Source organism: Nansenia antarctica (genome assembly GCF_963989245.1).
Source record: "Nansenia antarctica genome assembly, chromosome: 6".
Lineage (NCBI taxonomy): Eukaryota > Metazoa > Chordata > Actinopteri > Argentiniformes > Microstomatidae > Nansenia > Nansenia antarctica.
The window spans coordinates 33,872,975-33,931,746 of NC_137676.1; the positions used below are offsets into that span (position 1 = coordinate 33,872,975).

Sequence of the window (58,772 nt, forward strand, 5' to 3'; positions counted from 1 at the left end):
TTCTGTTGTTAAGTCTGACGTCAAACGTGACGTTTAGCAATTTCCGGGTCCAAACCAGAAATTCCCTCCACCAGAGTACCAGTGTACTACAGCGGTAGAATGACAGTTCAATCGTTTTTTAGACTCGGATCTATTCATACAACAAGGGACACAGTACTTTCCAGTTTTTTCCCATATTTGTCAGCGTCTTTGAGCCTCGGAAAATCGCTATACAAATATAATGAATTATTATTATTACTGAGGCATTTCGAAGACAGCGCTTCAGCCAACTTTGGACCCGGAAACACGTCACGACTTAACAACCGAATAGAGCTTGCGCCTCTGACGTAAGCAGCAAGCACAATGCAATGCATTGTGGGGAAATTAGGCAGGAAGCGATTGTTTTGAAATAGATAGAATGACTATTAGGTGGTCGGCCGAACGCGTTTTTTGTGAAGTTTATCGATTTCCATCTATAGAGTACACAATGTTTAACATGATATTAAGTAATTCTACTAAGTCTAATAACATTTGTTGTCATCTCTATGTAGCGGGTACAAATATATGCTGCGCCTTTAAGACGAGCTCACATGAACGCGCAGGTGTGCTTGCGCAGGTGTGCTTGAGAGAGAAACAGTGAGTTGGAACAAGCAGCGTGGACGGAGCGGTAACAGTGTGGGCTCTTTACAAGTATAACAGTTTTGATGAGAAGATATTACCGAGTGGTCATACAAAGTGACACGCTTTGAATCAGTAACGCGGTTTACTTTTGTGTTTTTCGTTTCCTTTGATAGTGCGAGTGCCGAAGTCGGGCTTCATTGAACTGGAATTGGCGTTTGCTATTAGCTGGAGCTACATGGCGATGCACAGATAGGCTACATGGATGAGGATGGCTGGAAAAGCATTCAGGTGTGGGTCTAGTGCTGTTATCTAGATCGTCTAGGTCGCTAAGAGGGATACGTTAATTTGCGAGGGTTTATTTAGGAAGAGCAAGCCTGAACGTCGTCAGTATCGAGAGGAGAAGCGTGCGCCAGCTCACCCCTCCCCCACCCCGTATGTGAACTGCGAGAGAGAGGAGCTAATCGTTGTTGGAGTTCGTTGCCCTGTACAGAGGAGAAGCGTGCGCCAGTGAGGCGTGGGTTCAGCGAGGTTTCTCGAAGTTTGCCCTGCCAGCCATCAGACATCCTTGACGTGCGATCTCTGCTGTATGGGTAATCTCTGCACCACACCTTGCCATTAACACTGGCCAGCCGCGCATACCGTACGCGGACGAACAGAACTGTGAACTGAACGGACTAACGCTCGAACGCGCACACACCCACACTGGAAGAAAAGGACTGCTCATTCAAACTGAGATGTTGTTAAATGTACTCTCTGTGTGACTGCTAGACTCTCTGTGTGACTGCTAGACTCTCTGTGAGACTGCTAGACTCTCTGTGAGACTGCTAGACTCTCTGTGTGACTGCTAGACTCTCTGTGAGACTGCTAGACTCTCTGTGTGACTGCTAATACATTACCATATTGAATTTCTTGACCCAAATGTTAACCGTTTTGTGTTTGGATAATTTTTCATAAGCTCTGTGTTTATTCTTGAGTAAACATTTGAATGGAATAACAGCTGTAATTTCCCATTTCATTTACTTACCTGGGGGTAGGGGCGCCTCACCTGTTTAGCTAGACCTAGGTAAAGTAGGGGGTGGTGTCAGGTCAGTTCGGCACTTACCTCGCACACACTGCACACACTTTTCACGGCCACCCACGAAAGCCCACTTTACCCCGTCTAAGAGGTTGACGTTAACCCAAGCTACTAAACAGGAAACAACTTGCTCACTCACCTGAACATTGAGGCCATAGGTATTGGGTGTGGGGGACCTAGATCCTGTCCCACTCAGTCCTCCCCAGACTAAGTACTTTGTAACCCCTACAAGGCGGCGGTAATAATCCCGACCGTCACAATTGGCGTCACGAACAGGATAGAATAAGCAACCATTTTTAAGTGAAAGCCATGGCAGAATTAGAGGAACTTAAGAAGCAATTTGAGGGGATGATGGAGAGGTTCAATGACCAAGCCGAGGCCCTGATACAAGCTAGAAGCGAGCATAGAGAAGCTCTGGCATTAGCTAAAGCAGTCATAGATCAGCAGAAAGAAAAGCCCCCTGCATCTATTGTGTATATCCCCAGAGACCGCAAGATTTCAGATTTCAGTGGTAAACAAGGTGATGTAGATATTGAAGAATGGATCACATCAATTAAATCTGCCCTTCAAATCATGAAGGTCCCTATAGAGGACCAAGCCGAGTTCATCAAGCAGCATCTTCAAAACGAAGCCAAACTCACAGTCAAGTATATGGCAGACAAAGCTAAGGATGCAGAGACCATATTTGAAGCACTGCGTAAGACTTATGGTGACAAAGTCCCTTTAGACACCCGGCTCAAAGAATTCTATGACCGCAAGCAGTTGGCAGGAGAGACCATACGTTCTTACGCCTATGACATTCAAGAAAAGCTAATGCGAATTCGTCGTAGAGATGCCAAGCGTGTCCCTGATTCAGACGGAATGCTGAAAGAACAGCTTGCTCTTGGGCTTCGAGATGATATCTTAAGAAGAGAGATCAAGAGGAGACTGAAGGAAAATGAGAGTCTTACTTTTGCTGAGCTAATGCAAGACGCCATCTCATGGTCTGAGGAGGAAGAGGTTCAGGGGTCTGATAGTGCGCAAAGCAGTTCCCGTGCCAAAGGTGCCATTAATGCTACCAGGGCTACCGACGAACCTGCTTCGCAGTTGACAATGGAGATGTTGCATGAAGCAATACAAAAGTTAGCAATCCGTCAAGATGAACTGTTCCAGATGATGGGCCACAGTGGCACTGGCATGACACAAGGGAAAGGCGAGAAGGCAAGAAGCCCCCCTTTGAAAAACGAAGATGGGTAGTTCATCTGCTACACGTGCAATGAGCCAGGACATACCAGCAGACACTGTCCTCTGAACAGGGGAGCTATGGGCATAGCACGTCCTCCACTCAGAAGGGATGGGCCATCTGGGCCTGCAGGAAACGACCCCGGAGGGGCGATGCGCCAGAGTCCAGGTACCCCTGCAATTAGAAGTCACCTGGCAAGGCAGCCCTGTAACACTTCTCAAGCCTCAAGTGTAAGTGCCTTTGGAAACTGCTTGGTCGTTGAAGTGAAGATAGCAGGCGTGAAGATTGACTGCCTGTTGGACACAGGCTCAGAGGTGACCACAATCCGGGAATCTTACTTCAGAGAGTACTTTGGGAAGTCGGTGTTGTCCTCAGCCAACTGGGTCCAGCTCGCCGCTGCCAATGGCCTCGAAATTCCCGTCCTTGGATGCCTGGAGGCGGAGGTAGAGTGCATGGGGAAGACCGTTGGCAGGAAGTGTGTCTTTGTCCTTAAAGATGAAAGCCCAGATGTGGAAGAGATGAGAGGCCTCCCAGGTATTCTGGGAATGAATGTTCTAAGTGAACTGAAGGATCTTTTCGTTGCCACGGACGGCATGAAGAAGATGAATAAGTATCGGGAAACCGAGGCTAAGGTCCACAGGGTGCTAGCGAACATCCGAAAAGAGGCAGGGTCCCTCGGACAGAGTGACCGAATAGGATATGTTAAAGTGGCAGGCAGAGAGACAGTCATCATTCCCCCACTCAGCGAGCGCATCCTGGAGGGTTCGCCTCGACTACGGAGAGGGCTCGCCTCGCCTACGGAGAGGGCTCGCCTCGACTACGGAGAGGGCTCGCCTCGCCTACGGAGAGGGCTCGCTTCGCCTACGGAGAGGGTTCGCCTCGCCTACGGAGAGGGCTCGCCTCGCCTACGGAGAGGGTTCGCCTCGCCTACGGAGAGGGCTCGCCTCGCCTACGGAGAGGGCTCGCCTCGCCTACGGAGAGGGTTCGCCTCGACTACGGAGAGGGCTCGCCTCGCCTACGGAGAGGGCTCGCCTCGTCTACGGAGAGGGCTCGCCTCGCCTACGGAGAGGGCTCGCCTCGCCTACGGAGAGGGTTCGCCTCGCCTACGGAGAGGGCTCGCCTCGCCTACGGAGAGGGTTCGCCTCGCCTACGGAGAGGGTTCGCCTCGACTACGGAGAGGGCTCGCCTCGCCTACGGAGAGGGCTCGCCTCGCCTACGGAGAGGGTTCGCCTCGCCTACGGAGAGGGCTCGCCTCGCCTACGGAGAGGGCTCGCCTCGCCTACGGAGAGGGCTCGCCTCGCCTACGGAGAGGGTTCGCCTCGCCTACGGAGAGGCCTCGCCTCGCCTACGGAGAAGGTTCGCCTCGCCTACGGAGAGAGCTCGCCTCGCCTACGGAGAGGGCTCGCCTCGCCTACGGAGAGGGTTCGCCTCGCCTACGGAGAGGGCTCGCCTCGTCTACGGAGAGGGCTCGCCTCGCCTACGGAGAGGGCTCGCCTCGCCTACGGAGAGGCACCCGTCCAGTAAGGACACCGACCCTGACATTGACACAGGCTGCCCTGACTTCATATGCATCCCTGCCACTACACACATGCCCCACACAAACACAGGCCTGGGTATTAGAGAAGTAGTCGAGGAGCATTCAAATGATGAGGGTCAGATTGATGATGGGGCCATAGGTGAAGTTGCTAGGCCCATACATGAGGAGCTGGGAACTATGGGTGGGTCAGATGCAGGGAGTGAAAGTGAGAGTGTGGCTGAACCCAGACGGTCTCAAAGACAGACCAGGGGTAGAATTCCCTGTAGATTCAGGAGTGATTATGTTTTGAAATAATTTGTGCAATTGCAAATGTTTTATACTTACCTTCATGCATGTCCATGTTTTTAGGTATTGAGGAGTGAAAAGTGTTATGATGCCGTGTTTTATTGTTTTCAGCTCTTCTGAGGCATCCTTATGTACTGGTTGAAATGTTTCCTGTGTTGTGAACCTACCTGTGGGTACTGTCGTATGGAGTGACATGTTGTATTTTTATTTCTTCTTTTACAGAGATCGCATCGTCATTTGGATGTTGGATGGCATGGCAGGGTTTCGCAGGGGGGAATGTAGCGGGTACAAATATATGCTGCGCCTTTAAGACGAGCTCACATGAACGCGCAGGTGTGCTTGCGCAGGTGTGCTTGAGAGAGAAACAGTGAGTTGGAACAAGCAGCGTGGACGGAGCGGTAACAGTGTGGGCTCTTTACAAGTATAACAGTTTTGATGAGAAGATATTACCGAGTGGTCATACAAAGTGACACGCTTTGAATCAGTAACGCGGTTACGTTTGTGTTTTTCGTTTCCTTTGATAGTGCGAGTGCCGAAGTCGGGCTTCATTGAACTGGAATTGGCGTTTGCTATTAGCTGGAGCTACATGGCGATGCACAGATAGGCTACATGGATGAGGATGGCTGGAAAAGCATTCAGGTGTGGGTCTAGTGCTGTTATCTAGATCGTCTAGGTCGCTAAGAGGGATACGTTAATTTGCGAGGGTTTATTTAGGAAGAGCAAGCCTGAACGTCGTCAGTATCGAGAGGAGAAGCGTGCGCCAGCTCACCCCTCCCTCACCCCGTATGTGAACTGCGAGAGAGAGGAGCTAATCGTTGTTGGAGTTCGTTGCCCTGTACAGAGGAGAAGCGTGCGCCAGTGAGGCGTGGGTTCAGCGAGGTTTCTCGAAGTTTGCCCTGCCAGCCATCAGACATCCTTGACGTGCGATCTCTGCTGTATGGGTAATCTCTGCACCACACCTTGCCATTAACACTGGCCAGCCGCGCATACCGTACGCGGACGAACAGAACTGTGAACTGAACGGACTAACGCTCGAACGCGCACACACCCACACTGGAAGAAAAGGACTGCTCATTCAAACTGAGATGTTGTTAAATGTACTCTCTGTGTGACTGCTTGACTCTCTGTGTGACTGCTAGACTCTCTGTGAGACTGCTAGACTCTCTGTGAGACTGCTAGACTCTCTGTGTGACTGCTAGACTCTCTGTGAGACTGCTAGACTCTCTGTGTGACTGCTAATACATTACCATATTGAATTTCTTGACCCAAATGTTAACCGTTTTGTGTTTGGATAATTTTCCATAAGCTCTGTGTTTATTCTTGAGTAAACATTTGAATGGAATAACAGCTGTAATTTCCCATTTCATTTACTTACCTGGGGGTAGGGGCGCCTCACCTGTTTAGCTAGACCTAGGTAAAGTAGGGGGTGGTGTCAGGTCAGTTCGGCACTTACCTCGCACACACTGCACACACTTTTCACGGCCACCCACGAAAGCCCACTTTACCCCGTCTAAGAGGTTGACGTTAACCCAAGCTACTAAACAGGAAACAACTTGCTCACTCACCTGAACATTGAGGCCATAGGTATTGGGTATGGGGGACCTAGATCCTGTCCCACTCAGTCCTCCCCAGACTAAGTACTTTGTAACCCCTACAAGGCGGCGGTAATAATCCCGACCGTCACATCTAGTTATGTCGGAGATTTTCACAAACTTATTTTTTAATCATCTGTCTGCTCAGGGACATCGCTGGTCGCTCTAGTTGATAAACCAATCAGAATTCGAGTACGGCTTCATTAGGACCACGAAATGTAAACACTGGCTGTTAACCCTAGCAACTGACTGGATGTTAACCCTAGCAACCGCGGGGAAATAACGAGATGTGATGAATTATGGAGTGTTGTATGCATTTAACAAACCGAACGGACAATATTATAGCATTTTCAGATGCAAGTTGGACCAAATTTGTACATTGTTCTCTACAGTGGGTGAATCTTCACACTGCAGAAAGCCAAATTGCAGAAAGGGCTGTAAAAAATATATAGACAGTTACATTCCAGATGTGGCAGCTAATATGAATGAATGAATGAATGGTCTTTATTGTCATTAATATAGTACAGGTACCATACAACGAAATTTAGGAGGGGGGGCTCCCCTGGTGCTAGGAAAAAAAAAACTAAAAACAAGAAGGGAAAAGAGCTGGTTTACATAAATAAAGGCTATATACACTATCCACTATACTATACTATACAAATAAAACACTGTGCTGTACTCTATGCTATGCTATAAATATCCTAACATTTCCTATCTCTGAACCTTATGTACCCGAGGGTTGTCATATTGCACATAGTATTATTGCACATTCATTTAAAGTGTCGCAGTTTGCAGGTTTGAAATGTTCACAGTTGTGTTTCAGTATTGCACTTGATTACAATCTAGTAGCTGCCATCAAATTGTCTAGATTGTCCAGGGCCTAGAACCTAGGTCTTTGCTGTGTTCAGGGCCTGAATGGCCCTAGGGTAGAAGCTGAGCTTCAGTCTATTTGTCCTTGCGGACATGGTCCTGAACCGCCTGCCCGAGGGCAGCCGAACAAAGTGTTCGTTCCCAGGGTGGGATGGGTCTCTGGAGATCTTGGAGGCCTTCCTGAGGCAGCGTGTGTTGTACAGCTCTTCCAGAGAGGGGAGGGGGGCGCCGATGATCTTCTGGCCCGATCTCACGACTCTCTGTAGCGCTTTCCTCTCTGCGGCTTTGCAGCTGGAGAACCACTATAACCACAATATTGGCTACCATAGACAATGCTATATGCAGTATGCCAACATACGAAACATTGAAAGAGCCCGCAAGAGAAGGGAAAAATCAGTACAGGAGGCTGCAGGTGTGTTTTATAGCAATATAAGTTATTTATAAGAACAATATGATATAAACAAGCTAAGATTAATATGACATGATATGACATGAACATTATTAACAATATGATATAAACAAGCTAAGATATGACATGAACATTATTAACAATATGATATAAACAAGCTAAGATATAATAATAATAATTTATTAAATTTATATAGCGCTTTTCCGAGGCTCAAAGACGCTGACAATATAGGATACACATGGGGAAACACAAAAACAACAAGTAACAACAACAAGTAACATGGAACACAGAGTCAGTGAACGGGGAGGGGGGGGGGGGGTGGTGTAGAGTCCGGTGTTGATGTTGCTGGGAGCCTCAATGGATGTGGCGGCGGCAGCGGAGAATGCCTGCCTTGGTGGCAGCAGCAGCAGTGAGGCGATGGTTGTGGTTCAGTGAGTGTAGGTGAGACGAAAGAAGGGCAGGGGGAGGTGGGGGGCAGGTGAGATGGCCGGGAGTCCAGGGCAAAACGACAGGGAGTGAACCAGAGCGACAGCGCGGTGCCGCCGTTGCCGTTGTCATCAGTATTGCCAGCCTGGGACCGAACCCGCGCGGCCGGCCAGCCATATGACATGAACAAGATATGAACAAGGCATCAATGGGTCAGGGTCAGCCCTGTCAGGTCAGGTCCAGAAGATGTGCAGTGCAGTCCAGGGCTGAGCATCTGGGGTTACCTGGGGAAACAGATTAGGAGAGTTGTAAATAAACTAGGCTATAACTTTGGAAGCATTACTATTACAATGCATAGAGTATCATATGTCTCTCTCTCTCTCCCTTCCCTCCCCCCCCTCCCTTACAATGTAGTAGAAGCAGAAGGTCAAACTGAAAATGATACACCACCAAAGCCTAGACTTCTCCGCTCAAAGACTACCACTACGTTCAGCCTAAATAAAAAACCACATCTTCTTCCCGCCCAGTGCATAATATGCAGACGGGACAAATATTTCAGTTTTAGAGCTTGTATACTGCTCCTGCAAAAAAACAAAATGTGTGAAAGGGAGATGCACATGCAAATCTAACAACCTACCATGTACAGACATGTGTCTGTGTTTGCACTGCGAAAACACACTAGTGTTATAAATGTTCTCTAAACACTTGAATCTTTGTCTAGTCTCGTCAATTATAGGCAAGGCAAGTGAAGATACATTTAGTCTTGGGTTTTGTCTTACCAGCTCACCTCGTAAAAGTGAGACGATTGACAATATCAAAAACATGCTTGCACACACATATACTGTAACGTACTCACACACAAGTTAATGTTACTGGTCCCAATTTGGCACAATTATTACTGAAATGATTGAGAATAGACATAGTTGACATTGGTAACTTAGCTATTGTACCCTTTAAAGTTAGATAACTAGCTTGTTAATTCATTAGCTTCACAATCGCGGGTGACGTTTGGTTGGATTTTTCACTAAAATAGCATATTAGAACATGTTTGTATTGACACAACATGACATGGACTTGTTCATTAATATGTGATATGAATTAGTATGACGTGCAAATCTTACCTGAAACATTACTTGACAGTAAAGTTATCCGAAACAACTCAGTCTTCTCGTCTTTCCAGATAATACGTTGTTTATGTCGTGTTTCGTAAGTAAACGCGTGAGACAACTGTTAACTATATACCACGTACTTTATTAACCATCCAGTTCCACCATTCATTCCACTCTGCCCGCTTTCCCACTGCGCATGCTCTCCCCTGTATCCCCAACTCATTCCCATTGGTCTACAGCATAAGCGTCACACCATTAACATAACACCACAGTTTACTTCCTAGTTCCGTATTTTGAAGGAATATCATTGGCAGACGTCAAGTCAGGTGACGCTTTAACGGGTTTTGATTGGTTAGCGGCATAGTAGCCCCAATCATTCTCCTTATTAACGTATGGATCGTAAGTTTACTTTTCATAAAACGTTGATCGAAAATCGTCTACCAACTGACGGAAACATGTTCCAAAAAAAACTATTTAGCTTATATGAAAAAATCAACTAGTCTGTAGTTGTAGATCGATCATTTCACAAACGAAAGCAGATAGACAGCTTCGGCCCACCGCCTATATCTAATACAACACAGCTACATTTGTGTGAACATCAAATGGAATTAACATAAAGCTACACTGCAAACTAGTTAGGTAAAGTGGCTTTGTAACTTCTCAAGTAATGTATTCAAACATTCAAGTAATGCATTCAAAGACTGAATCCAAGGCACTGGCGTTGACGGGGTCTGGTGAACTTGCGAACAACACGCTCACTCGAAACGTATTGTGTCAACAATATCTATTTTTCATTTTTTTCATAACACCAACTTGAAATGTTAAAGTACCCACTCGATATAATAAACGTTTAATGATCACTAAATACTTATAATTTGTGGATTGGATTGATTCACTAGACTTGACAACATAGTTTCGTTTTAGGTCGTGTTCAAAAGCAAGAACTGTGTGTTTATCTAATTATGTGTTTTTAGCATGTCGATGTTCTCTCTGCATGTTGTTATAAAATACAGTTTAGACGTTAGTGCAATGTGTTTTGTTAGCCGCTAGCTGTTAGCAGCGTTCGTAGCTGTGGCTGCGTTTAAGACGACGATTTGATACTATGGCATCAGTTGATACCACTATGCCATCGTAATGATCTGACCATGTATAGCCTGCTGCTGATTTCACCACAGCAGTGAATATTCATTTATTAAAATATGAACATAAAACAATAAGTAGGGGGCTAGTATGACCTACGAATTTAATCGGTCAGCAATTTCTTGCCAAATAATTTCCCTCTCCTTGTTAATTGCAGCAGTATTGCACTATTTTACATCTTATTTTTCGTCTTCGTAAAGATCAATAAGTAGGACCGCTGCGCTGTCACTTTCCAGTCTAGTATCTTCTTTTCGACAATCGGTTCTTCTGGGCTCCTGCCTGCGAGCACGCGCTCAAATTGAGAATTTCCAATTCGGGTTTGTGTGTGAACATTGATGACACAAGCCTGATTCTCATTCGAGGAATCACTTGAGGCTTGAATCCCAATCAGGAGTTGCCTGAACGAGGCTTTCCTTTTAATCGCGAATATACTAATCCAACGTACGTGGAATACCCCCCCAGGGAAAGAAGTTGAGATCAAGAGAACATGGAAGGAGCAGAATAGAAAAATGGAAGTAAAGGATATGATCAATGAGGTGAGTGGAGAGATTACAGTTTTTCCCAATTGCTAAAACACAAAAGCCAATTCTCTAAACCAAATGACCAGTTCTCTAAACACATTTAATAAAACTAGCTCCCATTTGCCAAAACCATAAACACATTTCACATGAAGACACAATTCACAAAACACAATCCTCCTTTTCTCATAAGTCTAAACACATTTTGTCTTGCTAAAACACAAGTTGCAAAAAACTCAAATTCTCAAATTAAAGCTCATGTGATGCAAAATGCTTGCCACAGTCAGCAAAAATTGAACACAATGAACACACCTAGCTTAATTAAACATAACGACTCAACATTTAAGACAATGGGTGCAAATAATTGTGGTGTGTGTGTGTGTGTGTGTGTGTGTGTGTGTGTGTGTGTGTGTGGTATAGTTCCATAAATAAATTTAAAAAAACATCACACCCTGAACATTGTTTTCAGTGAGTATTGTTGTGTGTAATGGATCCTCTGTAGTGTTTGCATTGAGTTGTGATACAGTACAGTAGTGTACATGTTACGATACATGTGGGAATACATGTACCGTGTATGTGGTATAGTTCCATAAATAAATAAATAAACATCACACCCTGAACATTGTTTTCAGTGATTATTGTTGTGTGTAATGGATCCTCTGTAGTGTTTGCATTGAGTTGTGATACAGTACAGTAGTGTACATGTTACGGTACATGTGGGAATACAGTACATGTGGGAAAACTAGGGTTAGGGTTAGGTGCTAGAGTGCTAGGGTTAAGGTTAGGGTTAGGATTAGGGGTAGGGTTAGGGTTAGGGTTAAGGTTAGGGTTAGACATGCCAGCATGTACCAAGTCACCCTAGCACCTAACCCTAACCCTAGTTTTACCACATGTACCGTATTCCCACATGTACCGTAACATACATACTGTATTATCTGTAGATTTACATATTGTTCATATGAAACACACAAATCTATGAATGCCCAATACTCTACAGTGATATATTCTGAGAACAGATACTGTAAGGTTTCTAAAAATGTGCTTTGGCAGTTGTGAAAAAAAAGAACATTCTCACACACTGAACATTGTGTTTTCAGTTGTTTTGTTGTAGTCTGTAATGATGCATAGTGTTTACATGTTTGCAGGCTTTGAGCAGCTGTTTTGGTGTGAAAGTTTGAGTTTTGAAGAGAGAAGGTGTGGTTTTGCTTATGTAGCTTTAGAAAAGTGTGTTGTGTTTAGATTTTTGGGAAAATGGAGGGAAGTTTTGTGAAATGTGTTTTAGCAATATTGAGAAAAACTGTAATGTGGAACATAAACCACAGTTGTGTATTAATGGACAGAAATATCCAGAAGACAAAAAGAGGTGGATAGATATCTGGTCTGCAGAGGATGGAGAGAAGAGACAGAAAGAGGTGGAAAAATGTAATGAGAGAATAAGACAGAGACGTAGACTGACAGTGAGGGACATCATGCAGATACTGGATGATTCGGGTCACCCTGGAAAACGGCTACTATAGACAACATCTATACTGATATCTTAGGTGTTCGCTACCTAGTAGACTCAGGGGGTGTGGTATCCATGACTCACAATAAGTTAAAACCAAAGGGCTACCTAAACGTGAAATTGGCAGATGGGACGGTAAGGAGAGTACCGTATGGGGTCTAGAAAGGCATCATATGGTTACTATGACCAAATAACTTGATTACAGTTAAAGACTTAACAGTTAAAGACAGAAATACACAGAAGGGGAAAACACTGTACTCCCCTAAGGAAACAGCTGGAGCAGCTACACGCGTGGTTGGTAAGAATGGGGCCTACAAAGCTAGAATGGTATAAACCAGTGGATGTACCGGAGGTCATGAAAGAAAAAAGTGATATCTCAGGGAGAGGTAGCATATCAGAAGATTGATCAGAATAAGCCTGGATTTTCCTTTTAGCAAGGTTGATGGACCCCCCCCCGCCCCTGATCTCTACAAAATAGCAATATACTGTAGCTGCAAAATGACATATAAACACGCGCATGGTTGTAACTTATCCCTGCTCTGGTTTTTAACCTTCACACAAATATATTCCTATTAGCCCTCACATGTTCCTGTAGGTCAACAACAATTAAATGCAGTCATCCAGCCTTCACCCATGCCACATGTCTGCTGTTGCTCCTTCATTGAGGGTAAAAAGACCCTTTCAAAGACCCATGCTGAATTTCTGAACCAAAAAACATCTGGTAGGTGTCATGCGGTCTGGAACGGTTATCATAACTGCTAATGAAAGACTGGAAAATCACTAAATATCATTTAATTTCAAAAATCCCCAAATAAAACGTTGTTGTTAATGGAACAATCTGATACTTGTTCCACTATTCAATGGTCATTTCAAATTGTACATTGACTCTTGAAGAATATGACTTAAAATTGCCTAATGTGCTTAGTATAACTGTTGACCTTGTGATTGTATTTAGAATGGAACGATACACCTACAGTTATGCTGTCCAAATTTTTAATATTTGTATTGCCTATATCGGACAGCGGAATATATAGTATAATTAATACTGTATGTTGTTTTTTTCTTCTCATCCTTACATCTGAAATTTCGAAATACAGTGTCAGTGTCATGGTTAAGAAGTGACTTGTAAACAGTGCCACCCAAGAGTATCACGTACCATTTTCACATATTGGTTGTTTAGAAGGATATGCATATTATTTGCTATTATACAGAATGGAGACACGTTTAGCATTGCTGAGAACAGGGAGAAACCGAAATCATCATGCGTTTATTTTTCACAGCAAAGAAAAATGACTACTTTCTCAGTTGGTATAAACAAGTTACAACAGCAAACACAGGCACAAAGCATGAATAATATGTGCAGACTAAACATTTGAATACAGTTATGTGTATATTCCAAAAGATACATCTGAATCTATCAAACTTTGGATCATGGGATATTGGCACAGATGCCCATAGAAGGCTCCCAGAGGACACTGCCCTATGGCCGTCTCAGTAGTTCCATGGAGAAGCTGGGCACGTACCACACTAAAGAAAGACCTTCTCATCATATATCATGTTTTACTTAGGGTTAGGGTTAGGTGGTATCATACATCTTACCTTACATAAACTACCATTGTTATAAAACAGTGTTCATGTATTTAACTAAATATTTTCAGTACATTATTAATGTATCTGTTCATCAATAGCTAATTTAACTAAAGTGCTACTGTCAAGTCAACTGTGTACAACATAGATTGTATAATCATAAAGCAGACATGTCCCTGTTTTCAATGTTTGTTCATGGTATACATTTGAATGCAATTTTGGAAATGCGCAGTTGTGTTCATTTGGGGTTTGAGCACAATGATATAGACCTTGGGCAAAAAGTATCCACAGAGTAGGCCTAGGACGCTGGACAGTATGGTAAACACATGTAAGGCCTTGGAAAAATCATCCCTGCTGTAAAAATAGATGGTGAAAAAGCTAATCCAGGAGATCCCATAGATCATGATACTCAACGTAACACACTTGGCCTCGCTGTAGTTAGCCGGGAGGTCTTTCCCCATGTAACTGAAAGAGAAGCAGAGTGCAGTAAGCAGAAAGAGATAGGCGAACTCCAACATTGCCCCGACAGACAGAGTATTACTACAATCAATGACAATTCTGTCATGGAAGACGTCCAGTTCCTGGGAGGGTTGGGGAGGGTTTAAGCCCACGCGGAGCACAGAGATGAAGAACACCATTGCCGACACCATGAGGATAGTCAACTCAGGTCCGTGGTTCTTTGCCCATCTGTCATATGCACGGGGCAGCCTGGAGGACAGCTTAAAGATACACACCACCTGGAAGGAACGCATGGTGACACAGGCGAGACACACGGTGAAGCTGAAGACGTAGAGCGGCTGCTTGAGGAGGCAGTCAAGCTTAGAAGGATACCCGAAGTGACAGAGCGCGCTGGTGGCCGCCGCGGTCAGGGCGGACAACATCAGCAGGCAGGTACGCCCGCCGGCTGACTTGGCGACGGGAGTTTCCAGGTGGAGCAGGAAGACGAGCCCAGAGCCCAGGGTCATGAGCAGGGTCAGGGTCAGGAGGAAGAGCAGGGCGACAGATAGAGGGGCGTCCCAGGCCAGTAACACAACGGTGCGGTCGAGGCACGTCTCACTCAGCGGAGGAGCCCACTGCCGTGGCTGACAGGGCTGGCACGAGGTGGAGCCTAATGAGGCAGACCATAGCATTGAAGTTGGGATCAATTTGCTTTTAATGAATGATTGAGATTGAAGACGGTGTTAAAGGTATACTAATGAAGTAAAGCTGCAAATGTTGTGTCTAAAATATGAGTGAAGACTTTGATATCATATCAATAAATGTCTTTCCTCATGAAATCCTTAATTTAGGCAAAATTAGACAAACTTTGGCAAAATAAGCTGTTGCCTTATTTCTTTTCAAATTCAATTGAATTTCATTTCAGACTATTTAGGGGACCTCCCTTTTGTGCTCCACAGCCCCACTAGTGAAACTCTTCCATACTGTAACTAAGTTAAGGCATAAAGTAATAGCACCAAATATGAATTCAAACGCTATGGGAACACATCCCTGTGGTGTTATCTCCTGTATTCAGGGGTATACATCTCACCAGTCTTGTTGAGGAAGGTAGCAGCAGTACAGGCCACGCAATCAAAGCAGCACTTGTGTTGTCCTAACTGCCGCTTCCTGTGACCTGCCGGGCATTCTGGGGAACATACGGATGGAGGCACCTTGATAGAACCCAAATAGAAATCACCGGAGTACAAATGAGGTAAACACTATCATAAACTAATGGTTAAAAGAGCTACCTTTGAATTCAGAAATAAGACAGCAATTATTTCAAACAACAGCAAGTGATCATCTAGCTTCAATCAGTTTATTGTGCCACAGCAATTATGTGTGCAGTCTTGTTGTTGACATTCTTATGTTGCCAAACTCCATAATCGTAATGCTGCATTCGCTCTCATGGAAAATGTTACACGCTACTATATAAAGACAGTCATACTTACGGTTTCTCTTTTGTTTATTTATATGTTACCACTCCCTTGTACTATTCCCTGAAATAATAATAAAAAATTGATCACAAAAAAAGTAATACTTACGGTTCCCATGCTGCCTGTGCTTGCCCACTCAATCTTCTTAGGGTCCACGTTCAGGTCAGTGGGATTTGGAGTGAAAGACCCAACCACCTTGAAAGACCAGTTCGCCCCCTCACTCCACACCCAGGTCACAATGTCATATCCCGTGGGAGGGTCTCCGTACTCATCAAAGTACACAGAGGTGCTCTCAGCAGAGAAGTTCACCTGCTTTAACCATCGCAGGAGCTGAGGGACAGACCATAGAGGAGCTGAGGGACAGACCATAGAGGAGCTGAGGGACAGACCATAGAGGAGCTGAGGGACAGACCATAGAGGAGCTGAGGGACAGACCATAGAGGAGCTGAGGACAGACCATAGAGGAGCTGAGGGACAGACCATAGAGGAGCTGAGGGACAGACCATAGAGGAGCTGAGGGACAGACCATAGAGAGGTGAGGGACAGACCATAGAGGAGCTGAGAGACAGACCACAGAGGAGCTGAGGGACAGACCATAGAGGAGCTGAGGGACAGACCATAGAGGAGCTGAAGGACAGACCATAGAGGAGCTGAGGGACAGACCATAGAGGAGCTGAGGGACAGACCATAGAGGAGCTGAGGGACAGACCATAGAGGAGCTGAGGGACAGAGCATAGAGGAGCTGAGGGACAGACCATAGAGGAGCTGAGGGACAGACCATAGAGGAGCTGAGGACAGACCATAGAGGAGCTGAGGGACAGACCATAGAGGAGCTGAGGGTCAGACCATAGAGGAGCTGAGGGACAGACCATAGAGGGAGAGCATGCATTGAAAAAGTCATGTATACAGTGAATTATATCCTGTGCACGGGCCCACTTGAAAAGAACATTGAAAACAATATATTTATACTGACAAACATGTGCACATCCTTCAAAACAACCAAAACATAGAAATGGTATCCAAAGGCCAATGCACAATTCGCAACTCCATATTTTGAAAGGTGATTTTAGGGACCAAAACTACATGATTACTATACTAATACTAGATTTCTCCCACAAAATTTGATGGATTTAGCATGGTACTTTGACACCTTTAAAGGTACATGTATCATATCATATCATTATAAAAAACTGGACCACAAAACTGATAGGCAGGCTTTTGGACAAACAGAACTCACACTGAACTAATACACTCACCTGCCAAGGCTGTACTTCAGTCTTATGGCATTGACCAGAATCACAGCCCAGTGCCAGATGCAGAGCGTGGGCCACAGCATAAACAGCTTTGTACACATTAAAAGCAGATGTGGTGTCATAACTACCCAAGAGAAAATTCTGTGCTGCTAAGCTAAAGAGGTTAGTATTTTCTAAACATTTCACAGTCATGGGGCCATTTGAAAGCAGGGAGGCATCACTCATTTGTTTTGAAACCTGAACTGCCTGGCTTTCAAACTCTTTAAAACCGGATATGTCAGCGTTTTTGATGGATATTCCCAGGACGGTCCCGATGGTGTGGATCCCTTGTATCTCATACACAGCACTGGCCACCGACCAGTCTTCTGATCCTATCCACACTTTCCCTGTTACATTCTGCTCAATGACAGAAGGAAAAAACCCAGAGACTGCTGTTTTACTGGAAAACACAACAATGGTATTGACTTTGGTCTTCAGGATGCCCTGGACAATGTGTCTCATGGACTGGGTGGGGGTGGGGGTGACTGTGGGGATGACATCCTGGTAGGCGATGCAGATGCCATGGTAGGGCGCCTGCTGATACAGGCTCCTCATGGCCTGGAGGCCGTAGTCATTGTCACTGCCCAGTAAGGCGATCCAGGTCCAGTTGAAACGGACCAGCAGCTCGATCATGGCCGTCACCTGGTTCTTGTCACTGGGGATGGTGCGAAAGAACGCTGGGTAGAGATACTGGTTGCTCAGCATCTCATTGGATGCCTCATAGGAGATCTGAGAGTTTGAACAAGAACACAGGAAGCCCCACTCAGGAGAAATGGCCGTACCCAAAATGTCAAGGTTGATTCGTAAAACGTTCATATAACACTGAAACTTAAATGACTTAGAGAGATAATTTGTGTGCACACGGCTTAAAATTAACAAACATTATTACTTGCCTCCACAGCACCACACAAACTACGGTATGAAAACATGTGTATTCAATTATACCATTGTGAAGTCTGCTCAGGCTAGACCATACAGATAAAACATGACTTTGGTGTAAGGTGTAGGCTCGACTACTCAACTCGCATTGAGTCCAAGAACATATCATAGAAAGTGATGCACCTGACACATTCTTCTTCACCATTGACAATTTTGAAAAATAGAAATGAAAGGGAAGACTAAATGAGGAATAAGATAAGATCAGTTCAGTATGTGTACCTGTGGAACTAGATAGGAGCCCAGCAGAGCAGCAGGTGTGAACGCGTAGCTGCTACGGTCAGGCCCGATCATTGCCACTGCCTTGGGGGCCCGACTTGCACTGTTACTAGAAGGTTCCTGATGCAGTTGAGGCAACATCTTCAGAGTGGCCAGTAAACTGGCCTTTATAGAGCAGGTGTCATACACCTGGTAACCCAATGTCACTCCTGGTAGAAGCCTCTTGTCTTTGGTGCCATTGTTTATTTCTTCTACTGCAAATCTCATGGCTTGCGTCAAATGATATCCATGTTTATTGACAGAGCCTCTGAGTTGGAGAAATTGGTTAGGTATGATTATTATGAACTAAACACCAAGCAGTGGGTAGCCAGAACAATGGTAGAAAACAATGACTAAACTATTATTTGTTTGTAAAGACACATCACCATTAGTCATAAGGTTCCATTGCACAAAATAAACATACCGTAAACAACAGTAAATTATTGGATTCAATTCACAATACATTTCAGATACTCAATTGACCCAAAGCTGCTAGTGAAATTAATTGTCAGCTAGTCCATAGCTTTTCCAAAAAGACTTACTCTTCACAGTCTCCCAGGTCTGGTAGGGAGGAGCTGGACGTCTCTGACTTGTGGAGAGGAAAGAGCCCGACGATGGAATAATCCCCCGGGAGCTGCAGACCGGTTCCCTGGGTTAACTCAAAGCCAGCCAGGACCAGCAACAACCTGGCCAGGGACACACACACACTGTCACACACACCCATACTTCAACCTCAACAATGCTCATCTGAAACAAGACGCAGTATACTTCGTCTTTTTCTTCTTCAGGGTTGATGGATGAAAGGTACACGTGCAAGGTCTTTTTTGTGTGTGAAAGGGATATGTGTATGGTTTTGCATCTTTTCTGGTGATGATGTTTGAGCAAGAAGTATTTGCATGTAGAGATTTGCTTCCCATTGAAATTGGTTACATACATTTACTAGCCCATGAAAAAGGAGACCGGTGTGTCAACATAAACAGTGAAGTGATAATGGAATTAACTGACATTCAACTGTAGCTTCATTGCAGGATTGGACATCTGTTATTCTCATGGTCCTGCTGTTCATTAACTTGCCAGTAACAGTCTCTTGTGCACCACTTAAAGGGCCGTCAAGTCAACAAAGCATAAACAATGGAGCAAATGCATTTTAACATGCAAATAGCACTTAGCACTTGCTTACACAGTGCCCTGCGTAAGTAATGGGACAGTGAAACATTTCCTCTTCTTTTGGCTCTATACTCTAAACGTTTGCATATGAAATCAAAAGTGTGAGGTTAAAGTAGAGATTCTCCGTTTTTATTTGATGGAATTGGTGTACTGTGTGTGTTCAGGGTACCCGAAAGTAATGGGACAATTGGCTTGACAGGTGTGTTGTGTCACATCATTTGTGCAGACATAAGAGAGGACTAAAGCAGTGTCAATGAAAGTCAAGGAAGCCATTATTAGGTTGAAAAATCTGAAAAGGAACGAACAGAAACATAGCCAAAACCGTAGGCTTGCCCAAATCAACAGTTTGGAACATCATTAAAAAGAAAAAGAAAAAAAGCACTGGTGAGCTCAACACTCACAAACAGGCTGGTAGGCCAAGGCAGACTTCTACAGTGGATGACCGAAGAATGCTCACCTTGATTAAGAAAACTCCCAAAACAACTGTCCCACTGAACAGGAACATCACAGAATACGTCACCAGTAGAACGACAGAGGCTTCACGCCAAGATGCAAACCACTAGTTGTCCTCAAAAACGATGGTCACTTGCAGTTTGCAAAAAACCTCTTGTGGATGGATAAGATGAATATTATCATGCATCAGAGTAATTGTAAGTGGACATTTTTGAAGAAAAAGGGATCTGCCCAAGATTTACAGCATACTACCTCATCTGTGAATGTTAGACTAGAACTGGCTAACTTGTATAATAATAATAATAATAATAATAATAATGATAATATTAGCAACAAAAAGAAAGACAAAAAAACAAAAAGGCAGCTATGGGGGATAGAGTTAGTCAGGACCCATGCCATGCTGTAGGAAGGCGAGTCTGAACACTCTGGTCTTGAATGTGTTGAGAGTATCCAAGCATCCGATGGCTGGTGGAAGTGACTTCCGCAGCTTGGGTGCACCAACAGAAAACACACAGTCGCCAAGTGTGTGAAGCTTAGTGCGGGGTATGACGAGGAGATCAGCATCGGAGGTGATGTACTGTAACTGCAACAGATTATATTCTGAAGTGTACAGAAACATATTGTCTGCTCAAGTATAACCAAATGCTTTCAAATACATAGGATGGCGCTTCATCATGCAGTAAGACAATGATGCAAAACATACTGCTATTGCAGCAAGGGAGTTCTTGACTGAGAGTCAATCATCAGATTTACATCCTATTTAACATTCATTTGTTGATGATAAGATTTTAGGCAAAACTACCTAAAAACAACTGAAGGTGGCAGCAGTACTGGCCTGGCAGAGCATCACCAGAGAACCTTTAACCTTTAACCTTTATTTAACCAGGAGGTCCCTTGAGATTAAAATCTCTTTTTCGAGGGAGACCTGGCCAAGATAGCACACGGTTACAGTACAAGGTTACAAGGGTACAAGGTTTGGAGAATAAAACATAATAATAGCAATTGCACTCTTCTGTCACACAATTCTTAATCAGGGTTTTGAACTCTCTTATTAAGATGTAGTGTGTTCTGGAGGTTATTAAACTGTAGTGTGTTTTGGAGGTTATTAAACTGTAGTGTGTTCTGGAGGTTATTAAACTGTAGTGTGTTCTGGAGGTTATTAAACTGTAGTGTGTTCTGGAGGTTATTAAACTCTAGTGTGTTCTGGAAGTTATTAAGCTGTAGTGTGTTCTGGAGGTTATTAAACTGTAGTGTGTTCTGGAGGTTATTAAACTGTAGTGTGTTCTGGAGGTTATTAAACTCTAGTGTGTTCTGGAAGTTATTAAGCTGTAGTGTGTTCTGGAGGTTATTAAACTGTAGTGTGTTCTTGAGGTTATTAAGATGCAGTGTGTTTTGGAGGTTATTCCATGACCAGGGCGCAAAATAAAAGAAAGCTGCTCTGCCAAGTTGGAAGCAGATCCTGGGTACCTGGTAGAGCAACCCTGAGCAAACAATGGGTTAGCGCAGCCTGACATGCAGGCGTCAGGCAGTTATTGCATGCAAAGTGTTGTCCATCAAATACTAAACATGAGTGCTTAATTGGACATTTGATACATTGTCCCATAACCTTTAGGTACCCTGAAACAGGGGAACTATGCATAAATGCATAGTGTTGTAATTTTGAATGGTGAAATCAATATGTACACAAATAAGATTCACTACTTAATCTCATAGTAATGGTTTTGATTTCAATTCAAGAAATAATAAGGAATAATAAATACTTCACTGTCCCATTACTTACGCAGGACACAGTATCTGTGCTCAACGAATGACAGGCAGGATGAGATAATGCAGTTGTTCTAGTTTCATTACAGTAGAAGTGGGGTGGTGGTGGTCTTGGTCTAGTGGATAGTGAGTTGGACTTGTGATCGGAAGGTTGTGAGTTCAAATCCCGCCTGAAACCACACCACTACTAGTGTGCCCTTGAGTAAGGCAGTTAGCCCTCAGTTACTCCAGGGGGAATGTCCCTGTAATTCGTAATTGTAAATCGCTTTGGATTAAAAGCGTCTGCTAAATGGCAAAAATGTAATTTAAAAGTCACATCCATCATTCTCATTCATTTTGAAACATTTAAACAGAGACCTAGGAGCCTTTTGTTTAACCCTCAACTTTTAACCAACATCTGAACCCACAGTGTCAACACGACACAGGTCTGGGAACAGAATTTGGAAATGCCAGGATGACACAATGGTTACACCACATTGGTTGGGCTGAATTTCCCTTTCCTGTCCATCAGGAAACTAACTCATGATATATGAGGCTCACATTTTGCCCCATGTGCAAACACTCCTTGACCACTGACATCACATTTGCCTCATCATCACAAACACCTGGCACTCTTCACACCAGACCACACTTTCCCCCTTGTTCAAACATCCCCTGCACATTTTGTTAACCTCAGTATTAGAGGCAAATGTAATGTAAAGTAAAAGCATTGTACAAGCTTGGCTTTTTCACAGACAACATTTGCATAATTAGGTATTCCACTGAAGAGGGGCAGCAAATGCTTTGACTTATTCTTTAACTTTGATGGTGTGTGTACTTTTTTCATAGTTTCTGTTTATTGTTAATTGAAAATATACTGTACTGTAGGGCTGTCAATATATCTGCCCCAACCCTCAAGAAACACACTTGAATGTATGAGATATAGGTATACACAAGCTTCTCCAAGTCTCAGTCTAACCATTAGACAACCATGTGTTGGGCAAAGCTGAACTCATCAGAGAAGGTGACCTTACTCCAGTCCTCTACGGTCCAATCTTTTTCTTTTGCAAACCTCAACCTGGCTCTTCTTCACTTCTCATTGATGAAGGGATTTTCTTCTAGCTTTGCACGACTTCTGCCCTGCCCCAGCCCTGCTACCGTCCTCGCTATGCACCTCACCCCAGCTGCCGTTTGCCATTCTTTCTGTAAGTCACTTGATGTTAGGATGAATTTCTTTCCATGGTAGTTGGCTGTCCTGTTTATCTTAACTGGGATTGGTTACCAAGGAAAATGCAAACGATTCTCATGATATCAGAAATCATCATTACACTTGATGTGATCCTACGGTTGTTCAGTGACATTCGAATGAGTTGGCGGTCATCCCGGTCAGCTGAGTCGTTTTCGCCCTCTGCCGGTCTGTAGCTTTGTTGTCTCCAATGTCTGCTGCTTGACCTTGATCTTATGAACTACCGTGTGGATGGACGCAACCTGACTTTTTTCAACTCTTTTGGAATGTTCAATAGTAATTCCTTTGATTTCAATTACTTTTGAATTACTACTTGCACTGTTTTTCCCATCCAGCTGGTCCTTGTTAAATAAGATTTGGCTAGAATGAGGTGTGCCTACAAATAAGCAAGTGAGCATGTTGAAATAAAAAGCAGCCATTTTTATTCCATCACATGTAAACATATCGTCATACAATACATTTGCAAGCATCGGCATTCAGCTGCATTCTACACTTAAAATAGAAATCTGAAACTTCCACCTAGCCAGAGAAATCCCAGGCACATGGCTGTTGGCTGTTAAATAAAAGCCTGACAGTGGAAGAACAATGGTCTCTTTTTTATCAACTGATTAAATAACACAATAACATGTCTCAATAGTGAAGTTCATTTTCCACATTTCATCACTATGAATCAGCATTTTATTGTTTTTTTCAATGTACATAGAAAGGATTATGACGTTTTTTCAATACACATAGAAAGTATTATGATTATGATGTTGACAAACACTAATAACAGTGTGTATCATAAATTATAAGTATTAGTGCAATAAGGTGCTATACAATAAGCAAAATAGGGCAAATATAATAAGACAACCTATATAGAATCGGCATATCAATAGGCACATGGGATATTACTTTTTAACTCATCAATGATCATGTTTTGTCTGAATACTGAGTGACTCCGTCACTGTGATTCCCTATGTGGTAAGAATGAGGAGGCATCTAACAAGGCACCGTTTACTAGTTTTCACCTGCTCCTTTCAGAGGGCATTAACACTGTACTGTAGGTACTGTAGAAGAAAAGGTTAAAGAAAAATAGATTAATTGATAGAAAGACATGTCATGAGAAAGATAAATGTCAGTTTTGATGGGGAGGGGGGGGGGGGGCTTCAAAATGGATGCAAATCTGCACTGGTGTGAAGGCTTTGTATTAACCTATATTAAGGTCTGATAATTACCCACCAACAACAAGGGAACAAACGATAGTTACTGGAGGTAGACTCCAGTTCTAACCACGCTGCCCGCGTCTACCTTCCCGAGACAGAGAGGCGAACGCAGGAGGGGCAGCGGGGAGAGTGGACCAGAGCCTCTCTGGCGTTCTCGCCACCGAGGCAGACGAAGCATAAGGCATGCTCGCCGGTCACAGCATCTATGAGGGCGCACGAGCAGTGAGCCCTAAGAAGGGCTTTTGGCGGCAAAGGGTGAGTCATGGAAGGAAACGCAGTGGGGGGTTCTCCAGAAACGTCTTTCATCTTCCGTCTTGCTTCTAAGCAACCCGCGCTGATTTTGGGGGGGAGAATGAGTGACAGCTGTCACCCCCTTATAGAGCACCCATAAGGGGCGGAGGTATTGGAAATCTTCAGTCATTGTTACCCTTAGGTAGCGGGGTAAACCACTAGGAGCAGAGCTCCCCTATGGGGCGGAGCTCCACAAAATAAAACTGTGAGAATAAAGTCTGTAAATAAGGCTAGATTATTGCATACTGCAATCAAACACAATGGTATCGTCATGTGGGAGAGGTGACCTGCAGGATTGGAGTCAATTCTGTCTCTGATCCCTCAATTCAGGAAGTGAACTGATATTCCAACTCAATACTCGAAACAATGACATTTATTTTAACTAAACAGACAAATCTAATAAAAGCCAATTTTCCTATAATATTTTCTTTGAAACATAATTTTAACACACATTTAAACATACATACAGAAGGTCTAACAGCAACAAGACAAAAATTTAAAAATAAAGTTGATCCCCCCTCCCCACGTTCGCAATTCTTGAATTGGAGTTACAATAAACTTCCTGAATTGATGGAATTTTAATTGATCTTAACCCTGATATCCAGACATGAGAGCGTAGCCAGACATGAGTCATGTGTTGTATGTGCAAAAGCACTGGGCGTCTAAGGCAACTTCAGAGAGATCTGGAATTTGATGTTAGTGTATTACGTGACTGACATGTACACTGTATTGCCCTGTATGCAAAATCAATATTCCCTGTATCCAGGGGGGCGTCACTAGGACTCCACTACGCCAGGGCTCAGGCCAATTCGGTATTTAAGTCGTGACGTGTTTCCGGGTCCAAAGTTGGCTGAGGCGCTCTCTTCGAAATGCCTCAGTAATAATAATTCATTATATTTATATAGAGCTTTTCTGAGGCTTAAAGACGCTGACAATATGGAGAAAACGGGAAAGTGCTGTGTCCCTTGTTGTATGAATAGATCCGAGTCTAAAAAACGATTGAACTGTCATTCTACCTCTGTAGTACACTGGTACTCTGGGAATTGGGGAATTTATGGTTTGGACCTGGAAATTGCAAAACGTCACGTTTGACGTCAGACTTAACAACCGAATATGAATACACTGAGCAGGGAGAAGCAGCATGGTGGCACTTGGTCCTGTTGTTGTTCAGCTGCCTACCTGCCACTCCTCTTACGTCGACTTTAAAGGCCACCGCTTATTTGTTTACTGAGACGATATGGACAACTTTAAATATTGACACTTTAAAAGATGATAATCAGAGATTAGATCTTCTGGGTGCCAAGATTAATACGGTTCTTATTTTGACTTGATTTCCACACAAACGGAGCCCTGATTTAACACTAGAACAGCCATGGGTGGGGTCATTTGATCCTGTGAGTAAAAATGTTTTTATATCTTTGCACTCGATCAAATTTCAGGACCCTCCTTTCATGACCTTTCCTAGATATGTGCGTTCTACCACCCAGTATCCTTACATTTTCAAAATCACATCAGGATAAGCTAGTATAAAGCTATTTTTCTGTGTAGGAGGCAGGCTAATTTACAAGACGGCCAACTAGGGGTCGTTGTGTGTAAATAGCAGCTTTGCATTCTAAAGACTATAGAGAGGCGGCTCATATAGTAGGTAAAAAAAAGGCACGGCTGTTCTAGTGTTAAATGAACACAGTCAAGTAAACAAGGACATTTCCCAAGAAATCTATCAGAGAGCATTCAAGAACTTAACTCAGCTCGCTTCGTGCACCGAGAAGGTGGAGTTCCCGTACTGGATAAGCAAACACAAGTGCACCTTTTGACAGCACCATGACCATGAAGGGTGGTGAAAACTAGAGATAGAGAGTGTGATGACGGCATCTTCTGTTAGTTGTCACTTAGTAGTCTTCAAGTGTCGTTGTGTATATTAGGCTTACTATCGGCAGATAAGGGAGACACTAGTTAAATTGCTTGGCTACAAATGTTTTGCATCATAGCTATCGGGATGTCCCCAGCATGGCATATACAGTAGGTGTACTGACCACAGTTGTTCTAGATCTAGCTCTCTGCGCACTTCACATAGAAAACAAAACTGTGTGTGTTCACATGTCCATTATGTCCAAGTTATATCACACAATATGGAATATTACAGTACAGCACAAATTGATTTCTTCTTCTCATAATTTCGTTGGCCATCAAAAACAGTCAGGCAAAGGGTGAGGCACCAATACTCGTCATAGGGATTCACCATTGTCACTGGTCAGATCAACTGACACACTGCTGAAGGAGAGAGGGGTGGTGTTCCTCCGTCGTCCCCACAGAGGGTACAGGGTGGTGGGAGAAGCCAGGGGCAGGAGGGTACAGGGTGGTGGGAGGAGCCAGGGGCAGGAGGGTACAGGGTGGTGGGAGGAGCCAGTGGCTGGAGGAGGGCCAGACGACCGTCATCAGCTGACCTCGCCTTCCACCTCCCCGTCCTTCTCCGGCTCGTCGTGGATCTCGTCGCTGTTCCCTGAGTCGCTGCTGGCCACGGAGTTGAACGACGGAGAAGTTCTGCAGCGACGGGGGAGATGACAATGACAGATAACCTGTTAGGACCTGTACTGTTCCTCTTGAGAGAGACGTGATCTTAGACCGTGGGATACCATGAGACTTGAAGCCGCTCTGAATAAGAGCATCTGCTAAATTACTAAAATATAAAACAATGTAAACAATAAATAATAATTCACTTATTATATTCATTTATGTATACTCACTGTAACACCATATACTGTACCTTTCACTGTTTAGAATATCATGTTGTTGTTTTTTGCATTTATGCCACTATTTGCACACATCTGGTTCGATGCCAAACTGCATTTTGTTGTCTCAGCACTTGTGTGTGCAATGACAATAAAGTTGAATCTAATAGCTTGGGCCACACCGGATACCTCTACCTCAGCAGCGTGTGTGCGTTTCATTTCGGCACCTGTGTTAACAGGTTAGAGCAGTGTGTCTCTTAGTGGGTCTCTCACGCTGTGTGGCTGCTCTAACCCGTTAACATGGGTGCCGAAATGAAACGCACACGCGCTGCTGAGGTAGAGGTATCCGGTGTGGCCCAGACCTACAGTAAGTCTGACAGACTGACCTGCCCGTGCCCTCTGACCCCTTGATGAGTCTCCGGCAGGTCTCCATCTGCACGTCCAGCCCCCTCTTCATGCTGCACATCTCCATGTACTCATGCAGGTGTCTGCTCATGTCATTCTTGGCTGTGGCCAACTCCAGCTGAAAGGACAGAAAAGACAATAAGAGAGTGAGAAAATAGGTGGCCTATTGACATGGATGAATGGGGTCGAGGAGGAAAAGAGACAGAGCGGAGAGGGAGAGGAGTGGTAGAGAAACAGAGAATGAAAGAGAACAAGAACAAGAGACAGAAAGGGAGGGTAGAAATGGAAGAGAGACAGAGAGGGAGTGGGAGAGAGAGCAGAACAGAAAGACAGAAACAGCGAGAGAGAGAGAGAGAGAGAGAGAGAGAGAGAGAGAGAGAGAGAGAGAGAGAGAGAGTGAGAGAGTGAGAGAGAGAGAATCAAAGGAGATGTGGGAGGATGGGAGAGGAGGAGTGAGAGGGAGAGAGAAAAGAGATACCGGTACATGGGTAAATGGTGACTGGGAAGACTACAGGTAGAAGAGTACAGGAGTTCTGAGTCCCCTCAGAACTTCAGAGATCTCCTCTTTTCGTATGTTACCTCAATCTGCCCCATGGTCTCCTGGTACTCCTTTTCTCTGTTCTGGAAAAGGGACTCTGTGGCATCGATCAGGCTCCCCAGACTGGCCTCCTGAGAATAAACAACAGGTCCATTTTAGATTAGATTAGATTTATTGTCCCTAGGGGGAAATTATTTTTCACACCACTGTACAGTATACATATATACATACAACATCGTATAACACAGACAGTACTACACGACAGATACACAAGTACACACACTCAGTGCGGTCTATTATTTAAGTATTTTAAGTACTGTACATATCACAATATTGTTGGCCGCTTTTTTGTCACAATCCCTTGACACTTTGCAAGATTGTACTTACACTTACACTTGTACAACTATTGAGGTATGGGGGGGGAAGTGGAAAAATTATAGCACTGTAGAATAATAGGTAATATATTCTATTGATAAGGCCCAGAACAATGATTGACTTCTCTACTAGTTCTATCCCCCAGCATGTCACTTTTTATGTCTTTATTCTTGTGGGTCAAATGGAAAACATTCCAGCAAAATCAGATTCACATGTACTTCAACTGGATGAGCAGTAGGGGGCAGCACTGACCTGTTCAGGGCCCTCCCCCTGCCCCTCGGCTGCAGTGGCGCCTCCGCAGGGGACGTTGTAGTTGCTGAAGTCCTCCCAGAGCAGCAGAGTCTCCTCATTCTCTTCCCACGCCAGGCTGTCGCAGTCATCGTCAAAGTCAAACGTCTCCCTCCTGGCAACAAAGGAATTATCTGAGCAAGTTCTGCACACAGGAGAGGAAGGGAGAGGGGGAGGGCAGATTGAAAGAAAAACAGGGGAGAGAGAGAAAGAGGAGGAGGGTGGGTGTAGAAATGGGGGGGTGTGGGAAAATAAAAGGAAAATGAAGGGGAAACCACACCAGGTAAACATTTGAAAAGGGGAAGAGAGAGAATAACAAACAGACAGATGCTATGACACACAGGAACACAGGAACACACAAACAATAGCCTTTACACTGACAGAGATGGAAACAGGTACAAATTAACTGTTAATACAATACATATGTGTGTGTATATATATATATATATATATATATATATATATACAGTATGAAAAAGAAAAAGAATTGCGATTGGGTGTAAGTGCAGTGCAGTGAAGCTAACATTTGTGCTAGCAGCGAAGCTAACATCTGCTCAACCGATACAGCTCGAGCAGACGCAGCAGCTAATTGTGACATAATTCCGCCGCAATTTTAAAACATTATGTAGTTAAACTGTCTCAGCAGTTTATTTATGGAAAGCAACACAATGAGATGTTTGATATTTAATTCACATTTTAGATAGGCTACTACTGGTTACTTAGTATTGGCCTAAATTTTAGATTTTGATCAAGCTTATTCATTAGGCACAGAAGTAACCCACAGAACAATTAGTAGCCTATCATCTATCATCTTTCAAAACTATTCACTATTTCGTCCATAGTGAAATAGTGCTTATGATTCTCTACTCACAGGATAAACTAAACAAAGCTGATAAAAAGGGTTAGGGTAAAAAATAAAATAAAAACGCAGGTTTCTTCATATTCACACAAAACAACATTTAGCCTCTTAAGACATTTAAATCATTGATGAAAGTCCACTGCAATTCCACATTGCGCCATGTGGTTTTGTCTCTCTTGTGCCTGACAGGGTCAATTGATGCCACTAGATGATCTTGCTCACCAATCAGGAGGACCAGAAGAAAGTCCTCAGAAATCTGAGGGCTGAACTTGGGCCTCTACCAAGAACGAAACAGAAACCTAACAAGAAGGTCAATTCTATTTACAGTGGGCATGTCTAAGACATAGGGGTGATATTGGCTGACTAAGGGTGATATTGGAACTCACTGCATCTCGAAACCGAAATAGTCAATGTCAAACAGTCAACCTGGAAAGTATCCATTCAAATGATGACCTTTTTAATTGTATTGGTTATTGCATACTCTACTACTGTATTCCAGTAGTTGGTTATCTACTACTGTATTCCACTGTAGTTACAATAGCCTAGTTTGTTAATATACTTTTGAGAGGGCTCATTGTAAGGTCAAATACATTTTACCTTTGCTACTATGTCTGGATTTTCCATTTCTGCCGATGATTCGCAATGCATTCTGGGATTTCATAACACAGAGAGTCTGGTCCTTAAAAACCTCAGTTTGGAGGGCGATGTAGCCTACCACTTGGCCCTACCCCTACATGAAAACAAGAATTGGGACACCCCTACCCTACACGTGAATGCGCAAAACAGAGGGGTAGGGCTAAAATGGAGGGCCAAGGGGGGAAATGGCCTTACAGTGTCAGGAAAACACACTCTCAGGGGGACAGTTCATCTCACAGTATAACAGGTAAGATGTTTATATACAGCAGTTTGAGGTAAGATGTTTACAGCAGTTTGAGTTATTGGGTAAAACTGCCATGGGAGGGCCCTTAATAATATAACAACAAAAAAACTTCCTTCTTCTAGCATGACCACTGCCAATAGCCCCTGGCTGAGCATAGATTACTTTTCCTGCTACGACTGGTAGATAGATGATTCACTTAATTAGTCAAATGTATTTGTTGCAAGTCGCAAGTTGCTTTGGATAAAGGCGTCTGCTAAATGCCAAAAAATGTAAAAGAGTCTGGAGATCTCTTCTCTGATCACCACTCATTAATTGCCGAGTATCAGGAGCTGATGGAGGGCATCAAAGTCTGCTATCTGAGCACCACAGACTCCAAAACAAGTTTCAGGAGTTACGGATAGGGTTGGGTACCGAAAACCGGTACCGGTATGGTACCGGTTACTTTACATTCGGTACCTACCGAACCGAATTGCAACGGAGATTTCGGTGCCTCGTTTCGGTTCCTCTCTCGCACCCTGGTGTCCGAAACGGACGTCAACCGCACGTGACATTGCCCGTTAAAGTTCCACACAGTGCATGCAATCGAGACTGAATCGCTCTCAACACATGCGAGGCGACGCGCTTGCAAAACAGTTTTGTGATTGGCCTGAATTTTGCGGGACATTTGGATTTCAGGAAATCACTCCTTTCCCTCTCTCCATAACTTCAGCAACGACACAGTCAGGGGAAAAGAAGGGGAGTCGAAGTTTTATTGACAACGGATTTACATGCTGGAAAAACATGCAGCTAGGCACATTTGGACAATGCGCGGGGCAATATGCGCGGGGCAAAAATAATCTAAAATCATATAATGAGTAACGTTAGCCCGTTTTGTGCGTGTACTCTCATGTAGGCCTACTTCGTATTGATGAGCTGATAATCTTTCAGTGTGTGTGTGTGTGTATGTGACTGTCAGTCACAAGTTTATATACGGTACTACGAATGTTGTTCAGTGCTGTATGCGCGTTCCCGGTTCAGTGTGTACTTCATATTCAATGAGCTGATTATCTTTGTGTGTGTGTGTGTGTGTGTGTGTGTGTCTTGGGCGTATCTGTCAGTCATATTCAGTGCTGTATGCGGGTTCCCCATGTTCTGCTGCAGCTGTAGCGTCAGGATATGTTGGTATTTGATCACCTTCTATATAAAACATCGCCGCTCTGCATTAATGGCGTGCACGCGGAAAATCGCGTCAGTGACCACCCCGCCACTGATGGGAAAAATCCTGGGAAAAAAAGTACCGGTACCGTTTTTAAAGTATCGATTTGGCACCGGTATCGAATAAAACCCCAAACGGTACCCAACCCTAGTTACGGATGGAGCTGGACGTCAAGGAGACGACCTCCACATTAGAGACCGAGCACACAGACCTCCTCTCAGATTCCTGTGCTCTCATCGAAGAGTACCAAGAGCTGAACAAAGAGCACAAAACCATTGTTCCTGTGCATCATCAGCTGTTGTCTGAGCACTACACCCTCTGGACACGACGAAAACAGCTGGATGAGAATGAGAGCATCCAGGGAGTTTAGAAGCGGCAAACCAGGCTCTTAGCTCTCAGATGGAGTCTCTGCACACAAAGGTCACAGCCAACGATGCTCTTCTGGCCTCTCTGAGACACAGAACTGACCGAATAGCCTCTGAACTGGCAGAGGAGAAGAGCAATGCCCAAAAAGCTCCAGGATGACGTAGAGGCCAATCTGACCAGAAGATGGCAGCAGAGGACAACAGCCAACTGGCTGTGGGACTACAGGAGACCAAAGAAGTCTGTATGGAGCTGAAGGAGTTTTGGGCCGTAGAGATGGCTGAAAATGAAAAACTAGCCAACCAGATGAAGGACGTGGAAGAGTAGCTCCAAGGGAAAACACTAGCCCTGGACGCAGAGTGCAGTCGCACAGAGAGGCTGGCTATGAAGAGTCAGATTCAGATGGATAAGCTAGAGGAGCTGAACACCCAGCTCACTAAGAACCTCCAGGCTGAGATCTCAGTGAGGCAGGACCTGGTGTTGGAGCACCAGAGTGTTGTGACCCAGCTCCAGACTATGGCTCATACACATCAGGCCACACACAAATCTGCACTCTTCTCTTAAACAAGACCAGTGCTCCCACTTCAAATTCCAGCTTACAGCCAATCAAATGGCCTCTAAGTTAAAAGGGGAAGAGACCCAATACCAGGAGGCTCCAGGGCCGAGTTGTTCAAAACTTTTAATCTGGATCAGAATGATGCTGAATCTCTTTTGATATCCAGGATCAGATCGAGCTGGCTGATTTCCCCTATAGGACTCAAAATCAGCCAGAAAGATCTGATCCTGGATAGCAACAACGATTCGGTATCGCTATCCTATCCAGATTAAACTTGTTTAACAACTGGGCCCCGGAGGATCTAGATTCTAGAGGCTGCCCTGGAGGAACACCAGGAGGCCCTAGACAAACCAGACAGTCTGGCTATGGAGCTTCAGGACACCAGGAGGCCCAAGACAAACCAGACAGTCTGGCTATGGAGCTGCAGAAGACCAATGAGTGCAGCACTGAGCTGGAGGAGGCTCTGGCCAGTGACATGGTAACAAGCTCTCTATGCCACTGAAAGACTTGGACCAGGGGGTTAGATGAGCAGACCATCCAGGCTGATGTCACTTCTTCTCTACACAGGCCGGGCCCAGAGACCCAGGCCAGGGTCACAGAGCTGGAGGAAATCAACAACCAGCACCAAACCTTGATTGAAGAGCACAAAAGTGTAGGTGTCTCAGTATCAACCCCTTGCTCTCATAAATATCAAAAAAACAAGTTTCTGGAGCTGCATTACGGCATGCAGATGAGCCCTTAGCTTCCATCAACTGGCCACAGAGGCATCGGTCCTCCCAGGGCATTTACTGGACAGTGCCTTCACAAAGGTCCACTGCACACTGAAATGTGTCAGTGAAAGGGTAGGGGCGGCCACGTTCAGGTTTGGGAGGCCATGCCTTTCTGACGAAGAGGAGCAGAAATGTCAACAAATGAGCATGGGAAATTACTTGCTGGCTCTAATAAATCACCAGAAAAGACTACTGCGCCTGGACAACAAAAGCATATTAGATTCAGTCACAGCTAACTGGTGAAATCATCACTGTCATAAATCATTATTCAGTGTAATTTGTTTTCAACTATCCATCCTTTGAAATAAAGCAATTCAAGACCAACTGCTTCAATTCTGGAGGGTTTTTTGAAGTGTTTTTCTTTAGATGTAGGGGCGCTGACAAGATGTCACTGTCACTCAATAATCTCAATGTTGTTTTGATAAGCAATCTGTATAACAGTACCTTGAGTACCGTGACAACTGATTATACCGTTTTTACCTAATGGCCTGCAGTGCATTAAGTCTAGTGTTCAACATCGACAACACATTTAATAAAATAAAAAAACCTTTGTTTATACCAAAAGAATGTTCTATATCTTGTGATCTCGCTACCAATTTATCATGGCCATTTAGCACTATTCAAAAGCTACATACTGGACCTCTAAACCACATATCCAAACCACTTTAATGAATCATAACACAATACAAATGTTCACTTTGTTACTAGGAATATACCCTAACAATAGAATATTAATAGCTGAAAATAACAACAAAGTGATCACTCCGACACAAGGGACGTGGTTGGAGAAAACTACTTTCAAATTCTACTACTTTCAAATTCATAGATGGAGCTATGGATGCAAGGAATGACCATGTATGAGATCAAAATGAGAGTTGTAACAATGTTTTGGAGCTATACAGTGTTTGTTTACAATTACATTGGTTACAATGTTGAACAAGCTGATATTTTTTGTTTTGACAGGTTAATAATGCTGCTTTCACATTAAATGATATTTGCCACCAATTCCTTGATCGAGACGTTGTAAGCACTTCCTAGGAAGTTTGGGATACATGTGGGTAATCTGAAAGGTTCTCCGAACATGCTCAACAAGCTCTGGGATGATCGGCGACCTCCCCAACAAAGTCAAAACATGTTTGATATTTGATTGTGCCCGATGCGCATTCCACTAATGCCCAATGTTCTCCGGTCGAGTCGTTAAGAATGGGAGTCGTGCATCTTGCGATGGACCTTTTCTCCTACTTGTGTAATGTGAATAGCTATCTGAACATTATTGTAGTGTGTAGGTAGCTTAACACAGTTGAAGAAAACTCATGAGACAAGTTACATTGCTCAAGAACTAATGTACCAATCCCAGATTACCCCTTTAGTAGTGATCCGGGCATAGATCCTGCTCATTGAACTAACTTTCATTTCCAGTAAAATATACCCCTTCTTGGGGTGGTCCATTGCTGTGGACTTCAACACACACAAATCTGCAAACTCATCTTTGATTTTGGGGGGCAGTTACCACAAAATTCAAATAACGTTGTAGCAGTAACATTTGCCACTCACAAAAGAAGGACTAGATGTAAGCAATGCTAGCAAGTTTTAAGAGAACAACATCTGATATACTGTATTCTATACAAAAGAAAGAATGAAGAATTCCCCCTCACAGTTGGTTCAGCATGCGCTTCATCTCGTCAGTGATGTTGAACGACCCTGCTCCCTCCTCCCCCCCCCCTCCTTCTCCACCAGCCTCTGAGTCCATCTCAGGGATCGTCTCCTCCCACACGTCCTTACGCTCCTTCCTGCGGCACGCTGTAGCCCCCTAAACACAGGCAAACCCAGCAGTCAGCTAATGACATAAAAAACACCTCAGAGACCTGTGTGTGTGTCTGTGTGTGTGTGTGTGTGTGTGTGTGTGTGTGTGTGTGTGTGTGTGTGTGTGTGTGTGTGCTTGCGTGCGTGTGTGCGTGTGTGCGTGTGTGGGCATTTGTGCATGGTACATAGCCCTAGCAGCTCTCACTTCAGATCAAATTCTCTACAGATCAGCTCCACACACAGCTGGAGTGCTTATGACGAGTCTAGACTGTGCTAACCCCTAGACTAGAGTCAATGCTAGTGAAGCACCATGGTGTTCTGTACATGACGAGGCTTGATGCATAATAAGATATGAATAGTTGTTACCTTGCTCATCTCTGGGGGGGCTCTGGAGGGGCTCACATGGAACATCTTGGTCATGTCCTCTGAGTTGCGTTGCTGAGCAACGTCACACATTTTGGCTGTGATGTCAATGCGTCTGCAGATGTCCATGTCCACCTTCATGGCCTTCTCTTGGATCGCGGTGTCCAAATCTGACATTTGCTACGAGAAGGAATTCATTGATTATGGTTATGGTCAGAGGAATACTTGTGAACTGTGTAATACCCTACTTTTTAACCAATACGATGTAAAAATAAATAAATAATAAAAGTACTGTTTTCTGAAGCAGGGTATCAATCTCGCGAAACCAATCTTGCTAGCCCCCCCAGATCTGGACTATTGTTGTCATGGATTTGGCTAAAGCACATACAACAGTACAGATCTGGGACCAAGGTAGTGACTTGTGGCGCTTTTCCATTGACCGGCTCGGCGCGGCTCGGCACGGCTCGCCTCGGCACGCTTTTGAAAAGTTCCGGGTACGAGACGTTTTCCACTACACAGGAACGACCCGGGACTGTAGGAGGAGTTACGTGTCATAAGATTCCCCCCGCTATACAGATCAGCGGGGGGAAATGCGATAAGAATTATGTCAAAATGCAGCACTATCGTGCACAGATCAGCCTTACAACATGTAACGTTAAGTGCCTGTTACTTGCCGCTTTCAGTTCTAGTAGACTAGTTTAGATCTCGCAACCAGGGAAATGCCGACATGTGTTAAAGCCCCGATTCTATTTTTATTTCTCCTGACACATTGAGCACTGTGCTTTTTTTTGTTGGTGAACTACCGTAATAAGCCTAAAAAAGTTAAACTGTTCAAAAAGTGCAACTTCTCTGCTTTCAGAAACTGTTTGAATTTTTTAGATAGGGCATATAGTTCATGAATTACGATAGTTTGAAGGAACGCTGTAGAATCCTGTCGGCGCCGACAGCTCCGGTTTCGGAGCAAGACGCGAATCTATCGGCATTAGTCAAATACATGCTCACATCCAGTCATCCGCTCACTGCTCTCCATCAAAAAGGGCACATCCATCAATAATATTACATAATAACAACTGCTCTGATTAGATTGCTTAGATTGTTTAATACATCAACGGGGGGGAAAGCGAGATGAACTCTGAGCGAGTATCATGCTTCCTCCATTGAACGGAAAGTCCTATCTATTCGATTCAAAGTGTTTTAGCCTTCCCCCTTTCCACTGGTAATAAGGAATTGGCAAGAATAGATCGATATAAATAGATCAACATAATGCAATCTATCATGCACAGATCAGCCTTAAAACATGTAACGTTAGATATATAACGGAGCGATGTATTTCTACGGAAAGGCTGACTGACGCGGGGCTCATACAATCTCCGCGTTTGTTATAGATACGAGTGCTCCGGTGTCTTGCTGGTAGTCAAATATATTTATTTATATATACAGCATATGGATGTTACCTGCCTGTTACCTGCCGCTTTCAGTTCTAGTAGTTTAGATCTCGCAACCAGGGAAACACCGACATGTGTTAAAGGGAGCAAGACGCGAATCTACCGGCATTTGACTCATGAGTGAACGGCGAAAATGGCTGGACGGCACAGCTTGGGATTCCATTGAAGTTACAGGGAACTATGTGTGAAAGAGGCTTAAATGTTGAAATAACAGTAATACAATGTTCATTGATAAAATGACATAAGGGATGGAAAGGGGAGATGGCAGTTTTAGAAGGGGGATGATGAAGCGCTGGACTGAGGAACAGCATAGGCACAGCACATCGCCATAATAGCGATTTTTTGGGTTATGCTTGTTGTAAATAAAAGTTCTATGATGCATTGAAATGACATTAAACTAAGATAATATGATGGTTATCATAATTTTTCTAATCTTTATTAATAAATTATTACAGAAACAGTAAGTGACATTTTCCTAGAGCGAAATCTGTTGTGTTATTTAAAAATGGCGGTTAGCGATGAAATCGATGAACATGGGATGACGATTTCCATTGACCAATCAACGGTGTGCAGCGTCACACGTCACACGCAGCCTGGCAAAAAAGTACCGTTCGGCCCTGTAGTTCCTGCTCGTGAAGGGTAGCTAAAACGGCCCGGTTCGGCTCGCTTCGGGTCAGCTCGGTTGGCAATGGAAAAAGGATAATAAACCTTTGGCCCTGTAGTGGAAAAGCGCCATTGGATAACAAGAGGAGCTTCTTGCTTGATAATGAAGAAATACGTTTGAAAGCGTTCCAATGTGATTCAGTCAGAGCTGCTACTTCAGTAGCTACTTGAGACGGCAGTCTGTAGTGTGAGGCCCAGCTGTAGTTCATTAAAGAGCTAGCCAAACCCACAGAGCAGGGGGAGAACAGTGAAAGACTGTGTAGGCTGCAGGCCTTTCTCACCACACAGCAAGTCTGCTTGGCTGCCTGTGTGTCTGACTGGACAGCCAAAGGAATTTCCTGTAACACTTTTTTCAGAGACTCGACGGGACCAAACGTTTCTCAATACTGTATCTATTGAAGTTCAAATATTCTTTAACTTGAATGTCTATACTTTCCTGAGTGAAAGTATCACGGTCAGCGTGAGCTATGACAACAATGTGTAGTTAGCAGCATTGTAGCTGTCACAATGTGCATACTACCAAGATAGGTGGCTTTTTTAAATAAACATAAACACACAACACATACATGTGGTGTATTGAACCTCAAATGAAATCAATTATTTTGTAATGTTTTAGTCGTTAGATTCTTTGTGGTTTTAACATGTGACATGGTCTCTGTTTACAGATTATGAAAGTGAGGATTGTAAGCTTTCAAATTATGTGTCATACATCCTCCAACCAAATACCAGAGAAACTCACTCTGAATCAAAATAGACGCGTTTGCTACCATTGCATTGGTAGCTAGCTAGCAGCTAAGAAGGAACATCTAATTAGATATAATTTGATATATAATTTGACATATAAATAGATGATCACACAGTCCTTGCTTTTGAACATGAACTAAAACGTAAGTTTGTTTACAAGCCATGTATCACTAACCCAGTAGCCTGAAGCAGGACTCCACGCGACACAGTGAATCCAACTCAGAAATAATTTATTTGGTAAAACACTTCTTTTTTTTTTTAAAGAAGCTTTTTGGTCATTTGCGCGACTTGAGAATTGGCGACATGCAGCCCTTTTCACCAGACCGTGTCACAAATTAATTGAAAAGCAATTAAAATCATTACCAGAATGTCCCGATATGATGATTATCACTATGACTTACATCTGTCATGAGGCTCTTGTAGACCACCACCTCCCTCTTCAGTTTCTCCACCTTCTCAGAGAGCTCCTGCTGGACCATCTCAGACTCCTGTGTGCTCTGGGGAGGGCATGGCAGCAACATCACACTAGGCCTCATTTACTGTCACTTTATAATAATAAGAAGAATATTCATGAACCTTATAGTCCAAGTTGTGTGTTACTGAGCTAGCCTGTCTAGCAGACCTGAACTCATTTGGAGTTCACTGTCACCTCATGAAGTACAAACTGCCCACCAGGCTACAACTATAATGCTATTATTATGGCACTCATTGCCTCTTGTTGATAGAAGGTTTCATGTCACAGTTTGTGGGTCTATTTCCAGGTACAGTATATGTACCCTGTTTGGTCAAAAGCCACACTCAAAGCCACACTCACCACACAACAGTGGTTTCTGCATACCGACGGGTCACCAACTAAATGTAAACAGAGAAGCAATTCTATTTTCTAGAATTAGAATATATGGCTGAGAGTGGCTTTAATAGAGTATGTTCTGGTTTAGGACTAGGACGCTGTAGCGGGTACAGACAACGATATCACATATGTGGAATGGTTTTCCATTGGAGTCATGTGACCTCAGTCTTTGGGGGGATTATAAAAACATCCATAAGAACACACCCAGCATTGAGTACACCCACCCCACCCAAAAACATCTGGTTTGTGAAACAACGCACAGATCTGGCATCTGGAGATAACAATAATTAAATACAGTAGGTAGTTGACGAGGAGTCAGTAATGTACAATAACAGTATTATATTAGAAAGTCAACAGTAAAAGGCAGTAGCGAAGCATGCAGTATGGGACAATATCCCGATTCCCCAGTGTTGGATAAGCTACTCTGAAAATGTATTTAACCGACCGAAAAGGGAAGAACTTGAACTACACTAAAGCGACCATTGAGAGAAATATAGTTTGTCAAAACTAAAGCTACTTTGAAATAGTAGGGCAATTCTGAGAGGGGGAGTGTGTAGGTAAGAGAGGGGGAGTGTGTAGGTAAGAGAGGGGGAGTGTGTAGGTAAGAGAGGGGGAGTGTGTAGGTAAGAGAGGGGGAGTGTGTAGGTAAGAGAGGGGGAGTGTGTAGATAAGAGAGGGGGGAGTGTGTAGGTAAGAGAGGGGGGAGTGTGTAGGTAAGAGAGGGGGGAGTGTGTAGGTAAGAGAGGGGGAGTGTGTAGGTAAGAGAGGGGGGAGTGTGTAGGTAAGAGAGGGGGAGTGTGTAGGTAAGAGAGGGGGGAGTGTGTAGGTAAGAGAGGGGGAGTGTGTAGGTAAGAGAGGGAGAGTGTGTAGATAAGAGAGGGGGGAGTGTGTAGGTAAGAGAGGGGGGAGTGTGTAGGTAAGAGAGGGGGGAGTGTGTAGGTAAGAGAGGGGGAGTGTGTAGGTAAGAGAGGGGGAGTGTGTAGGTAAGAGAGGGGGAGTGTGTAGGTAAGAGAGGGGGGAGTGTGTAGGTAAGAGAGGGGGAGTGTGTAGGTAAGAGAGGGGGGAGTGTGTAGGTAAGAGAGGGGGGAGTGTGTAGGTAAGAGAGGGGGGAGTGTGTAGGTAAGAGAGGGGGAGTGTGTAGGTAAGAGAGGGGGAGTGTGTAGGTAAGAGAGGGGGAGTGTGTAGGTAAGAGAGGGGGGAGTGTGTAGGTAAGAGAGGGGGAGTGTGTAGGTAAGAGAGGGGGGAGTGTGTAGGTAAGAGAGGGGGGAGTGTGTAGGTAAGAGAGGGGGAGTGTGTAGGTAAGAGAGGGGGAGTGTGTAGGTAAGAGAGGGGGAGTGTGTAGGTAAGAGAGGGGGGAGTGTGTAGGTAAGAGAGGGGGAGTGTGTAGGTAAGAGAGGGGGAGTGTGTAGGTAAGAGAGGGGGAGTGTGTAGGTAAGAGAGGGGGAGTGTGTAGGTAAGAGAGGGGGGAGTGTGTAGATAAGAGAGGGGGGAGTGTGTAGGTAAGAGAGGGAGAGTGTGTAGGTAAGAGAGGGGGGAGTGTGTAGGTAAGAGAGGGGGGAGTGTGTAGGTAAGAGAGGGGGGAGTGTGTAGGTAAGAGAGGGGGGAGTGTGTAGGTAAGAGAGGGAGAGTGTGTAGGTAAGAGAGGGGGGAGTGTGTAGGTAAGAGAGGGGGAGTGTGTAGGTAAGAGAGGGGGGAGTGTGTAGGTAAGAGAGGGGGAGTGTGTAGGTAAGAGAGGGGGAGTGTGTAGGTAAGAGAGGGGGGAGTGTGTAGGTAAGAGAGGGGGGAGTGTGTAGGTAAGAGAGGGAGAGTGTGTAGGTAAGAGAGGGGGGAGTGCGTAGGTAAGAGAGGGGGAGTGTGTAGGTAAGAGAGGGGGAGTGTGTAGGTAAGAGAGGACGAGTGTGTAGGTAAGAGAGGGGGAGTGTGTAGGTAAGAGAGGGTGAGTGTGTAGGTAAGAGAGGGGAGAGTGTGTAGGTAAGAGAGGGGGAGTGTGTAGGTAAGAGAGGGGGGAGTGTGTAGGTAAGAGAGGGGGAGTGTGTAGGTAAGAGAGGGTGAGTGTGTAGGTAAGAGAGGGGGGAGTGTGTAGGTAAGAGAGGGGGAGTGTGTAGGTAAGAGAGGGGGGAGTGTGTAGGTAAGAGAGGGGGAGTGTGTAGGTAAGAGAGGGGGGAGTGTGTAGGTAAGAGAGGGGGGAGTGTGTAGGTAAGAGAGGGGGAGTGTGTAGGTAAGAGAGGGTGAGTGTGTAGGTAAGAGAGGGGGGAGTGTGTAGGTAAGAGAGGGGGAGTGTGTAGGTAAGAGAGGGGGGAGTGTGTAGGTAAGAGAGGGGGGAGTGTGTAGGTAAGAGAGGGGGGAGTGTGTAGGTAAGAGAATGGGGAGTGTGTAGGTAAGAGAGGGGGAGTGTGTAGGTAAGAGAGGGGGGAGTGTGTAGGTAAGAGAGGGGGAGTGTGTAGGTAAGAGAGGGGGGAGTGTGTAGGTAAGAGAGGGGGAGTGTGTAGGTAAGAGAGGGGGAGTGTGTAGGTAAGAGAGGGGGGAGTGTGTAGGTAAGAGAGGGGGGAGTGTGTAGGTAAAAGAATGGGGAGTGTGTAGGTAAGAGAGGGAGAGTGTGTAGGTAAGAGAGGGGGAGTGTGTAGGTAAGAGAGGGGGAGTGTGTAGGTAAGAGAGGACGAGTGTGTAGGTAAGAGAGGGGGGAGTGTGTAGGTAAAAGAATGGGGAGTGTGTAGGTAAGAGAGGGAGAGTGTGTAGGTAAGAGAGGGGGAGTGTGTAGGTAAGAGAGGGGGAGTGTGTAGGTAAGAGAGGGGGGAGTGTGTAGGTAAGAGAGGGGGGAGTGTGTAGGTAAGAGAGGGGGAGTGTGTAGGTAAGAGAGGGGGAGTGTGTAGGTAAGAGAGGGGGGAGTGTGTAGGTAAGAGAGGGGGGAGTGTGTAGGTAAAAGAATGGGGAGTGTGTAGGTAAGAGAGGGAGAGTGTGTAGGTAAGAGAGGGGGAGTGTGTAGGTAAGAGAGGGGGAGTGTGTAGGTAAGAGAGGGGGAGTGTGTAGGTAAGAGAGGACGAGTGTGTAGGTAAGAGAGGGGGGAGTGTGTAGGTAAGAGAGGGGGAGTGTGTAGGTAAGAGAGGGGGAGTGTGTAGGTAAGAGAGGGGGAGTGTGTAGGTAAGAGAGGACGAGTGTGTAGGTAAGAGAGGGGGGAGTGTGTAGGTAAGAGAGGGGGAGTGTGTAGGTAAGAGAGGACGAGTGTGTAGATAAGAGAGGGGGGAGTGTGTAGGTAAGAGAGGGGGAGTGTGTAGGTAAGAGAGGGGGAGTGTGTAGGTAAGAGAGGGGGGATTGTGTAGGTAAGAGAGGGGGAGTGTGTAGGTAAGAGAGGGGGGAGTGTGTAGGTAAGAGAGGGGGAGTGTGTAGGTAAGAGAGGGGGAGTGTGTAGGTAAGAGAGGGGGAGTGTGTAGGTAAGAGAGGGGAGAGTGTGTAGGTAAGAGAGGGGGGAGTGTGTAGGTAAGAGAGGGGGGAGTGTGTAGGTAAGAGAGGGGGAGTGTGTAGGTAAGAGAGGACGAGTGTGTAGGTAAGAGAGGGGGAGTGTGTAGGTAAGAGAGGGGGGAGTGTGTAGGTAAGAGAGGGGGAGTGTGTAGGTAAGAGAGGGGGAGTGTGTAGGTAAGAGAGGGGGAGTGTGTAGGTAAGAGAGGGGGGAGTGTGTAGGTAAGAGAGGGGGGAGTGTGTAGGTAAGAGAGGGGGGAGTGTGTAGGTAAGAGAGGGGGGAGTGTGTAGGTAAGAGAGGGGGAGTGTGTAGGTAAGAGAGGGGGAGTGTGTAGGTAAGAGAGGGGGAGTGTGTAGGTAAGAGAGGGGGGAGTGTGTAGGTAAGAGAGGGGGGAGTGTGTAGGTAAGAGAGGGGGGAGTGTGTAGGTAAGAGAGGGTGAGGGTGTAGGTAAGAGAGGGGGAGTGTGTAGGTAAGAGAGGACGAGTGTGTAGGTAAGAGAGGGGGAGTGTGTAGGTAAGAGAGGGGGGAGTGTGTAGGTAAGAGAGGACGAGTGTGTAGGTAAGAGAGGGGGGAGTGTGTAGGTAAGAGAGGGGGAGTGTGTAGGTAAGAGAGGACGAGTGTGTAGGTAAGAGAGGGGGAGTGTGTAGGTAAGAGAGGGGGAGTGTGTAGGTAAGAGAGGGGGAGTGTGTAGGTAAGAGAGGGGGAGTGTGTAGGTAAGAGAGGGGGAGTGTGTAGGTAAGAGAGGGGGGAGTGTGTAGGTAAGAGAGGGGGAGTGTGTAGGTAAGAGAGGGGGGAGTGTGTAGGTAAGAGAGGGGGAGTGTGTAGGTAAGAGAGGGGGAGTGTGTAGGTAAGAGAGGGAGGAGTGTGTAGGTAAGAGAGGGGGGAGTGTGTAGGTAAGAGAGGGGGGAGTGTGTAGGTAAGAGGGGGGAGTGTGTAGGTAAGAGAGGGGGAGTGTGTAGGTAAGAGAGGGGGAGTGTGTAGGTAAGAGAGGGGGAGTGTGTAGGTAAGAGAGGGGGAGTGTGTAGGTAAGAGAGGGGGGAGTGTGTAGGTAAGAGAGGGGGGAGTGTGTAGGTAAGAGAGGGGGGAGTGTGTAGGTAAGAGAGGGGGAGTGTGTAGGTAAGAGAGGGGGAGTGTGTAGGTAAGAGAGGGGGGAGTGTGTAGGTAAGAGAGGGGGAGTGTGTAGGTAAGAGAGGGGGGAGTGTGTAGGTAAGAGAGGGGGGAGTGTGTAGGTAAGAGAGGGGGAGTGTGTAGGTAAGAGAGGGGGAGTGTGTAGGTAAGAGAGGGGGGATTGTGTAGGTAAGAGAGGGAGAGTGTGTAGGTAAGATGATTCAAGATGGTAGTGATGGGATGTTACCTCCTGAAGGTTCTCCACCACGGCTTCCATCTCCTGCCGCCTGGACAACTCTGCCTCCCATCTGTAACACACACACACACAGGTTTTAAACATTTAACTGTACTGCATTACTTAAAAGAGATGACAAGAAACGTATCAAGGGTCATACAGTACAGATGTTTGGACTTCTCACAGCATTAACACTCACTAAGCTAGAACTGCAGACACTGAGGCATGTCTCGCCAGCTGCTTGTGATTTCTCTTTGGCAGGCTGCTGCACGTACAGTCAAGTTGTGCACCAAGACTACCAACCAGTAAAGTTGGCAGTAAGGGCTGGTATTTAACCGTTTTGTAGAAACACACACACACACACACACACACACACACATACACTCACATACACTCACATACACTCACTTCTCTTTGTCACACAAGGGTCAGCCCTCAATGAATCACAACATGCCAGTTTTATGGCTGTGATGCAATCCACTAAACCCAATCCATTAAACCCCGCCCACTGTGAACCCTGACCTTGTCTCAGACCCTCTTCATCACCACAGAGATCTATTGCCAAACGGAGCAGATGCTACTTCAACTGCCTACACTCATACACACATAGCCTTTCACACGACACAAGGAGAGAAAAGTTCCATCTCAACATGCATGGCGTTCACACAGAACAACTTCACCATAGAATGTCGGGCGTGAGCAGAACGTGCATTGCATTGGGCACCATCAAATACCAGAGGTGTTTTAACATTGTTATTCCTCCAAAGATGCAATTTGCAGCTTTGCTCCACTAGTGGCAACAAGAATTCAACAGCTGCCTCCAATACAAAATGACTAACAACACAAACATCTCCAGACTATTGACAGGCTATGGAATGTTAATTTCATGGAGCTAAATACATTTGAAAGAGACAAAGAGAGTAGGACAGCGAATCGTCAGCCTTTTGGGTGATTCACCATGGTAGCACAAGTAACCAACAAAGCCATGCTCAGACCCTCTAACCAGAGGCGAGGGACAGTGCTTTTGGGGCCACTACTGGTTCAGCTCATTCAGCCATTTGTCTTTGTTTTCGGTTGTTCGACTGAAACCCTCGCTCCGAAATGTCTACTTACGCACGGAGAACAGACTTTTCACTGTCAGGGCAGTCGGTAACTGGCCCCTGCTTTGTTGCTCTGCAATTAACCCAGGGTTTTTCCTCTTCTGGTCAGTAACAAACAGCCTTGGCTCTCACAGAGGGGACAGTGCTGCTGTGTTTATACACACTGCTGTAGGGAGGCCCAGAGCAGACAAGGGCATGGGCATCCACTCTTCCACCTAAACAACGCTGGTGCTAAATGACGTGAAAATGTCACAGTGATCAGCCGCATTTCTGGGTAATCAATCTGGGTCATGTCATGTCAGGCTTTGAAACAGACGGTTCACCGTTTTCATACCAGCATTTGTTTTTGTTGACATATTTCTTGTGTCCATGTTATTTAGCTACTCCCAGCAGCCTGCTAGTTCAACTTAGAATAGAAACACAGTGTTACTTCCTGATATCATTCTCACAATGCACATATTAGTGTTAGTGTTAAGTGTGTTCTGTCCATGTCAAGGATCTACAGGGTCAACAGTGGCTTATAGAAAGAGACTGTGGACGACAGCTTGTTAGCTTATAGACCTAGCGAGATATCATGCTTTATGGCGACCACATGCAAATAACATGACCGTTTATGATCCAATTGGCAATTATTACAGCAATGTGGAGAGTAAAAGTGAAAAGGGAGTTGATAACAAAGGCAATTGCAACTTAACCAGTACAGATGGAAATGGAGGAAGCTGTTTGCATATTTGTTCATATGGCACCAAATCAACCTTTGGTACCATCATGACAGTCCTACTTTATGAAATGTTCTATTGTGATGCCAATGTTGGTGACTGCATATTTAAGGGCATTCACAATTCATTCATTCATAGACAATTCATCTTGACATGGGCAGCTTTGTGAGATCAGACGAAACGTGGAGCTTAAGACAGCAAATGAAAATAATCTGATGCACTAAAAAGGTTCACTGGTTGAAGAATGTTTCAATGTGTACCGTATTTTCCGGACTATAAGTCGCACCCGAGTATAAGTCGCAGCAGGCCAAAAATGGGCCATGAAGAGGAAAAAACCACATATAAGTCGCACTGGACTATAAGTCGCATGGTTCAAGGGAACGGGCTTGGCGGAATCAGCGGGGAAATGGCTATTCTATCGCGTATGAAGCGCTACCGGAAGTAGCAAAATGCTACTCGCGGGTACAACATTGCAACGTTAAACAGCCTCTGGAAGGAATAAATGACTTTAATATCGTTTCTAACGTCCATAACATTGTGTATAAGGTCCATAACATCATGTTTAATGTCCACATTGTCGTGTTTAATGTCCACATTGTCGAGTATAATGGCTATTCTATCGCGTATGAAGCGCTACCGGAAGTAGCAAAATGCTACTCGCGGGTACAACATTGCAACGTTAAACAGCCTCTGGAAGGAATAAATGACTTTAATATCGTTTCTAACGTCCATAACATTGTGTATAAGGTTCATAACATCATGTTTAATGTCCACATTGTCGTGTTTAATGCCCACATTGTCGAGTATAATGGCTATTCTATCGCGTATGAAGCGCTACCGGAAGTAGCAAAATGCTACTCGCGGGTACAACATTGCAACGTTAAACAGCCTCTGGAAGGAATAAATGACTTTAATATCGTTTCTAACGTCCATAACATTGTGTATAAGGTCCATAACATCATGTTTAATGTCCACATTGTCGTGTTTAATGTCCACATTGTCAAGTATAATGGCTATTCTATCGTGTATGAGGCGCTAGCGGATTTACTCCTTGGTTAATGTCAGTCAGAGATTACCGTATGTCAGTTCATGTCAGTCAGAGATTATGAATTATTGATATATAAGTCGCACCTGACTATAAGTCGCAGGACCAGCCAAAGTATGAAAAAAACCGCGACTTATAGTCCGGAAAATACGGTATTTACTCTTTTGACTTATTATTAACCTTAATTACTTGTTAATTAGTCGAATTAGCTACTGTCGAATCCTGTTTTTAGAAAGAAGACAACAAGTTGCAATGGTCTTTTATATCTACATAGTGACTATGGGAGATTTTAACGGAGTCAACCGTTTCACAGAGACAATGTTGTGAATGTGTGATGTCCGTCATACCTTTCACGTCCGTCAACAGATTTTGGGTGGTCAGTCATATCAGCGGTCTAAATCAGGCCACTGATTCTCAAAGGAATAAAAAGGGAGCTTTGGGAACTGGAGCAAGAGATGGTATGTCAGCGTTAAGGAGGTAGTTACAAAGTTAATTTAACTTGGCCATACAAAGTTCATTTGTTGTTTAACGAATGCCCTATTTAACATTTCTATAAAAACAAAACAAACCTCCATTCATCCATCTATGCTATCCACTTTCATCCATGCATCCATCCATTAACACTTACTTACTGTCTTTAAGCCATCCATCTTTTAAATCGATCCATCATTCATTGATTATCTCTTTATTCATCAACCTATCATCCATCTAACCTATTATGCACACAAACACATGTCTATACCTCATAGCAATTGTTTGATTTCAAATGCAAGGTTTTGTTAGAGTATAGAATCACATGAACAAAATGCTTCACTGTGCAAATAATGACTGAGGAGACTGCATATTATATTAAATCATTCCTATACATATTAGATGAACAATTATTAGGCTAATTAAATATATTGATAATGAATATTTTGATGGACAAATGTCAACCTTTGACATAACTCTTGGAGATTGGGTTGAACAAAGAGTGAACAGCAAATGGTAATCAGTTGTGCTGTATGTCTAACAACAGTGAGACTGATCTTTAATGGAGGACGTACCACACATTGCAGGCACAACTCTAATGTCAGTTCAACCAGGGTTAGATTTCACTTTAGATTTTCGGACCTTATTCAACAGGACATAATTAATCTGAGAAAAAAAAACATCTCTGGGATGAATAGGACCAATCATCTTCGTGGATGGAACATGATATCCAGCATTCAACATAAGTAAGACAATTCCCTTGAAAGGCATTTCTCCTTGGACGCAGCCAAAGGGAGACCACAGCCGTGGGGCTAAATTAAGAAACAAAGTGCATCTCTCCCATCTCAGTCTGCGGGAGAGGGGGGTTGGGAGCTGCGATCCAGCCAGACACCAATCCCATTACGATTGAGGTCTCCATGCCAGGATGCAGTGCCTGGCTAGACTCTCTGAACAAAACAACACACCTGTCTCCTCTGTCCTCAACCGCTGGATAAGGCATCTTGTGCAGGTTAGAATGGTGAAGGTCGCCAGACCTCAATATCGAGGCCATTTCCTGTAGAATGTGATACTAAATACTGTGTTTTTCAAAAGGCCGTCATCAGACCTGAGCATTGGCTGATAAATTGTGTAAACATTTGTAACTGGTTTAACAGAAGTGAATATTGACATAGTGTGATCACACATATGTACAGTAATTGCCTGTGAACACACATACCTTGGTTATCATGTTAGTATGTCAAAGCCAACAATAAAGTAAGTCACTACTTGTCAGAGTAGACATGTCCAACATGCTTTTGAGATTGTTTCAAGTAGATCCCTCAGATCCTCTGTCAGCCTTTTAAGTGTTCCCAAACTGAGAACAAAAAGACATGGAGAGGCAGTCTTTGCCACCCACCGAGTGCAATACTCATGACATTCTACTTGAACTATCTATTTTATTGAATATTTTTACTGCTAATTGTATCCTGTCTTATTTGTCACTTACAGTTAGGTCCGGAAGTATTTGGACAGTGACACAATTTCCATAATTTTGGCTCTGCATGCCACCACAATGGATTTGAAATGAGACAATCGAGATGCAATTGAAGTGCAGACTTTCAGCTTTAATTCAAGGGGTTGAACAAAAATATTGTATGAAACGTTTAGGAATTGCAACCATTTTTATACACAGTCCCCTATTTTCAGGAGCTCAAAAGTAATTGGACAAATTAACAATCATAAATAAAATGTTCATTTTTAATACTTTGTCAAGAATCCTTTGCAGGCAATGACTGCCTGAAGTCTGGAACCCATGGACATCACCAAATGCTGGGTATCCTCCTTTGTGATGCTTTGCCAGGCCTTTACTGCAGCAGTCTTCGGTTGTTGTTTGTTCGTGGGTCTTTCTGCCTTTAGTTTTGTCTTCAGAAAGTGAAATACATGCTCAATCGGGTTGAGATCAGGTGATTGACTCTGGCCATTGCAGAATATTCCACTTCTTTGCATTAAAAAACTCCTGGGTTGCTTACGCAGTATGTTTTGGGTCATTGTCCATCTGTATTGTGAAGCACCATCCAATCAACTTTGCTGAATTTGTCTGAATCTGAGCAGACAGAATATCCCTAAACACTTCAGAATTCATCCGTCTGCTTCTGTCTTCAGTCACATCATCAATAAACACTAGTGACCCAATGCCATTGGAAGCCATGCATGCCCATGTCATCACACTGCCTCCACGTTTTTTTACAGATGATGTGGTATGCGTCGGATCATGAGCCGTTCCAAGCCTTCTCCATACTTTTTTCTTCCCATCATTCTGGTACAGGTTGATCTTAGTTTCATCTGTCCAAAGAATGCTGTTCCAGAACAGGGCTTACTTTTTTAGATGTTTTTTGGCAAAGTCTAATCTGTCCTTTCTATTCTTGAGGCTTATGAATGGCTTGCACCTTGTGGTGAACCCTCTGTATTTGCTTGTGTGAAGTCTTCCCTTTATGGTACACTTGGATAATGGTATGCCTCCTAGAGACTGTTCTTCACTTGGCTGGATGTTGTGATGGGGTTTTTCTTTACCATGTAAAGGATCCTGTGATCATCCACCATTCTTATCTTCCAGATGGACGTCCAGACCTGTTTGTGGTGCCGAGCTCACCAGTGCGCTCTTTTTTTCTCAGAATGTACCAAACAGTTAATTTGGCCACTATTAATGTTCCCGCTATCTTTCTGATGGATTTTTGTTTTGTTTTTGAAGCCTAAGGATGGCCTGTTTCACTTGCATTGAGAGCTCGGTTCACTGCATGTTGTGCGTACAGCAACAGCTTCCAAATGCAAATGCCACACTTAGAATCAACTCAGATCTTTTACCTGCTTAATTGATAAAGAAATAATGAAGGAATAACCCACACTGGCCCATGAAACAGCTTTTGAGTCAATTGTCCAATTACTTTTGGTCCCTTGAAAAAGAGGGAGCTACATATTAATGAGCTGTAATTCCAAAACCCTTCCTTCAATTTGGATGTGAATACCCTTACCCTAAAGCTGAGAGTCTGCACTTTAAGCCCATATTCATTATGTAACTTGAAGATGTTTTGGTAAACAGTTAAAATAACACAAATTCTGTCTGTGTCCAAATATATATGGACCTAACTGTATGTCCTGTACTATTGTCACTTTTTAAAATATTGACTTGCCTATTGCCTTATTGTCTTCTGCTGCAATGTCAGGAACCGAAGCTTTACTCTCTTACACTTGTGTAATGTGACGTTACAATAAAACTTGAAACTTGGATTATTATTGCCCTGGCCTCTGGAACAGCCTACCAGAGAATTTGAAGGATGCAAAAATTGTGGACATTGAAATAGAAAGCCTACCATTTTAACCGTACTAGGCCCTAGGTTGGAATGTTTACACTCATACCATACCACAGACTGGTCAACATCACAAGATCATCTGGAGAAGAGAGGGAAGTGATGCTTCTAATCTCTGTCAATGTCTTGGATAAGGGGATCCATGGGGAGGTTGGGTAGCAAGGGGGACATTGGGTCTTCCTGCCTAACTTCAACATTCATGTCAATAACCAGGGCTTTGACCACATTGGCTGGGAACCTGGTCTCACAGTCCATGGAGAAAGTCATTTACCTATTGCAGATAACTTTAACCAGCTTTGGAGGTAATGTTCTTGGTGATCTAGGGTTTTAAGTGATGGTGATGGAAAATGTATCTGAAAATCAGTCTCTGATAATAAACTATATAAAATAAACGTTTTCCCTATGTAAAACTACAGTGCCCTCCCCGTAGTGAACATAGAAAGCATTTTGTCTTATTTTAGCTCTATACTAAAAATTACTCTTGCTTTAATTCAGTGTTTTCTTTTTCAGATTGGTTTCACCATTTAGAAATTGCAACTCTTTTTGTACATAGTCCCCCTATTTCAGGCCACCTAAAGTATTGGAAAATTGTCTTGACAGGTGTTTCTGGTTAGTCTTGTGTGTTTCGCATTTGCCTTCAGTCTGCTATTGGTGTCTGTCAACATGAGGCCCAGAGAAAGAGGTTTTTCAGGGCCAAAAAGTGGAAAGTTCTTGACTTCAGATTTATATCCAGGTGAACATGTATTTCATTTCCCGATGATAAGATTTTAGGCAAAAATTCAACAAACAACTGAAGATGGCAACAGTACAGGCCTGCCAGAGCCAGTCATCTCTTCAGGCTACATCTTAACTGTCCCTCCTAAAGACTTCCTCATCCCCACTACCCACCTGTACAGTTTCTCTACTATAAACATTTAAAGAAAAAAAGAAAACAAGACTGGTAAATAGATGATTCACTTACTTAGACGAATGTATTTGTTGAAAGTCACCTTGAAAAAAGGTGTTTGCTATGCCAAAAATGTAATGGAAATGTAATGGGAATGTAATGGAAATGTAATGGGTCGCAGACTTCAGGAAGTTGCATGCAGTGGCTTGTTTATTACTTTATTTGGACATTATATTAGCCTATGTTTTCCAATACTTTTGGAGTCCTGAAATAGGGCGAGCATGGTGAACCCAATCTGAAAAAAGAACAACAACAACAACAACAACAACAACAACAACAACAACAACAACATTGAATTGAAGCTGAGTCTACTTTTGGTCTACTTTGACCCCATAGTAATTGTTTGATTTCAAATCCAAACTCTTGAAAGTATAGAGCTAAAAGAAGACAACATGCTTCCTCCATCCAATACTTATGTATGTATGTAGGGCACTGTACACTGTACTGCACTGTGTCGCCAAAATAATGTACATTGAACTGTACACTGTACTGCACTGTGTCGCAAAAATAATGTACATTGAAACAAGCTATTTCAATACATCTGTTTTTTGCTTTACCCAGCGTCATCAGATCGGGTGGGAACTGTCTGTGACCTCATATTATGAAATAGGCCTAGCCATTGGAATTGATGTAATTTGGCGATATAGCCTACTTGAAAGTGACTAAACTTACTTGTTTCTGTAGTCATCTCTATCACGTTTGACTTTAGCCATAACATTGTACAGCGCTCGCAGTTCAGGCGTGATGGTGTCGATTTGAACTCCGACACTTTCTGCGTGCGTCCACGAAACCCCAGGGCTACGGAGGGGCTCGAACCGCTCCCCGTACCTCCTGCTGGTGTAGCTCCATATGTTACCGGGTACGCGTGGCTGTCGCAAGGAACCAGCCAAGGAGAGGTCCAAAGCGTTCGTTTGGGTCGCTTGTTCTCGGTTAAAGTAGGCTCGCGTGCGAGATTGCTCTAAGGCTTGCTGTAATTGAATTTCTAACAACTTGTTTCTGCGCTCTAATTCATGAACTTTTGCTAAGAAACAGCGAAATCGCAGGTTCAGCGTCTTCAAGACATTAATGTTGGAGCCCAGATCGTTCCGTAGGAGAGCGCTACCTCTGGCATTCGCAGCTGCACCCGAACTTGGTGCCGGATCTTCGGCTTGGACCGTTGCGACACCGGGGGATGAAGCCTCAGAAAAAAACGATGGATTCATTATTTGAATTTTGAGCATAAATTACCATAATCGTGAAACTCGATGTTGTATCCCAAAAGGTTTAACTGGTCAACTGCAATCATTTTCTACCTACGCCCTTTCTTAAAGCCAGTCCTAATCCCACCGAATCCATGATGATGTGATTCCTTCTTAACCCAATGCAGTTTCCAAAGGTGCCACCGTTGCTGTTATCGCACGATGACTGTAATCTCACAGGAAGGTAGTGAAACTAAACCAAATACAAAAATATCCGCCATGTCACCTTCATAATGGTCTTGGTGAATTCATGTCCTTCAACGAAAACGCTATACTTTACGCACACGTTCTAATCCCACCAGTTAGATAATTTAAAGACCGTTTCTCAAAGAATTTGTCTTCGTGTTTTCCCTTCCCTTTGTACAGAGCCGATTTGATATCCCTGAGAGAGTATTCCTGACGCTTTAACTGGTAAAATCAGATAGTCCGTGTGGGTGATGCAGTCCAGGCAGTTTATCTCACCCTCTCCGCCCTACGCCCCGCCTACACTCATTACGGCCAATCCCAAATCCTAGCCGCGACTAAACCCTATTATAGAATGAGCTGCACTTTGCCGGGATGGGACGTGAACATGCTGTAACACCAGCAGTAATGCTACGTCGTCCGGCAGCTGTAGGAAACTCGGAGATACGAGTTACCGAGTGGGAACGACACTCCAAGACGGAGTTCCAAGTGGAAAACTCGGTATGATGATAACGATCTTGTCAAAAAAAAAAAATCAAACGCTGATTTCGACAGGAAATTGTAAAAAAATAAAATAATAAAATAATAATAATAATAATAATAATAATAATAATATGTCAACAGCCGTTTATTCATCATTCTGTACCATTTCAATTGTTTTTAACAATCACAAGCGTATGTATAGTGTATAGTAATGAATGCCTGAGATGGAAAGTTGTTGGTTGTTGGTATATAATGGAATGTTGAAAAAAGTTATGTTCATTTTAAGAAAAGATTTCAGGGTCAAAATGTTCCCTATTTGTTGAATGACCCTAATAATTTGAGTGTGCAGTCTACTTAATTTATATTTATAGCCTACGGAATAAAATGAACACTAAACACGGCATAAGATGTAAAAACTGGGAGGTAAATCATTTTGTATAACTATAATTGCCTTTATTAATAATTTTGCTAAACTATAATTGCATTTTTTAAATCATTTTTGTATAACTATAGTTTGCATAACTGTAGTTGCATATATTAAATAGCACTATGAAGAGTAATATGTACTTAATTTTTTAGATTAGATCCTATCTTTGTCAATGCGCAGAGGACAACGAAATGTGTTAAAGATTTGTCAGAAGTGGGATTCGAACCCACGCCTCCAGAGGAGACTGCGACCTGAACGCAGCGCCTTAGACCGCCCGGCCATCCGGACCATGTCCACTATAGTATACAACTAACCCTAGTCTCTGAGACATTCTTGTGTGGTTAGATGTTGGTTGGAGAGATAAGACGTCTGGATACCCACAGTTAAGTTATGAGGTCGGAATGTTGAGGAACCGGAGAATAGGCCAAGAAAAATAATGATATGGCCTGGCCATTTAATGGAATGGAATGAGGAAACGTTCTACTTTAGTACTGCACTATTTTCTTTGCTCTTGGTACTCCTGCAAGCAGGTTTTAAAACGTAACATGAATCATTGTTACTAAATGTGTACATGGCTTCATTCACTGAATTTTGGAGTTCGATACCCATCCGAATTTATTAGGAAAGAAGAATTTCCTCCCCAAAGCTATCTAAGCCACTGTTTAAGCCTAATACATAGACTAGCCTACGAGATGACTATGTATTTATTGTGATCTACAAATCAGAAAAGATGTCAAAGTGCAATAAAGTGGCACACAAAACAAAGTTCCTTAATTCTCGCCAATTTCAGATCCTCCTGTAGCGTCTGTCGGTCGGTCGCTGTCCACGGCTGGGTGCTGAATCACCGACTTGTCGGACTCGGTATCGATTAGCTTTCCACTCAGGAGGTGCTGAAATGAGCCCTCGCAGCCATACTGTATACTGTTACTGTTATTATCTTTTCTGTATGTTTTATGCGGCGAATGAACCCGATGATCTACTGTAGCCTATAGGCTAGGCCTAGGGCCTATGAGTATTTTTTTGGGGGTAAATCGCTCATCAAAATCAGTTACATAAGTTATATAAGTTCGGTTTGTTTCATTCAATAGACAATAGGTATTATTTAAATGTTTAATGTGAAATAAGTTGATACCTTTGCATAAAGAAAAACATGTTTTCTGAATACATGCGTTGTTGTCCCACTTCACCTGAACCTGACCATCTAACCATGAATGAGTTTGTCGATGGTATAGATGACAACCATGGGGTGCTAAATAACACCTTTGTGTCAGGAACCTTCCATTTGATATTTTCAAAGCCGTTCAAATATTAGTCTGGGGACACTCAGGGTATTTGCTTCTGAAACGTTTCAAATTCTGCCCTAACTTCTTTATTTCCTCCATTAACTAAGACTCACTTCTTTTCCTCCCTGTTTGTCATTCCTGCCCTATTTCTTTGTCCAATGCAAAGAGCCTATTTTCAATAAAGGTCCTATTGGTCTGCTCTTTTAGTAGCAGCCTACTATATGCACTTTTCCTCTGATCCATGTGGGAGTACACAAGTGCAAAATTGGGAAAATCGGTGGAAGAGTGGAAAAGTGTGGAGGAATGGGATGCAACCATAGGGGAATCAACCCTACTAGACACTATGTGGGATCCTTGGGACCTCTAAACCCTAACCGTGGGATGACCCTAAACATAGGGATTCTTGATATCAGGAAATGCTCATTATGCTTGCAATTGGTCCGTGGCCGCTTCTTGTCGTTCAGTATATGAACCACTTTTAGCTACCAAATGATTTATTTATTTGAAATCGCTACAATTGGATACAGACACCTGGAAAACTGTTGGTAATGTTGGATAGATAATTAGGTGGGCTTGCTTCAGCAAGCCTAACTATTGTTCGTCAACATACGTATTATGTATATTATGTGTATTATTATAATAATTATTACACCTTTTAAGCTATTATCACCATTTCAACTGTGAAATGTGCGTCTTTAAACTATTATGCTTTTTGTAACTCCAAAATCTCTGCTGAGAGCTCCATTGTTACTGCAATTGCTTTGGAACTTTCACAACTGTCTATATATTTGTAGGTCATTATTAAACATACATTGCCAAAGCAAGGAACGAATGTAATGTACGTACAATTAAAGATACTAAAGAAATGATTAAACAGAGCTGTGTATATATATACAGGTAAATAAAGATAACTTAAAATGAAAATAGAAATGTGTGGACATTGCAGTTACCTAGATAAATAGTGCAGATACTTATTTACAGTCTTTACGGTGGTTGTATTCCATTGGACATTATTTTACTGTCACAACAACACACAAGCTTCACCCAGCAGATATGGCAGTTTTTTGTCATTAGTGATGTCTTCTAAATCTTTTGGGGTTTGTAATCTGTGGGAGGTATGTCTCTGATGTCTTTGTACAGCTAGCAGGTGGTTAAAAAAAGTGCGGCTCTGTTTCCACCTCATTTTGTGTGCAGTGGGTGCACAGTCTGTCTTGTCTTGGGAACCAGGTCTGCCGATGGCAAGTCTGATGGCACTGATTCTGTACATAGTCAAGGATTTGGATTGGTCACAGTACTCAGGCACTGTATCTCACTGTATCTATCTTTCTCTCTTTTCAACCGTTCAGTTACCTAGCCTCATCCTTTCTTCCTTTCACCAGTTACTACTGCTTCACCCATACCAATTAAGCTCTTAATTGTTTTGATCTCTCTATACCTCCCCTCTCACACCGACCAATCCTCTTTTTCATCTGTTCATTCATCCATCCAATAAACCTATCTCACTTTCTTAGTACACTGAAAATGTTAATCAATTATCATCACCCCTAGCTTTCTGATACCCATTACATTTTTAAAACGATTAAGCTTTTTGTAACTCCAAAAACCCATCCACTTAACCAAACAACTCCCTACCCACACCACCTAACCCTAACCCTATCTATCTAACATTCGATATATGACCTTTTAACATATATATGGCAATATATAAGTAGATTTGTGGTAAAACATTTAGGTGAATCAATCTATGAAAAAAAAGCACTTAACCCCAAAAAATTTGATACAAAAGGTTTTTCGATGGATTCCGATAGTATTGGGCGTGCTAAATAACATACTAAAAGTCGACCAAAATCGACCCCCCCGAAAGCCGCCATTTCCAAGATGGCGTCCCAGATGGCGGTGGAGATATTAAAATGGCTATATCTCAAATTGAGAATATGGTGCAAAGGATTTCTCAACTGATTCTGGTACCTCTGGGCATGTTCACTAACATACTAAAAATCTAGGAAAATAAAATGGCTATATATCTCAATAGAAAAAAATATATAACTATGATTTTTCACTTGATTTTGGTACCTCTAGACATGCTTGTGAACATACTAAAAATCTAGGAAAATACACCTGCCGGAAAGGCATCATTTTCAAGATGGCGTCCAAACTGGCGCCCAGGAGCTTAAAATGACTATACAAATACAAATAGCTTACTAAAAAAGGTGTTTGCACTCTCCAGCTCTCAAACTACCATACTTGAAGCCTTCTTTTTGACCATTATAGTTGTTATAGTTAGAGGTGTTTGCACTCTCCAGCTCCCAAACTACCATTGTTGAAGCCTTATTTTTCTGAATCAGTTTATTTTAATTTTTTAGTTTCTGACCAAGTCCTGTGTTTGGGCATGTCTGGGCGTGTCTGACCTGGCAGTGTTATTTAAGCCCCAGTTTCATTCTAGTCTTTGACAGAGGTGTTTGCACTCTCAGCTCTCAAGCTAGCATAGTTGAAGCCTTCTTTTTGACCATTATAGTTGTTATAGTTAGAGGTGTTTGCACTCTCCAGCTCCCAAACTACCATAGTTGAAGCCTTCTTTTTCTGAATCAGTTTCTTTCTTTCTTTTCTGACCTAGTCCTATGTTTGGGCATGCCTGGGCGTGTCTGGCCTGGCAGTGTTATTTAAGCCCCAGTTTCATCCTAGTCTTTGCCAGAGGTGTTTGCACTCTCCAGCTCTCAAGCTAGCATAGTTGAATCCTTCTTTTTGACCATTATCTGATTTCTAAAGTGATGAGTGAATTCAGTGCCCAGATCTGTCCCATTTGTAAATTGGAAGATGGAAGTGATTTTGTTGAGATTCGTCAGAAAGGTGCTGATGGGATCAATAAAGCTAGTGTTAAAAGAGGTGACACTGTTCATGTGACTGCTGGCATGAAAGTACATTCAGAATGCCGCAAAATGTACATACATAGCCGAGATATTGATTTACATTTACAGAGGAAACAGAGCGGTGAATCAAGTACCACTAATAAAAGGACTAGTACTAGGCAGTCTGAAGCTCCATTCAATAGCCAAACTGATTGCCTTTTCTGCGGCACAAATGTTCATGAAGGACGTGCCGACTACAGTTACGTGAAAACAGACAACTTTGCAAAGTCTATATTGCAAAGCTGTGATAAACGAAATGATGAGTGGTCATTCAAAGTCAAAGGTAGAATTGAATACTATAATAGTGATCTACATGCTGCAGACTGTGTGTATCATAATGCTTGTACCACACATTTCCGGTGTGACCGTGATGTTCCCATGGAATTTCAGCCTGATTGTAAATCAAAGCGGAGAAAGTCTGGAAGGCCAAAGAATGAGGACCAAGAACAAGCCTTCTCAAAAATGTGTGCTTACTTTGAAACGAATGATGATGGACAGCTGACCGTTTCTGCACTTAGGTGTAAAATGCAAGAGTATTTGTCTAAGGCCGATTCCATCCCATATAGTAATCAATACCTAAAAACATTGCTGATGCAACGATATGCAAATAGCATATTTATTGCAGAA

The 58,772-nt window shown here is 43.7% G+C and overlaps 2 protein-coding genes across 2 annotated transcripts; both read right to left on the minus strand.

The window, feature by feature from the left end:
- Positions 1 to 14,056: 14,056 nt before the first annotated feature.
- On the minus strand, positions 14,057 to 24,393 carry tas1r1 (taste receptor, type 1, member 1; the record flags this gene model as incomplete). Its single annotated transcript, XM_080534369.1, has 7 exons — positions 14,057 to 14,982; positions 15,403 to 15,523; positions 15,896 to 16,117; positions 17,044 to 17,808; positions 18,238 to 18,541; positions 18,816 to 18,959; positions 24,173 to 24,393. 7 exons carry the CDS (start codon positions 24,391 to 24,393, stop codon positions 14,057 to 14,059), a joined length of 2,703 nt encoding a protein of 900 aa, XP_080390495.1.
- Positions 24,394 to 26,813: 2,420 nt separating this feature from the next.
- On the minus strand, positions 26,814 to 52,827 carry LOC308160456 (intermediate filament family orphan 2-like; the record flags this gene model as incomplete). The annotated part of the gene is made up of 9 exons (XM_080534370.1): positions 26,814 to 26,919; positions 27,494 to 27,630; positions 28,092 to 28,181; positions 28,678 to 28,828; positions 34,992 to 35,146; positions 35,506 to 35,682; positions 38,756 to 38,851; positions 44,013 to 44,073; positions 52,298 to 52,827. 9 exons carry the CDS (start codon positions 52,825 to 52,827, stop codon positions 26,814 to 26,816), a joined length of 1,503 nt encoding a protein of 500 aa, XP_080390496.1.
- Positions 52,828 to 58,772: the final 5,945 nt, after the last annotated feature.